This window comes from Drosophila suzukii, chromosome X, assembly GCF_043229965.1.
Source record: "Drosophila suzukii chromosome X, CBGP_Dsuzu_IsoJpt1.0, whole genome shotgun sequence".
NCBI classification, from domain to species: Eukaryota; Metazoa; Arthropoda; class Insecta; order Diptera; family Drosophilidae; genus Drosophila; species Drosophila suzukii.
Window position 1 is genome coordinate 1,823,512 of NC_092084.1, and position 72,089 is coordinate 1,895,600.

General features: G+C 41.5%; 6 protein-coding genes across 6 annotated transcripts in view; 2 read left to right on the forward strand and 4 right to left on the reverse strand.

Moving 5' to 3' along the window:
* Positions 1-9,786: 9,786 nt before the first annotated feature.
* Positions 9,787-10,401, forward strand: LOC108015103 (myotrophin). The gene has a single exon (XM_017081347.4). It carries the CDS (start codon positions 9,910-9,912, stop codon positions 10,282-10,284), a length of 375 nt encoding a protein of 124 aa, XP_016936836.1. The 5' UTR covers positions 9,787-9,909; the 3' UTR covers positions 10,285-10,401.
* A 199-nt stretch (positions 10,402-10,600) lies between these two features.
* Positions 10,601-11,579, reverse strand: LOC108014943 (uncharacterized). The gene is made up of 2 exons (XM_036820679.3): positions 11,428-11,579; positions 10,601-11,277 (listed from the first exon to the last, which is right to left on the reverse strand). Exons 1-2 carry the CDS (start codon positions 11,431-11,433, stop codon positions 10,729-10,731), a joined length of 555 nt encoding a protein of 184 aa, XP_036676574.3. The 5' UTR covers positions 11,434-11,579; the 3' UTR covers positions 10,601-10,728.
* Positions 11,580-14,224: 2,645 nt separating this feature from the next.
* LOC108015105 (loricrin) lies at positions 14,225-15,116 on the reverse strand. The gene is made up of 2 exons (XM_017081350.4): positions 14,980-15,116; positions 14,225-14,907 (listed from the first exon to the last, which is right to left on the reverse strand). Exons 1-2 carry the CDS (start codon positions 14,983-14,985, stop codon positions 14,416-14,418), a joined length of 498 nt encoding a protein of 165 aa, XP_016936839.3. The 5' UTR covers positions 14,986-15,116; the 3' UTR covers positions 14,225-14,415.
* Positions 15,117-24,238: 9,122 nt separating this feature from the next.
* Positions 24,239-24,830, forward strand: LOC108015058 (uncharacterized). Its single transcript, XM_017081298.4, has one exon. The coding sequence runs from the start codon at positions 24,345-24,347 to the stop codon at positions 24,489-24,491; it is 147 nt and encodes a 48-aa protein (XP_016936787.1). The 5' UTR covers positions 24,239-24,344; the 3' UTR covers positions 24,492-24,830.
* A 481-nt stretch (positions 24,831-25,311) lies between these two features.
* Positions 25,312-30,942, reverse strand: LOC108014944 (nascent polypeptide-associated complex subunit alpha, muscle-specific form). The gene is made up of 2 exons (XM_065867872.2): positions 30,809-30,942; positions 25,312-27,297 (listed from the first exon to the last, which is right to left on the reverse strand). The coding sequence occupies exon 2, from the start codon at positions 27,277-27,279 to the stop codon at positions 25,468-25,470; it is 1,812 nt and encodes a 603-aa protein (XP_065723944.2). The 5' UTR covers positions 27,280-27,297; positions 30,809-30,942; the 3' UTR covers positions 25,312-25,467.
* Positions 30,943-70,121: 39,179 nt separating this feature from the next.
* LOC108015417 (uncharacterized) overlaps positions 70,122-72,089 on the reverse strand; it is a 15,700-nt gene continuing 13,732 nt past the window's right edge. Inside the window, exon 3 of the mRNA XM_070997216.1 lies at positions 70,122-70,262. The gene's annotated coding sequence lies outside the window, so the exon portion shown is untranslated. The remainder of the gene's footprint in view (positions 70,263-72,089) is intronic.

Below are 72,089 nucleotides of genomic sequence, written 5' to 3' on the forward strand. Positions count from 1 at the left end.
GTGACCCCGCCGCCTCCTTCGTCCTGCGACCCCGGTTTTCCAAGGCGTCGCAACCTTGCGCCGAAAGTTTCGTTCAATGTCCGTTCAATTACACGCACGATTTCCGCTTCCTGCGGCGACGGCCCACAGAGAAACCAGGGGGAAAACCATACGAAAAAGCGGAATAACGAACGGAAAACTTTGCACCCAATACTTTTCGCTCTTTCGGATTTTTTTCTCCCTTTCCTATTTTTTGTTGTTTTTTTCGTCATCGGCTGCGTTTATTTGACAAATATAAAACACATTTTCACCCCAGATGACGACGCCATCATCATTGTCCTCATCGTCTTCGCAGGCGAGAGCAAAGTCCAGACGAGCATTAATAAAAATAATATTTTCGCAGGGGTAAAAAACAAGGACCTTCTGTGGAGGGTGGGGGTCTCTCCCTGCCCAATCGTTGGGCTCAGCAGGGTGCCGAGAGTCCCTGCCCCGCAATCCGCAGTCCTGGGTCCAAGTTCTGTTTGCCACTTTGCAAATATTTGCCAGTCGCGCAAAACACTTTTGGCCGTGGCCAAAAAGCAAGGAGGCTAAAGGCCGTGGACCTGCAGGACATGCGACTACACGGAAAACTTACGTTTCTACTTTGCAGATTGTTTATTTGTATAATGGGTCTTGGGATAGAAAGGTCTTGTAAAATGGGGCCTTTTGGCATTTATTTCTTTCTCAATCGAAATGGACGCCGAAATAGCCACAGTTGTGAAAGGTGCGTAAAAAGGTGCGTAAAAGTATGCCTTTTAGGCAATTTTTTAAGTGATTTTAAAGTCCGCAGGCTTGCTTTGGTTTCCTCTAATAGCTACTATATGAAATATATTTGATTTAAACAAATCATCATATACCCAGAGAAGAGGCAAGGTTGTAGGACTTACAATATAATGCGTAAAACATATATTTGAATATTATTTTTCCTGTGTATTCCTCTGCACCCCTCCCCCATTTTTCTTGTTCTATATATTTTTCTCCGGCTTCCTGGGGTGTTGCATGTGTCAAAAAACTTTGCAAACTTCATTATGGTTATTTGCTCAACGCAGAACGTGGCAACCCTGCCGCTCACACACACACATGCAAATGCAGCGGAACATTTTGCTCGCTCCTTTTTTTTCGGGTTTTTCTCGCTTGGCCAAGTCCAAGTTATTACCGTTAATTTTGTTTGCGCCAAAGTTTGGCTTCCCCTGCTTACTCTTCTATTTTCTGGTTTTCTGGGGCTTTTCCAGGGGGTTTTCCACGGCGCTGTGGGCCCGGCAGGCGCATTTCCTTTTAGACATCTCCAGGCAAGGACTTCCGCCAAAATGATAAATTATTTTGTTTACTTGCCATTCGGCAATCATTTCCGCTCCCGAAAGGGGCACAAATCTTTATCGATGGCCAATCGATTGGAGACCCCCGGGGAGGACTGTGGGGTGGCCAATTGAAGGGGCGGCACCCGTGATTATTGTTTTTTAAATTTCGTTTTCAATGCCATGAATATTCATAGCCGCCCACATTACGCTTTTTGCGGCCTTCGCGTGTCGGGCATTCAAATGCATTCGATCGGAAATTTGCTGAAAAATGTGCTTTATTTTGCGCTTCTGTGGATGGGGTGAACTCAACTATTTGCATTGATGAATATTCACAATCGAATTTGGTTGTTTTATTTTATTTTTAGGTTATCACTCTGTGCTGGTAATTATTCGATTATTGCATATTTCGTTGGATCGTTGCTTAAATATGGAATATTCTAATTTTAAATCGAAATCACTTTCCTCTTGCATATTTATTATTTCAACGTTTTCGCTGAGTATTTCGGGGGAAAAAACTATGTAAGCTCAAGTCTGCCCTTAAAATATGCAATCATATTTTCACAACATTTTAATGGACCCACCCATTTATCTATTTGTTTTTGCTTCCCACTTTCGAATGCTCCCGTTTGTTGGCCAATTGTTTCAAATGGAAATTCTATTTTATTCATTTCCATTGACGTTAAGTTGTTTCTTTTTGCGGCAATACAATAAAATGGACATGTATGAAAGGAAAAAGTGAAATATCAATTTATGCTATTCAAATTTTAAGCCAAACTGTTTAGTTTTTCAGTATTCCCATTGATTGTTGCTCTAATATTCCTTTGTGTGGCGCCCCCTTCGATTCTCCTAACCCAATTCCTGAATTGTTTCCTTGGCCCAGACACAAACCAAATAAAACTAGCCCTCGTCCCCGAAAAATCGCACCAAATTGCAAACGGAAAAGTGAATTACTTTGTTGTTGTTCTGCCTCCTCGAAGGAAGGGGAGACGGATAGCTGATTATTCAAGTTTTAATGATGTTACGCAGTCCAAGAACTTCGAGGAGCGAGGCGAAGGATTGGATCGTAATGCCCGGTTGACGGAGGCAGGGAAAAGTGCTGGAGCCAGATAGCCAAATAGTTTTTACGCGTTCTCAAGAAGCTTTTAACGTTTTAATGGATAGGCGGCCTTCGGCGAGGGAGGGCGGTGGCGAGGGGGTGGGGATGGGTCGGGGATGGGTCGGGGTCGGGGGTCATTCCCCACCTATTTGGAGCTCAGCTTTTATGGCCGAAAAGTGCTGACTACTGGCCATTTTCCCTTCGTGGCCAAGCGAACAGTTCCTGTTTCTGTTTCTGTTGACATGAAACTGTCGTCCGCCATAGTCGCTGCACTGGAAAAAAATGTAGCAAGGTTGTACTTCATTTCAAAAACAATAAAAATAGTATACATATTTGAGGTGTAAATAAATTAAATGGATATGAATTTCATTAAGAATACCTATCTTCTCTTTTTTCAATGTTTAATATATTCATTTTAATCTATACAGCTTAGACCTTCGAATACACAGAAGAAGTTAAAAGAATTAAAATTAGTTCCAGGATATTGTTAGTAAAATATCAAGCTGTAAAAAATTAAACAGTGGATTCTAATCTATTCTGTTTACTTTTATTCTATCCCCCGTAAGATTGTTCAACAAAACATATTATTGTAAAGCCTTCTTAGGCATATCTAAATTTATTTCAGTGTAGTTGGGGTCCTTCTCATCTTCGGTGATTTCCATCTATTCAAACCTTGGCTACCCATCGTTGTTGTTGCTGACTATGGCCGTATGTTTGTGGTAAATGCTAACAGTTTTTTGTGTAATTGTCAACGGCAACAACAAGGGCTAAAACCAGCCACAACAAACGCACCAAGTACAACAAACAGGCCAGCGACAATGAGAAATAAAGTAAACAAGTAAATGAGCAAGAGGAAATTTTCCGCAAGTGTCAGCACTTTTCCAGGGGGCAGAAGGGCAGAAGGAGCTGGAAGTGGCTTGGAATAGATTATTCCCCCCCCCTCCCCTCTCAGCCACTTGCGTTTATTGAGTTAACTAAACAGCAACAACAATGCGGTGGCCCAAGAAAAACAAAACAACAACTCGAAAAACTCGAACCAGAAACAAAAAGAACTTGGGCAACTGTGGACACTCTGGCTGCGTAACGTTATTTCCGCTCAAGGATTAAGCTTTTGGCCAGTGGCAAGCAGGCGGCTGTACCACCCCCTCCAGGATGGGGGGTGGGGGTGGTTACCTGGCTACAGATGCTCCTGGATTATCGCCCTGCCTCCGCAGAAACGGAATGGCCAGCAAGAAGAGGAGCCACTGGCACAGCATAATGTGTAAGCAGGTGGACGAGACTCACCTGGCGATCCTGGGGATACCCATTGCTCCCATTGTCCTAGCACAGAAAGGATCTTATTTCCAGTACGTATCCTCTTAAATGGTATCTCAAAGATCCTTTGGAAGTTTTGAATTATAAGGTACTTAAGTTTATATACAGAAAACTAGCCAATAGCTTTCAATATTGAGTATTATGTATTCTTATGGGAAACTAGCTATGTTGAATTTTAGAGGAATTTTTTTGCGTCATATATACATAATTTTGGTAACCATTTCTAAAAAAGCATAAGTATAGTCACTGCCAGAGATTGTTCCTGCTGTTCTCTGTTTAAAGATTTTAGTGAATACATCCCTAATATATTTTTGAAAGATAAGATTAATAACTGTATGTACGATATTTTTTAAAATTAACCTATTTATAAGCTTAAAATTTGATTTTAAGTTCTTCTGGGTTCCATAGACTTAAAGATATATTGTTCAGACTTCTTTCATCGCCAAAATGTCCTTTACAATTTGATGGGCCATACCATTTGGCATCTTTATTGCCCAGTTGAGTTGACCTCGATTACCTGTGGTCCTTGGCCTGCGAGGGTATCCGAAAGCCACAATAAAAATGTAAAAAGGTGCGACGGTTGTGGTTGCGGTGGATCAGCATCAGTCCAACCCCCGCCCCCTTTTAACCAGCACCCCCCTTGATGAGAATGGGCGGAGAAAGAGGGGGTGGCTGCTAGATTATTCATCTTAGATAAAAGGAATCTTTAAAACGTAACCGAAACAACTGCCAACAACAACCAACTACCAACAACCAACAACCGACAACCGCTGACTGCGCAGCTTAACGGTTTTCCCCATGCACCTGTTGTTGTTGTTGATTTGTTGTTGCTGAAAAGTTGTTGCTTGTTAAACGACTGCTGTTGTTGTACTTGTTGTTATTATTATTGCTGCCACTGCTGATGCACAAAAGCGGCTTACAGTTTGACAAGCACTGCCTGGCGATGCACCTCCCCACTCCGCCCACTAAACTGATTGTCAAGGCAACAGATATGTAGAGGGATCCAGCAGGAGATGGATAACGCAGAGAGAGAAAAAGGGGGAATAGCACCAATCACTCTTGGATCTATTACATACCTTCATTGACATTTTAGGGATACCAAAAATATATGGTTTACTACTGAAATATTATCCATACAACATTAGTAAGGTTTTGTCAAGTCTCAAAATACCCCCTATAACTTACTTATTTAATTATAAATTTCATACCTAAAATCAGGTCTTGTTGATAAATCTGCACTTCTGGTTAAATGCGTGTTCTTAAACGTTTCATAACAAATAATAACAATGGATCTCTCTCCCCCTATTTTATTTGCAGTGTAGTCTGTTATATAGCATCGTCTACTTAGTTAAGTTGTTATTTTTATTATAGACCGCCCCCGGCGACTGCTTGGGAAGGCGTGGCACATGCTATTATGACAACACAGCAGCTGGACGGAATCGTCAGGGATGGAAAATGGGGGATGGGGGATGGGGGATGGGGGATGCGATGGAGGCATAAAGATTCCCAACATTTACAACAAACACCGTCTGATAATGCCCTTGGGATTGGATGGATGTAATGCTGGGGGAGGGGGTTTCGTTTAAAAGTGGACTGATCGGGGGGACAGGTGAGGTTGGGGGGAGGGGCAGGGTCTGCGGAAAATGGCTGCAGGGAAATTGGGGGAGAAGCCCTGGCAGACCCCTTCATTTCATTGAAATTGAGCAGGGGGCTGTGGTCAGTGGAGGGGCTTAAGAAGGGGTTTTTGAGAGGGGCTTCAGGAGGGGTCAGGTCCTAAGTAGCAAGTAACAAGTTTGTCGGGGGTACAGTAAAGTTGCATAAGGATAAGCTGCGCAGCTCGCAAATGAATGCCAAACACTCATCAAGTGTAATGAGTGCAGTGAATGAGTAATCGAGTGTTCTGATTTGATCACTTCGCCCCCCTGTAAACCCCCATTTTCCCGATTACGTAATCTGGTTCGATTTACCCGGATGATGTGATTTTCACTCATGCATATATGTACACTCGCCCACTCACAATCACATCACAAATTATTTATTCTACGCTGGAATCTTGGCTCATTTTAGTGTGAATAGTTCATGGACTACCAGTGAATGCAATGGCTAATGGCTAATGTGTCTTGAAGGAATACAAATCAAGGCTTCACAAACTAATTTATTGAATAAAAGAGAGATTCATTTAAAAAGTGACTTTGGGTAAGTAGTTAGAAAATGCTTGGTTTATATAGTAATATTCAGCATATAAAGTATTCATTTGTTTATATTTTTTAAAGTTAGTTGTGATGTTGATTTTCGCATAAAATATATTTTCTATATTCTTAAAATATTCGATCCCTTCCGCTAGATGGGCACTTAGTCAGTCACTCCATTCACTCACTTATTCATTCGCCGCTTAAGCTTAATTTGCGAGTATCTGCTGCTCGCCTATTCATTCGCTCAATCAGTGAGTCATTCACTCATTTATTCACTGGCAGCTGGTTGAATGCCCGCCGGGCGAGTCCTGCTACCGAACCGCTGTCAATGTCCCTGCCATTGTCCTTCCTCAGCTGTCATGGGTGGCGGGTGTCTGGGTGAGTGGGTTCGTGGGTGAGCAAGGGGGGCAATGAAAATACCTGCAAGGAAATTATACGAAAACTGAACAAGCCAAAAACAACGGAAGGTTGTTATTTTAGAGTTCAAGTTAAAGTTAAGCAGCGCCCGCGGCATTCGACGTTCTCAACGCTCAGCCAGGACTTCAAAACAAGGACGAGTGCTCGCCGTGAGTGGGAGGACTCAGGGATCCGGAGATGCGGAGATACAGGGACCCAAGGACGAGGACGAGGACGAGGACGAGGATTGGGTAGATGCGACAGCAATGAAGTGCACTCGAGATGTGAATGGGCTGGAGTGTTTTGGGAGTTCTGTTTGTGTCCCCTTTTCTTTCTGTGTCTCACTGCTGCTTGGCGAAAAGCTCTGCACTGGAAAAATAATTGTTAATATAAAAGTATAGATTACTGTAAAATCGGTGGAAGATTAAAAGTGGAAAAGTATCTATGCAGTCCCTTTATAAATCATTTTAATTTCTGATATAAGTTTCAAGCTTTTATTTTTAAATACCTTTATATTTAAAAACATACTTTTAAAGCAGAAAGTGTATTTTGCTGGGATATGTATCGTGCTTGAACTTACTTTATATAAGAAAGTGTAATTGGGGTCCCTAAGATCAGATTGGAACACACTCTACCCCATTTTCTGGCAGTGCACACCAGCAGCTAGGATATCCTAGCCCACGTTCCATCGACTTGACTCCCTTTTTCCCTTTCGCCACTCGTTACTCGTATCTTTGTGGAACAATTTTGCCTGAATGCAAGCGGCAAAATGGTTGAATGGGCGAATGAATGAATGAATGAGTGAATGGGCATATCCCTGCCAGCTCCTCGCCGTTTGTCCTTCGTCCTGCGAATTTTCCTATCTACTGGCCCATTCGAATGGCGCTGAAAAGTTTCTCTCACTTTGACTTAAGTGCTCCGCCCCCCTCTCAAGTGAACAATTCGAGTGTTTGTGTGCCGTTGTTGCTGCTGCAATTAGTGAAGAGCGCACTATTATTATTATTATCATTATGAATTTTAAGCAATCAACTGCGAGAGCAGCAACAATTAAACTTAAAGTTGGCGACTTGGCTCAAGTTCTCCCTTTCACCTTCCACCGCCCCTTGTAAAACTGAAAACTGAAAACTGAAAACTGGAAACGGGAAACTGAAAATGTAAACAGTCGGACCGCGAAAAGCTATGGAAATTGAATTGCTGCTCTTCTTCCTTTTTTTGTTTATTTTTTGTTGTTTTCCCTGTTTTTCCCGTATTTATTTTGTTGTTTACCTATGATAATTGTGATGTTTATTTATGGGAAAAGTCAAAAGTGGGGAAAATGCCAACGCGGAAATGTGCACAATTTCAGGGAAATTTGTTCTAGGCGAGTGAATTGTTTTTCCTATTTTCCCATTCATTTCTCTGTTTTATTTATATGTTTTCTTTTTTTCAGATGCTTTAATAGTTTGTTGAGAAAATGAGTGATTTTGATAGAACCCCTGTTTATTGTAGAGAAATGTTCATGCAAACCATCTATAATGTTTAAATTTGATGTGATTCCAGTGATCAAAGTATATATTTAAATATTTTTTGGATTTCCCATCGAATGTAGACTTTATCCCGTAATAATGTAAACCAAGTAAAAGCCTATTTGTCAATCCATTTTTGGGGCTTCCATCCTATTTTACCATTCTTTGATGTGTATTCTTATCTTTTAATTAGACCGAGCAGAACGTGGCGATTTATGGGTGGTGAGAAAAGGGAAATTGTTGCACAATTAAGCAAACTTCCTTCGGTGCGGATATAATAAGGGTTTTCCGCCCATAGTTTTCTTTCTCTTTCTTATTTACAGCGCAATCAAATTTAACTGTTTAAACAAGCGATGAAAAGATTCTTCTTCTCGCCGCACACCAGCACACACACATATATGTGTGGGTGGTGCAGTCATAGTCATTGTCATTGCCAGGAAAAGTGGGTGGAAAGTGGGCGGTGGATTGTGGGTGGGCCTGGAAAATGCAAAACAATTTCAGGCGAATTAGCGTAATTGTCTCGCCGCTGCTGTTGCTTCGGCTTCTGCTCCTGTTTCTTCTGAGACAAAGGAGCCAAGAGAAAGGAGAAAGTGGAATGTGGCAAGTGGCAAGGAGGAAAAGCGGCAGGACTCAAGCTACTTAATCCTCTAATTTGTGTGTCTCTGTGTGTGCAAGTGTGTGTGTGTGTGTGTGTGGGCCACGCCCCTTTTCTGGGCTGCCTCTAGCCCGGGCAAAGCAAAGTTTGCCCTCATTTATATGCAAAAATGTAAACCAAAAAATCAGCGAGAATGTTAAATCCAACAAAATGCATTTAACACATAAAAATTTGCATAGAAAGTGGCTTTGGTAAACCCCCCTGCCGCCTGCCGCCTGCCGCCTGCCGCCTTCCCCTGTACCAGCACCCCACAAAACCCATTCCAGCTACCGAATCCGAATACCACACTATCTAAGTGCGAGCAGCAGAACAATTGAAGTTAATTTTATTTTTATTTTTATTTCCGGCACCCGCTACTTGACTATTATTATACTGAGCCTTAGAGTGTGAATGTGTGCCTGCCACGCCCAAATTTGGCGGGCTAATTTGGCTCTCAGCTAACCTTTGGTTTAAATAGCCGTTCTATGCGCTTCTCAATATCTCTACTTGGTGGCAAGAAATTAATATTTTATTTAAACTATTTTAAACCTAGTTGTTGGGCACCTCTCGCGGTTTTACTCTGTTTGAAAATAAATATCAATTCAGGGGCTTGCCAGCATATTTAGACTTAAAGCCTCTACTTAACCTTTGGTTTAAAAGCGCCCTTCTACCCGCTTCTCAAAGTCTACAGTTAAGCATCTAACCCATAAAAACGCGCCCCTCAAGATTTCTACTTGTTGGACACTTTTAACATTTTACTTTCGCAATCGAAATTTTCCCCATGCTTCAAACCCCCCCCCATTTTATATTTGTCCATTTCTTATTATGTATTTGTAACCAATTGGTTGCCAAAACCCCTCCCGCTCTGCATTCATGCTCAGTCAATTTTTTGTTGCCACTGCTGCTGCTGCTGTGTCCTTTGTGTTGTTGTTATTGCATGTGTTGAGATTCTCATGGAAATTTGCATACAAATTGCGTCTGGCGCGTAGGAAGCCGTTGGTTTTTGGGGGGCGGTGGCGGGCTATATGTACTATGTTTACACACGGGGGAAGGACGGGGACATATGGCCCGACATGCGTATGGGGTTAACGAAGGGTTAACACAACACAAAAAACCGAAAACTAAAAAAACCAAATATATATACATAAAATAAAACATTGCCAACAACAGCAGCACCTGACAACTGTCAAATTTTGTGGGTTACCATCGATAAATAAAATGGAGGACAACTTTATGGCAGCGGCGAGGTAGAGAAATTTCTATGACAGATTCATAGGGAGTATTAGTTAACAGTTTTGAATAGCTATCAACTTTAAAAAAGAAAGTAAGATATTTTTAAGGATCTAAGCAGCATAGTCAGTAAAAGTTCAACTTGTAATGTGACCAGACCCCACTCGAATCACATAACTTGACTGAATCACATTCTATTGAAAACGCAAAAGTAAGGCAGTTGAATATGGGCGACGGTGGCAGCATCGAGGACATCATCTGGAGAATTAAGAACGGGGAGTACGACGAGGTGGAGCGGTTTTTCCTGGCCGGATCCCATGATGTAAACGATCTGATGGGCGTCCGGTGCCCCCTGCACTATGCCGCCGACTTCGGCCAGCTGAAGCTGCTCGAGTTCTTCGTGCGGATCGGGGCGGAGGTGGACCGGAAGGACAAGTACGGGATCACCCCGCTCCTGGCGGCCATCTGGGAGGGCCACACGCGCTGCGTCGAGTTCCTGCTCCAAATGGGCGCCAGTCGTTCAGAGCGGACGCCCGAGGGACAGAGCTACGCGGATGCAGCCGAGCGGGATGACATCCGAAGTCTTCTGGTGAAGCAGTAACCCACGGTTAATAGGTCATTCTAAGTTTTGTAAATTCATAGTGCGCTTTTAGTAGACTCTTCAATTACTTCAGTTGTTGGTCGGTAATAAACATAAATTTAGCTAGACACAAAAAAATTCATTCATAGTTTCTCTTGCCACAACAAAATACGCTTTCGTTAAAATTTTAAAGTAGCCTTACTATGAAATAGTAACTCCAGATTTAACTGAAACAACTCAATTCACACACCATCCAAAGCAGTATCTTTTTTGGCATTTTTTGGTTCCCAAGGAACTCACTATTTTTTTATCCCATTAAATTTAAAAATAAATTGAATTACCTTTTTAGTGGGGGAATGGCTCAACTTTATCGCCCTGTTTTATTCGTTAATGCTGGGAAGTATTTACAATTAAGGTCAGTAAGAAACAGTAACAAAATGGTAGCTGGTGGCCAGCGAAGCGCGTTTACCAACTACTCTGGGCCCAGCCGCCCTGAGGAGCCCAGCCGCCGGAGGAGTAGCCGCCCGAGGAGTGGCCACCGCCGTAGCCCCCGCCATAGCCGCCGCTCGAGCCGGAGTCGGAGATGACCTTGATGATCTTGACGTTGCCGCCGCTACCGTAGCCACCACCTCCATGACCGCCACCACCGCCGCTGTAGCCGCCTCCCGAGGACCAGCCACCGCCGCTGTAGCCACCTGAGGAGCCACCTGCCCAGCCGCCTCCATGGCCACCACCGTAGCCACCTCCGTAGCCACCGCCTGCTCCGGAATCGGTGATCACTTTGATGATCTTAACGGTGCCACCGCCGCCTCCGTGGCCGCCACTGTAGCCACCTCCGTAGCCGCCACCGCCACTGTAGCCACCACCGCCTCCATGGCCACCGCTGTAGCCACCACCATATCCTCCTCCTCCGCCGCCGGAGGACCAGCCGGAGCTAAGGGCACTGCCTCCTCCGCCGCCGCCCAGGAATCCCGCCTGGGCCATGCTGCAAGCCGCCAGTAAGCAGACGAAAACCTGCAAGAGATTGGCAGGAAGCGCGTTAATGGGGAGTTCAATCTTCACAAGGGCACACACAACAGAAAAAAAGGGATCACAAAAAAAAATAGTGTTTCACTTTCTACGACAGTGTTAATCCGCGAAATTTAAAGCCACAACTTGGCGCACCTTCATGTCGAGGTGTCTGGTGTTTGGAGATGGAGATTGATTTCTTCGAGAGGAACTGCGACTGTGTCGGGCTGGAAGGGCGATCTTCGACTGTGGTCTGCAGTGTTTTGGCCGCCGCTTTTATGGCCCGCTGCTCGGATGCTCAGATGCTTGGATGCTCGGTAACCAGCTTGGCTCACTTAACCCTGCCCTGCCCCAGCTGGCGCGGCACACAGTGGGTCTAGACCAATCCAATCCAGACAAAATAGTTACAAAGAGATATTAGTTATGCAAATATAACTTCCATAAATATTAAATATTAACACACTTTTAATTGTTAAACAAAAATAAAAAAAAGTACATATTTATTTGTTAAGACGGTTCTTTATGACCTATGGAATGATTGGAATTATTTAAAAGGGTCATGGCTACCAAGGCTCTAACTCTGAACATGTTTGTTTTGATTTAATATATACATTAAACTCTAAACATAATAAGGTTAAGAATTTAAATGCCATTTCCTTCTATATTGGGCATATTGCATCCCGAAAGCCCATGGAAATGGTAACACTGTGTGGAGTCTGCTCGTGTATGACACACTAATTGCCGGTCCACGCGATGGTCCGTTTGAGTTGCGGCATCGTCATTACCATTACCATCACCATCATCGCCGTTGTCCAGCTGTCTGCATGGGGGCAACGGCCCTGACCCCACCCCATCCCTATAACCCCGACCACCTCACACCACACCATGCTAAACCGTACCATACCATACCATCCGATCTCCACCCGCGGCCCAGGGCTTCCAGCTAATTTATGTCCCGGTCTGTGTTGCAATCCAGGCCAACTTACAGTGGGAAGCCTTCCCTATAGAGACACTGCACTTGCCCGGGTGAGACCATTTGATAGCAGGTTATGCAATTCATCCAAATCGACACAAAGTTGCAAAAATAATAAACAAAAGCTGCCCGCAGCCTGGTCCAATAAACTGGTGGCGATTGCACCAGCAAGTGGTGGATATTGCATGGGTAGGGTACCCAAGTCTTTAAAACCAGGTACTTATTTAGGGTGCTAAATTCCAAAAATAAATAAAAATTATAGGTAGATGTTATTTTTTTTGCGGTTCTTGATTATTATAACAGAAATATTTCTAGGAAAATTAAAATTAATTATGATTTTAGGACAAGCATTGTTCTTTATCTTATGAGAGTATGCCAAGATGTACCGCAAACTGCTATACTTTTTCGGACAATATCTTGTGTTTTTAGAGGTACCTTCGCCATCTCTGCTCCCAACACAATTTCAATCTTGATTGATTCGGCCAACGCGATCGGGGCTCCATTAACTCTTGGCCCGCAGTGGCGATGGGTCAAACAGAATGCTTATTAATTGTCCGACCCGCCAACTCGATTCCGATACTGGTTGGCCGAGTTGGACAGAGCCAACCTTCACTTCTCGATCTGATAGATGAGCCATACATTTCCCGCTGATTGTCGGTGATTTTCCATGTTCGACTAAATGGCCGGCGGCCTCACGATATAATAGCCGAATTTGTGACTGAATTATCAAGAATATTTTGCTAAGCAAAATTAGTATCTTAAATTTGCACTAGTAAAAGATACAATGTTAAGAAACGAGCGACAATTAAAACACTCCATTTGATGGCCCCTTTTTTTAATGATTATTGCAATTTATTGGTAATTTCCCTTATTAGCAAGACCAAGGCTGACTTCTGGGACATAAGTAAAAATAATTTTAAAATAAAGTGTATTAGTTAAAACATTTAACGATCATTTTTTTTGGTTGTCCACATTAAATTATGATTTTGTCAGGCTTCGAGTTGTATTATTATTTAACGGGGTCTGTAGTGTTTTATGTGGCCCAGTAAACATTTCTTTTTAATCGTATTCAAAGTGGAATAACACAACATAATATAATCCGTAGTCTAGAAACAAATTTACGTAACAATTCAGTAGTCATTATAGTCTGTTGTATTAGACATTTGAAAAATATCTATGGGCTGGGAAATCGATTGCAGATCGAATAGAAAACGATGGTAAATATGCATGGAATTAGTATACACGCAATCTTAATTTGTTACCCCATCATCAGAGTATCCATTAATTAAGTCATAAAATATGTATGCTGAACAAAAATTTCGGACCTCACGAATTGGAAAATAAAAACAAAACACGAAGAACCGAAGATTTAAATACGTTTTCGGTCCATACAAAACTAGCTACGGCACCATCAAAAACAATAATTATAATGATGGAAATTCACAACAAATCCGAGACGCATCCGCAATCATATCTGTTGGTGGGGGAATTACTTATCTCCCAGCATGGCGAGAATGGTCATAATTACCAGACGGTAATGGTTTCATTCCCTTTACTAAGCTGCTGCCTAACCTTGAGCTTAACCCATTTCGAACAGGGGGTATTGAAATGGTTAAACATGTTAGCATAATAAAAAATACATTTTGATTATTAAAAATATCACCTATAGAGAGTGCCAGAAAAATATGTGAAGTGCCAATCATGAAGTGATTGCAAATTAACAATTTAATTGTCAAAAATTTGAGATATAAATTGATTATCATCAAAAAATTAAAAAGCTTGCTTCAAAGGTGATTTGAAAAACTGGTTTTAAGTATATTATGCAATCGCAAATCAAAAAGTGTCGCAAAGTGGGTTAAGTGAAAGGTGGAACCGGCCAACAAAGATGCTCTGAAAACCCCCCAAACATCGTTAATCACTTATTGGGCTTTCCAAGCGATAGACAAAGAATAAGACATTGGTTTCTGTTTTTTTCTATACATTTCATAAACAATAAACAAAAAAAATGATTCCTAAGCGCACGCACAAAAAGCGTGCTCTATCTTAAACATAACTTCGTAGCATCAAAGGAGCCAATATCGCCGACCAACTCGAACAACAGGAACAAAAGAGTTGACATCAACGCACTGGATTGCTAGGGATCAGTTTCCTGGAATCCGGGCTCTGGGATCTTAGTTCCAGCCGCCGGAAGACCAGCCACCGCCGGAGGACCAACCGCCGCTGGATCCGCCGGAAGACCATCCGCCATCGGCGACTCCGGAGCTGATCAGCTTGATGATCTTGACCTCCTCGGCCTGGTGACCTCCGTGGTGACCATGACCATGGCCATGGCCATGATGGTCTTCCTCCTGGATGACCTTGATGATCTTGACCTCCGAGCCATGACTGTGGCCGTGATCATGTCCGTGGTCGTGACCGTGGGAGTGACCGCCCTCGCTGATCACCTTGATGATCTTCAGCTCCTCGGCGGCATGGCCGTGACCACCGGAATAGCCACCAGACCAACCGGGGGCCGGCGCCTCCTCGCTGATGACCTTGACGATGGTAGGCGGACTGCCGGAAGACCAACCGCTAGATCCTCCAGAGGACCAGCCTCCGCTACCACCACCTCCGATGAATCCGGATTGGGCCAGGCTGACGCAGGCAATCAGGCAGATGAAAACCTAAGGCCGCAACCAAAGATCAAGGATCAAAGTTGAGTATCCATGCAGATTATATAGGTGGTGGGGACTTACCTTCATTCTGTTGTCGGTTCCGCTTGGGTTGAACTGGCACTTGATAAACGAAGTGGGATTGGGGAGCTGAGCTCGTAAACTGATGATAACACTATGCCCTGCGGCTACTATATATACGGTTGAAATGTGGGTCACCACGAAGAGAAATGCTGGCCATCAACTTCCCATTCCCAAATCCAAGTCCAATTCAAACGTGACATTCGCAGACCCAAGCGATATTACTAATGCACCGATTTTTCCGAGAGTCTTAATCAGCCGAGGCAATTAATCAGGTGGCTCCAAAGGCCAGTGGTGACAACATAAAAACTGTAGGTAACATTACAGAGAAAAGCTATAAGCCGTCTTAAATATACATAAATATTTTATGCTGTTTTATTTGTCATTGAAAGAAAGTAGATAACTCTTTTTTCAAGAAGTGTTGTCAAAAACAAAAATTTTCGAATTAATCTGATTTTAACAAAGATAATACCTAAGAATGCCTTAGAAAGTTAAAGACAGTTATGACAGCGACGCAGTGCTGTCTTATTTTAATAATATTTCTAAGTAATCAGAATGAAATAAGTAAATGTTTTCAGTGCTGCTTTGGGCTCTTAACAAATATGTTAATACTCCCCATAAAACATTTGGCTAGACAACTCCGTTTCCAAACAGCTGGCTGCCCTGGGCGGAAAACACCTCAACAGGTGTTCCATCGTGTTTTTATTTTACCACCAACCGGTTTTCGCGATTCGCGATTTGTGATTCTCTTTTTTCGCACTGAGCACCACACTTTCGTGAACCAAATTGGCAAGACACTTCAGATGGCCGAATTATGCAAATCTCCGCGTGGGTCAAAGTGAAAGAAGGCGAATCCGAATCAAAGACCCAGCAGCAAAAACCACTCACTGTTGCGTATGCACATCTGCTTAATTAGGCGCTAAAACATCGCCTCCGAAATGCGGAGAGCTGTCTTACCATTGGTGTCCCATCTCGCATGGGACAGACGACAAATATTTCTCAAAAACTCATTTGCCAACTTTCTATCCTTTGCTGGCATTGTACTCGTTAGCATAAAACATGTTTATTTTTATGATTTTTCTCGCCAGACGTGAATCACATTCTGTAATGACGCCAAATATTTTCACTAGACTTTAACGTTACCACATGGTGTGCATAACTAGATTTTTGGCCTTTACCCACTGATGAAGTGCCGGCAAATATTGATGGGATGATCGGCATATTTGCAATAGACGACACTCTGAGGTGCAAACAAATCGCCTACTGATTTATGGATGGTGGGAAATGAAATCGAATGCAAGTCAGTGAAAAGTTTCGCACAAGCTTAAAATACACCATAATATAAATGGAAGTAAATGTTTTAAATATAAGGTCGTTTTAGCAAAGTCTTAAATCGAACCTTTGGGATGCTTCAAAATCCCAATGATTTCTGTGAAATTTTCGATGCTATAGGAGAGATCTCTTTAAAAACCCATGCTGCGATAACAGAGGGAGGCTTCACTGAATGTGACCGCCTGTCCCCGACTGCCATTAGGTTCGATTTATTATCGTTATCCTTGTGTTCGGCGTTTAATATGCAAATCGGGCTCTCGCATGAACGCCCAAACATATGCAACAAGACACGGAGCTGGCCAAATGCGATAAATATGTTGATGTGGTCGTGTTTTTTCCACTACCGAACCCCCCGCCACTGGCGCTTTTCCGCTTTTTTCCATGCGCGTTCTTCATTAAAAATAATGAAAATTGAATTTAATTCGCTTGTCGGGCCTAATTATAATTATGTTAATGGCGCATGTTTTTCCACAAAATTTACACAATGTTTGTCCAAATCGTCAACGGATTTTCCTGTAGCTCCGAAATGGGATTGCAGGCAAATAGTATCTGCGCAATCATGTCGCATTCCATTACATATCGTGACAGGGACACTGGGCTGGTTTAGTTGGCCAGTGCTAATTGGAAGTGCTTTAAACTGATTTTAAGCACGCATTTTTGATGGCCTAGGAATTTATGATTCTATTAGTGTTACCAGGATCGAAGAGTGTGTACTGTAACACTGTTTTCAAGCTAAAAGTGCGACTGTTTTGGGCAGCTTACAATCTAGGCTAACGAACCCCATCACTTTTCGGAAAATATATTTTTTGACCAATTTTCGCAAAAACAGATGAAGTAACCCCTTATGAAAAATGCGAAAATTGGTCAAGAAATAAATTTCCCCAAAAGTGATAGAAATAGTTAGCCTAGGTTGTAAGCTGTTCAAGACAGTCGGTCTTTCGGCTGTGCCCCCCGTTTTTACCAAGCTACCATTGAAAAACCGACAAAAATATGGGTGTTTTTGTCTAAAATCCTACTACCTATTTTTCAACCAAACAAACAGGTATTTTGGCAATCAATCAATTAAGGTCGGAATAAGGAATGCCATACCTCGTTGAGCTCGTAATTTAATTTCCAACCGATTGGCATTGAAACCTGGAAATTTTAATTTTTGTTCAATTTTCGCAAAAACAGATGAAGTAACCCCTTATAAAAAATGCGAAAATTGCTCAAAAAATAAATTTTCCCAAAAGTGATGGAAATCGTTTGCCCAGGTTGTTAGCTGCTCAAGACGGTCGGTCTTTCGGCTGTGCCCCTCGTTTTTACCAAGTTACGATTGAAAAACCGAGGAAAATATGGGTGTTTTTGCCTGAAATTCTACTACCTATTTTTCAACCAAAAAAATATGTATTTTGGCAATCATCTTGCGAAATAAGGTCCAAATAAGGAATGTCATACCTCGTTGAGCTCGTAATTTAATTTCCAATCGATTGGCATTGAAACCTGGAAACTTTAATTTTTGGCCAATTTTTGCAAAAATAGAGGATGTAACCCCTTATGAAATATGCAAAAATTGGTCAAAAAATAAATTTTCCCAAAAATGATGGAAATCGTTAGCCCAGGTGTACGCTGCTCAAGACAGTTGGTCTCTCGGCTGTGCCCCTCGTTTTTACAAAGTTATGATTGAAAAACCGCCAAAAATAAGGGTATTTTTGTCTGAAATCCGACTACCTATTTTTCAACCAAAAAAAAACAGGTATTTTGGCAATCATCTTGCGAAATAACGTCGGAATACGGAATGCCATACCTCGTTGAGCTCGTAATTTAATTTCCAATCGATTGACATTGAAACCTGGAAACTTTAATTTTTGACCCATTTTCGCAAAAATAGATGATGTAACTAACCCTTTATAAAAAAAGGGGAAAATTGCTCAAAAAATAAATTTTTCCAAAAGTGATGGAAATCGTTAGCCCATGTTGTAAGCTGCTCAACACGGTCGGTCTTTCGGCTGTGCGCCCAGTTTTTACCAAGTTACGATTGAAAAACCGACAAAAAAATAGGTATTTTTGTATGAAATCGTATTTATGGAAACTATATTTTTTGAACCAAAATAAAATTTTTAAAATTCCTACTCCCTAATTTTCGCACTAAAAAAAAAGTATTGTGCTCGAAATGAGATCAGAATAATTAATATTTGCATGCGAACAATGTCTAAAAATTAAATTTTCCAGGTTTCACAGCAAATCGAGCTCAACGAGGTATAGCATTATATCGATTTTAATAGCCAAAGGAACGTAAGGCTTATGTTAAAATGCGTATTTTATGTAATCCAATTTATTACTCTAAACTTACGTATATATGCATTAACTTGCTTTACATCTATAACGAAAAAAGTGCAATAACTGAATGGCGAATATTAGTGGATTTGCGATATAGGGGTTGCAAAAATTATAAAGTTGATAGTAAGGCAAAAATCTTAATTTCACAACTTAACCTTCTTCACCATTCCCCGCTTCTCTTTTGATTTTCTCATCGGCCAAAAACCATTCGCTTGTCGCTAATTTTCCCACTTTAGTTTACCCAACGATATGGAAACAATCGCTGAGCTTTAACCAAACCAAAATCAGGAGGCAGGAGGTCAGTGGCGGATTGGAAAAGGAGTGTTCAGGGGAAAGGAAGGCAGCAGAAGGGAGTGGCATTTCGGTTTTTGGGCAAGTTGGTTACAGCGATTGAATTTAATTAGCTTATCATGAAAGCGTATTCCACATAAATTTATCAAAATTGCTTTACACAGCAGCAGAGACAGAGGCTTTCGAGAGGGGGGCTACAAATTGCATTACGACCCGCCCATTAAACTGATAAAAACGAGATCCTGGAGTGGTGGGTGGTGTTTTTCGGGAAGTGGGAAGTGGGTTGCTGGCTGAGCGACACTTTAAAGTTGATGGCTCGAGAGAGAATCTAAAATCAAATTTATTAACGCACATTACAATGCTCTCAGTTCATAGCACAAAAAGGGGGGTGGACCATGGGCGGAGGGGGCTTAGGGGTTCAGAGGTTGGCTTCAAAATAATACGAAGGCCGTTGCTCTTTGTTTTCCAGCTACGCGTTCGGAAATGAATTTATTCACGCCAATCAAAATCCCAAATGTGCAGTGTTGGCAAAAAGCCTGAGGATTGAAAAATGCTGAAAGAGTATATTCGAGTTTTTGTTCAAACTAAAAAGAGTATCATATCTTTTCTTCAATTATAATTATTTATTTTCAAAACCCAATACAACAATCGTTTGGCCCACTTAATTTTGCCCTCGGCTTATTCCGCCCAAGTGGCTCCATCGATACACATAGATATCTGTGTCCGTATCATTATAACCGACCATTAAGCCATGATTACAGCGCTGTGAAGGTGAAACCCCATGGCTTACAACCCGCCCCGCCCCCAATTTCCATTACCATTGGGGTTTGCAAGCCTTAAGCCGCTTGGCAAAGTTCGGTCGACTTATTTCGCCTTATCGACGGGGCCTTTGAGGCATCCACTTTGATAGCTGGCCAACTGTGTTAATTGATAAGCAATCGCTAATCGCGCGACGGCAGAGGCGGCGGCAGAAAGAAAGCTGGTGAAGGGGGGTTGGGGTGGCTATGAAAGTGTTTTTGCAACCGATGCGTTTCGCTGTCTGCCGTCTCTTTCGCCCCCTGCCACACCGTCTCTGTCGCACTCACAGGCGTTCGCTTGTAGTGTCAACGCGATTATGATGATTATGCCGCTTCATGGGATACACTATGGCGGTCGCAATAATAGCACTGAGTTGCAAAAGTATTCACAACTACTCAAGTATTTTTCGATGGGGTATCTGTACATAGGCTCAATAATTCTTATTAATAATGCATCATATCCCTAACAAGTATGGAATATTAAACAATTCTCACTTCAAACAAAATGAACTTAACAAATGTCATTGAATTTTACTTAATACGAGCATTTTTTTATTATTGCTTAAGCATTTCAAATTTTTTTATTGCAAAATTTCATTAACAAATGAACTTAGTTGGCGGTAAGTTATATGTTTTTCATTTAAGACAACAGACATGTAACATTTGGCATTTAAACCTTCTTTAAAGATTTTTCAAACAATTTAACTGTTTTACAAGTCGACTAAAAAAGATAAAACTAAAAGGCATATTTTCAGACAACTGTCCTAACCAAATCACTGAAAATTGAATCAAATACCTAAGTGCTCCCATATCGACCTGAGCTGTGATTAAAGGAGTTGGAATAGGAGAGGAGTATATTAGGGCCTTAGATGCAGAGGGGTTTCCGAAGGGGGAAATTGCAACATCATCCGCCTGGCAATTGGAGGCATTTGTGCGTGAAATTACATTGAAAATTTAATTGTGCACACACACAGCCAAAGTGCAGCAGGTCGCAGTGCATTAGACACGCAAAATTTGCTCATAAATTAGAATGCAGCCCCCCAATACTTGGGCTCTGCCGATAAGAAGTGGTACTATCAGTAAAGTGACTAACAATCGCTCACAGACCGCAGTCAATGATCTTCTTCGATCCAAGATGGGATGGGATATACCTTTAGGGATCTGAGGAAAGTAGAACGTTTGAGGGCAGTACCTATAAATAACGTATTATCAACTATAAACTTTTAGCACGCAATCATTAGTTGATTGTCTATCGATTTGCTGGATTTTCCCGCAATTTCCCGAGCCACGCCCCCACCTTTTTCCACCTGCCCGCTGCAGTCTCTGTCGCCACACGTGGAAAGTTGCAGCGCATTTCTCCTGTTGCGGCTGGCGCAAAAAAAGGGAGGAAAACCCGTGGAAACCCCTCAGCTGATGCAATTTTCCTGTGCGAAAATTAACAAACAAATACACACAAACACACCGACACCGAGTGTGCCAAATGAAAATGCGCGCGCGAGAATTCAATTTGTGGAAAAGAAAATGGTGTTGGATGAGTGGTTGGGAAGGGGTTTTACATGGCATAGGGTACAGTGTATTGGGTTAGGCTATGGTTTAGCTGGCTGCCTGTTTACTTGAGGTTTTGCCAGCACACCCAGAATTTTCCTTCCATTTTCCCAAGACTTTTCCGCCGACTGCCGGCGAATGGGGGCCAGCCGGAAGGAAATGCAAGCGAACAAACGAAGCAAACACTCAGCTGGAGTGGGTGGCAAGTGGTTAGGCTTCGGTTTTGGTTAGTCTTGGCTTAGACCGAAAATTGGCACAACCGGATGTCGATTGAGTTTGCTGCTGCCAACAGCGACTTGTCGCCAATCATTTGACAGGCTAAGAAGTTTAAGGGCTTTCTAGAGCGACTGATAACCCGACTTAAACGCAGTTATTGGACATTAAAAAGTTAAAAAGTTAAAGTACCAGAGAAAGCTTTAGTAAACTTTACAATCCTAGGTTCGTTCATACCGAAACCTAAGAGCGAGGAACCTTGGTATAAGTAATCGCAGTCTTATCAACTCATATTTTATATGCAAAATGTTATAAAACGCATTGAGTGGAATACAACACGAAGTCAAAAAATCAAGTTCTTAAAGTATATATATTCGAGAAAGATTTCACTTACAAATTCTACACCAATCATTAGGGTGAGACTTGTTGATCATTAGCTAAAATATGTACTATTAAAGCAGGTGCTACCTCATTTCCCCTTGAATTTTCCGCGTTCTGGCTTCTTCACCAACAACTAAGCCCCCTTTGGATGCATAGTTGGAGTTGCCAGGACAACAGATCCTTGGAACAAAGCACATGTGTACTGGTGTACAAGGATCAAAAGCCACACTGAAGGAAACCTAAAATTTAATTTTAAACACCCTGTTCTTGGGAATTTCCTTAAATACATATAACTTACATCTATAGAGAGAATACAGACGGTCATAATATTTAATTTATTTCTCTCAGTGCTTATGTAGTTGGTCCAAAGAGCTCCTGGAATACTAATGCCGGCAATCTGTTTGCCTGTGCCACGCCCTCGTCCGCGAATGCCGCCCCAAGTTCTGTGCTCGTAGGGCCAAATATTTCTATTATTAATGTCTGTTTATCTGCATGCGACGACGTCAGCCGCCCGCCATGACCACCCATTCCCACTCTATATAGACAGATATATATATACATATATATATGTGCACAATGTACACTGTACATATATCCCCCGATCCGTGGGGGTGTCTTTGTTTATGGGCTTCGATTAATTTTGCGCGTAAATGGCAAAACGCGCGGAGTGGAGAAGTGAAGAGTTTCCTCTGGCAATTTGTTGTTGTTATCTGCGGGGCTATATTTAAACATAGTTTATTAGTTGTTGTTGCAGCGATTAAAAGCGTGGCAGACTCCTCTTACCCCTCTTCCCCGCTGATGGCAAAAATATTGCCAACATTTCGGTTTAGGATGGCCAAAACGAGAGGGAAAAAGCACGAAAAATTAACACATTCAATCAGGAGAATTATTGCAAGTCGCTGTGCTTGAGTTATCATGTTATCAACTCAATTATCCACTAAGTTAAGCTGAACCCGATGTACGATCGATGTTTATATATTTTGGGCAGTTTTATTCATATTATACACAAAGCAAACAATCACTGGACATTAAAATGTTCATATGTATACTTCTTAGGTATTTTGACAAAAAGATCATCTTGTTTCAAATGAATGTAAAACCTTAAACAGATATGAGACTATTTTAATTTCTGGTATGTTTTCGAGATTTGTCATTCGAATTTTGCGTAAACTTCCGTTTAGATGTGTACCGAGTCATGCTGTTTTAAATATTCAGAGCTTTGGAAAGACAGGAACATAATCATAGCTTTGCTTACTGACTCAATCGTCTTGCAAGACTCAGACGCTTCCCTAAGCTTCGAAATTCGAGTTACCCCATCTGAAAATGATCTCACCCTTCGCGTTTGTTTTTTGCTGATGCATTCCCATTTTATTGAGAAAGTCTACTCGTAAAAAGTGTCGATTGTAAATCTTGGGAAAGAGCTTTGCCGGTAATAGTTTCGCAGTTAATCGCGAATGCTTAAACGACTCTTAATTCGCTTTGTTTGTTTGCGTGTTTTTTATTACCAGTCGCCAGACTAGACATTCCGCCAAATATTACTGCACTTGTAACCGCAGATAGATAGTGTAAATTTAAACAAATTTAAAAACAAACATGAAAGGGAAATCGGTCGAGTGTGTCGATCAAATGTTTGCTCACAAATGTATTCGTGTTTAGACGCCAATTGTTTAGATAGTGACGCACCCCGTTCCGAGATTAGGCGTTCTTGATAAACATTGCTAATAAACCGAGTCCGCGAATAAACAAACAAAAACATTGCAAAATATAAAAATATCTGATTCGCGTAGACTTGTATGTGTACACTACACAAGGGAAAACACTTGAATGTTATGTGGGTTTTCAAAGCTGAGAAAAGTTTGGTCAAAACTTTAATTAAGAGTCCAGTATGCAATAATTTAATTCAAGTTCTGAATTCCGCCGGACTCATTCCGAAATGTGAATGTTTTTGCTGCATACTTTTGGGCACCCCTATTAGCGATATTCTCTTTTTCTAGTTTCTTTTTAAAATACAGAAGACCTTGACCTGGTTACTTCCCAATTTTATAAAATGTTCTGTTTTCGGCTAGATTTTCTCGCAGTGCAGCTCTCGCACATATGCTAGAGCTTTTCGCCCTCGAAGTGCGAATCGCGCTTATCTAATGAGTCGATAATGGGACCAGTGGCAGGGGCAAAGGAAATGCATCGGTCGGCGGTACTTTCTGGGAGCTTTGCCGATTTCTGCCTGCCGTGGAACCTGGAGGCGACTGGCCGACGTGACCGGCGGCACATCGGACATCGGACAGCGGCAAAGCTTCCCGCGGGTTCTGGTTTTTTTCGTTCTGGGTTCTGGGAGTGAGCGTGCTACTTAGAGACTATGGTGTATATAAGGCCCCATGCAGGGCGTGCGTCCCGCGCATAGTGCAAACAGCTCTGCTCGCGTTCGCTTCGCATTCCATCTGCTACCATCCTTCAGCCACTCGTAGTGTCCCCGATTCCCGGAGTAGAATCAGCATGTGGTCCAAAATTGCCATCTCCGGAGCCCTGCTCGTGATGGGTGGCATCCTGTCCTCCAGCGTGGTGGACAACTTCGCCTATGTGGACCGTTCCCTGCCGGTGGCCATGCCGAAGGCCAAGGCATTCCAAAAGCCAGAGGAGTGAGGAGCAGGATATCCCGCGGATGAGGAGTGGACGGCAGCCGAGTAGCCAGTTCCCGGAACAGGAACCAGTGCTTTCTACTCGGCCACTGTGGACACTTAAGGGCCAGCCAACTACTCCGGCTTGTTGTTAATTTACAAGTTCGCCGCAAGCGGGAAGTAGTTAATGTAGGTCTCCAAGACTCCCACCAGAAGACCCCCTCCCCCATCCGAACCATCAAAAACAACAGTTTCATTTGTTATCACCTTAATTTTAAATAATTTCTGTGACCCCTTTTTTTTAGTATTGTGTATGATTAAGCTAAGAACTTCCCTATACGTAAGCAATAAAATATTTAAGCAATAGTGACGCATTTTTATATGGCTTTTTTGTTGATTTTATTTTACTAAGCCATAGTACTCTTTTTTTTTGTGACTAAATATAATTTTTTATGTACCCTGTACGTTTGAGCAATGAAGTTCCTTATAAGAAAGCCATAAAATATTTTAATTGAATTTTTGCTTCTTTATTTATCTATTGTTATAGTGAACTAAGCCTTAGCTCAATTGTTTTTTCGTTTATATACATATATTGTGAGAAAATATTTTGATCGTTTAAGCTATAAAGTTCCTTAAACGCCAGCGAATGAATTACCCGAAATTCCAGAGTGACGGATATGAATTTAATTTGCTTTTCTTTTCATACTTCCCGTTTATATTTATTTGATATGGTCTTCAAACGAATGAGGTCCAATTATCGGAGTTAATAATGAAGTATTGACATCGGTCGGCAATTAGTGACAAAAAGATTACACGAGACCACGAGAGCAAACCATTTTGTTTGGCGGGCTTATCAAAGCCAATTAGCATTGCTATTTTTATTTGATATGTATTTGGGGTGTGTTAAATTATCATACATTTTATGAGATAAGCTTTAACAATTTTTTGTGAGTGTTTTAGTGTTTTTTTTTTTGCTTCTTTGTGGGGGCTAAAATAGTGGCTTATCCTTGATTATTCTTGCCCTCCTCCTTATTTTCCTTGTCCTGGTCTGACTGGGCCAATTTTGACTGCTCCTCGGCTGCTTTCTTGGCCCGCTGGACCTGCAGAGTATTGCGCAGCTTCTCCTGGGCCTTGTGCTTAAGGATCGAGGGCAAAGCGAACACCGGGGTGATTACGAACGGCGGCTTTTTGAACCCCGATGAACTAGAGGCCTGAGCTTCGGGAGCAGCTGATGATGCAGCTGGGGCAGCTGGGGCAGCTGGGGCAGCTGGGGCAGCTGGGGCAGCTGGGGTAGCTGGGGTAGCTGGGGTAGCTGGGGTAGCTGGGGCAGCTGGGGTAACTGGGGCAGTTGGGGCAGTTGGGGCAGCTGGGGCAGTTGGGGCAGTTGGGGCAGCTGGGGCATTCGAGGCAGCTGCCTTACGGAAGTCATTTGAAGAACCGGGACCGCCACGCAGATATGTGGCATTTAAGGAGCGCAAGGCGACGGCGGCTGGGACCCTCGGAGCTCTCTTTGTTGGCACCTTGAAGATCGGATCGGGAGCCTTGTAAACATTTTGCTGACTGGCAAAGTACTGACTGGCCACCAGTTGACCCCCGGGCCCGGGGAAGTAGTGCGAAATCATGGCCGGCGTGGGCGTGGGAAGGTGCCCCTGGGCCGAGACCATCTCTATGAACTTGCCGTGGCTTTGGCTGAACGAGACCAGTTGCTGGGCGGTGAAAACCAGCTGGCTCTGGTCGCCATTGGCCTCCTGACGCACGGCCTTGTAGCGCGCGGGGTCATGACCCTGCAGCTGCGACAGCTGCACATCCGGACCGAAGAGCTGGAGCTTCTGGTGCAGCTGGACCTCGCTGACCGCTGGCTGCGACTGGGTGGTCGAGGTGGCCACCTCACCGCTTACCGGGACGGCCACCTCACCGCTGACCGGGACGGCCACGGGCGGCTGAACTTCCACCTTCGGCGGATCCCCGCCATTGAGATCCCTGGGCAGCACCCACGGCTGGTGAGCCGGCTGCACGATGACCTTGGGATAGATCTCATTCTCCAGCGGATTGATGCAGTTCTCCAGGAAGTTTGGGGGCGGGGGCAATGGCGGTGGTGACTGCGCGCGACGACGACGCTTGGTGGGACGGGGCTTCGGCGTTGCAGGCTTCCGGCCACGCCTACGACCGCCCTTCGTTGGCTTGTCGGATTCGCCAGCCCCGGACGAGGAGCAGGACGGGGTCTCCGCGGAGGTGCCGGTGGGTTCGGTGTACAGCAAAGTGGGGTTGTTATTGGTCAGTGCCTGGGGCACTGCTGGCGAGAAGAACGGACGCGATGCGTCGTTGTTCATGAAGATCACCTTGCTGGGGACCAGCGAAACGGGTGGCACATAGAGATCAACCAGCTCGATGATGGTATTCGGCTGCTCCACCATGACCAACGAGGTAGAGGCCTCCTGCTCTTCCGGCTTGGCTGTGCCAGTACCCTTTACTTCAGTCAGAGTCTTCTCCGATTGCTGGGGGATTTCCGCTGACTTCTGGGGGATTTCCTCCATGGAAACATCATTAGTTTCAGTTGTTGGAATAGGATTCGGCTCCTGCTCCAATTTCTGGACCATTTCCTCCCAGGCAGCATCAATAGTTTCACTCTGTGGCATAGTACTTGGAGCCTCCTCCGATTTCTGGGCGTTTTCCTCCATGGGAGCATTATCAGTTTCATTCTGCGGCATGATATCATTTATCGGAACCGTATTCTGGTTCTCCTCCGGTTTTGGGGACACTTCATTTTCATCCATTCCGGTAAGGGGAATCTCCTTCTTGGGTTCCAGGGACATGGTCGTTCTGGTTGGTGCCTGAAGAGGAGAGGAGAGGAGAGGAGGTCAGTTTGGGATGACAATGGGGATGGGAATCCCGCCCTGCAGCACCACATATTAATTTGCATTTGGTTCAAGCCTCATTTGCTTTTATTCCTGCTGACTCTTCATCGCTACCCCCACTCGGAATTTCGCTGCCCCCGACTTTGCTGGTCAGTCAACAACTGGGTGCACTCGAAAAAGAAATAGTGCATTTTAAACAAGACTACTCTAAATGTTGTATGATTTAATTTAAAAAGTTGGTTAATATTAGACACGATATAAGTAATATGAAACTGCTTAATTTAATGAGAAAGAATTTCATATTAATATCAAAGTTTTAATTTGTTAAATAAACTATATTTGCTAAATTTAATGTTTCCTTTTTAATAGTAAAGGCAAACTTTAGAAAAATTCAAATTATTCTGATAACCAACTTTCACAGCTGTTAATACTGATTTTACAAGCTACGATTTTCTCTCAGTGCACACACACAATCCCGCCCCCTCCCTCAAACACAAAAAATGACTGGCAAGCCGCAAATACTTTGTCAGGCTCAAGTTGACAGTCGTCCTGGATCCCGAGTCCTGGCTTGGTGTTCCTGGCGCCATAGGCTGGTTTCGGCCTCTATATCTGAGGACTCCCTTCCCCCCACTCACTCCTGCCTGCCGCCGACTCTGTGCCCACGCATTTGACACTTTTTTGCGGGGAGCCATATGCTGGGGACCCCCGTCATCCCCACCTCCCCCTTCAGACCATTTGTGTGTGCGGAGGCATTTGGCAGAACAGATTGTTGAAGATTTGATTTCGGGCAGAGAGCTTTGCCACTGGACGCCGCCCTGACCCCCCTCGCCAGCTTGCCCCAGCCTTCCCCGCCACTGGGACAATCGTTAATCTAATGAAAGATGACATTTCATGTGGGCCTGGAGATGTTTATGTCCCAACAACACTTCAGCTTGGACCCTGGGATGTGACCACTGGAGTCTCCACTTCCATCTACATCTCCGCCTCCTGGCTTCCACTTGCTCGCATCTCATCCGATTTGCTGGGGGCATTCATCATTCCCCGGCTTTCGGCTTTCGGAGCTTTGATGAATAAGCGGCTAGTTAAGCAAGGGAGCCCATCACCCAAGTCTGGAGATGGGAGATGGGAGATGGAAGATGGAAGAGGAAGGAGCTGGCTGCGATCAGAGGTCAATTTTACAGGACGGGGATCAATCATAAGGAAGATATATATATCAAAATGCGTATTTGTTACTAATTATCCATCATAGTATGGTATTAATTAAATTAAAAAGCTTTTATTAAAGTGGAAGCGAAAGCAAAGCCCTGCATACTGATCTCATTATAATACAGTTTGGCATCGGTTATTTTCTCGGTGCAATTTTAGCCAGCCCCTTCCCACACCAGCCCAGCACTCAGTGGCCCAATAAAATTTGATTAGCCAAACAGTGCGGATGGGGGAGTGTAAGACGGGCGGGGCAAGTCCTTAAAGAACCCCCTACAAGAAGGACCCGAGAAATATTAGAACTTATGGGAGCCAAAAGGGGTGACCTCCCAATTTCCGGGGGACATGTGTATTGTGTATTCATGAGGCCGGGCGGCGGTGGCTGAGAGGAAGCGGCAGGACATCAGGCAACTTTGGGTTAATTTACATTATAAACTTTGAATATTTTATTGTTTGCCCGGGCTAAGGACACCAGCTGGCCCCGGGCGACAGATCCCGCCCAGCCCTCTGTGCGCCCCTCAATCCACCGTCTTGGCCACGTTTATTGACACTTCTGTGGGCAAAAGTGGTGGGGGAAAGTGGGAAGCCGGCTGAAAGCTTCTGTGGTCAGCAGAACGACGACTCTGTGACTCTGATTTAATGGTGGCATCAACATTTTTGGCCAAATTATGACGGAGTTAGGACCTCCATCTCGTCGCTAGGCTACCACGCCCATCATTAGCATGGCCTTTGCTTGTTAGGCTTTTAAGCATTGGGTTACTAAATAATTAAACAATTTTCCTTTGCCAGTTCGTAAACCCAATCAGCCACAGATTTCTGCACATAAGGAGCAGGGGAAGCCCAAATTATGACTGAATTCCGACTTAAATGGTGGAATACTCATTAAATTATCTTCGAAATCGATACGCTAATATCGACCACCGGTCGCCCAAAACTCCAGGCCCTAATTATGCATTATTTTTTTTTAAACCATGGAGACCAATCGAATCGGAATATCAGATGTCATTTAATCAATGCGTTGGGCTTTGTGAAATAGGGCAAATCGGTGACGGTTTATAATGCCTTCTGCGTTTAAAATTGGTTAAAATTATAAAGAACTACCAAAATATATTTAACTTAATACAACTAAGTTTTAAGTATTGAGTTTTAACAATTCTTGCAGAAGTTTGTAGACTCCAACCCCCATCAGTTTTTTGCTTAATTTATTTATATATAGAAAAACTAATTAAAACTGTAGGTATATGGCTTGTTTTTGGTATTTTATAATATCACTTTCAAAAAGCATTACCCTTTATCGACACGTCACTTAGATAAGAAAATAATAAACGATCTAGTACACCGTTTAGTATATGACATAACAGTATATGACAATATATATATAAAATAAAAAAAAATGGTAAACCCCATTTTGCGGCCAAATGGTATATCTTTATAGGGTATTTAAGCCTACGCTTTGTTTCATTTCAGTTGGTCACGCGATCCCACCGGATTTCTGGCTATTGAAAACTCTACTTTATCGACTTGGAACGTTTTTCCCGAACCCGGCTTACGGGTCCTGGTGAAAGTTTTGTTTTCGCAGCTAATAAGCTACGTGTCGCAGTTACCGTTTGGATGGTTTTTGGGCGGTTAGAGGGGCGGCTGGGTAGTTGTGTAACGCGGCTTTTGGACTAATAAAAATACGAGACAGTTTAAGCTGCCTGCTCTTTGTTCTTTTGGCTACATATGAATAAACTGCCTCTAATCCAGCAACCCCCTCCCCAAAAAAAAGAGGGTTACAGATGCTGGCAGAAAGGAAATTAATAATTTATAAATGTTTTCGCGGCGTCAAGGATTAAGCAGTGGATTTTCAACGCCTTTGGCTTGAAAGTTTTCCTCGGGGGGGAAAACTCATTTAAAGAAATGCCTCTCTTATCACCGCCCTGGCATCGAAATTAGCCAGGCAAAAAGTGCGAAGGGAAAATGGAAAAACCGGGATGGGAATGGGGTTGGGTGGAAAAACGAGGACAAAGCGTATGCAGGCAGTGCAATAAATTATAATGCAAATCCGCCTTTGAGATCGCAACAACGATGGCTGCAAAATGGGCATTAAATGGCCGCCACTTGACTGCGCCACACAATTTTTTTTCATTTTTTTTTCGGCTCACCCTGCCATCTTTGTTGTTCGTCCATTTAAAATGATAAAAATCGCAAACAATTTCTGCGCCCGCAATGAAAAAGTGGGGGCTCCGAGGCCCCCGATGTGTGAGGGGGTGTGGGGGTCTCCAAACAGAAGCGTTTCACTCACCGATCAAAAAGTAACTGCAGAAATTCTCGAAAACTTAAAGCGACACAAAACTGGGATTCTTAATGCTCCGTCCACGACAAAACTCGAACTGAAAGTGAGTGTGAGACCCTTCAGGCCTTTCGAAGTTCAACTGACACTCCGTCCAGAGTCGACTTGTGATTAAGATTTTCACAATTGTAAGCCTTACCTTATCTCACAAACAGAAATTACTTAATATCTTCATTTTCCTTTGTAAGTAAATTCTCAATTTTAATTTAATCAAAATATTTTTCCGACTTCATACTGCTTAGGATTAAGTATGGGGTATAAATTGACCCTAAAATGATATCAGATTAAATAGTTAGAAAGGTATAATATCTTCCCAGCACCCGCCCTTTAACCCCCCACAACACATGTCCTTAGCCGACCCCCAAAAAGGTTCCCCTTTCCATGTGCAAAATTATAAACATGTGTAAATGTTTAACCGCCCCCATTCACTCGTTTAATCCGCCGCAAAATGTTTGAAAATTGCACTTTAAGGCGGAAAGTTTAAATGCGAAGTGCTGACAAATGCGTTTCGATTTCCATTCACAAAAGGGGGCTCCGAGTTGGGTTTTCCATACATCTCAAAGTTGGAAATTAAATTAAATTTCTTTATTGCCACTTTTTTCTTCTTTTTTCCTGCACTCGTTTCATTTCGTTTGCTACCCATATGCATATGCAAAATCCAAAGAGGGTGTCCTTTGGTGGGTGGTTGGGTGGGTGTTTGCTTGAAAAAAGGGGGTGGGGCAGGGCAGGGGTAGGTCGAGGGTTCGATGGGTGGTTGGACAGCCAAAGCAATCAGCAGCAATAAATGATAAGCTTCGAGGCAACAAAGCCAAAACCAAGAGACGCACATGAGCACAAAGAGTCGTCTGGGAGGCGGAAATTCCGTTTTGGGGGGCGGAATCCGAAGGCCGGGCAAAAAAAAGGAATGTCTTAGAGGCCGGAGCCCAAGAAACTGTCATCCACAGGAAAAGTGGTGGCGAGTCACTGGGAAATAGGCTTTCAACGCTCGCCTTTCCTTGGTCAATATCTGAAAAACGGAAGAGGGGAAGGGATGGGATGAGGTGCTTGTCTGGGGCTACTTTGCAACATATTTGCCGCTAACGAAGCGCACGATTTCCAATAATACCCAGAATGCGTCTCGGAGATGCGGATGCGAGTGCGGATGCCGTTCTCTAATACCCTCTAAAACTATTGGGCTGGGGTAGATCTGCGCTTAAGCTATTTGGATCTAAAAAAGTTATCAAGGAATGGGGCCTGAAAATATTCGACCTGAATGATACATATTCCAAGTTAATAGAGATTTTTTCAGTTTTTTTAATCACATTTTAAGGTTAGGAATGAGTTATTATAATTAATATAGTTAGGACTATGATTATGGATTATGATTATGAATTTATACTAAATCTATCTCTATACATCCCCATCACCATGTATGAATAATGAATATAAATAAAATAAATTTAAAAAGGACCTAATAAGGTCTTTCATTTGCACAACATCTTACCGTTGCTGGAATTGCCTTACTTATTTGATGATATTTTGGTTTTATACCAGGGTATCCAGTTTGGCCGGCCTTCGATAGGCGACACCCTGCCACACATGCGAATACAATTGCACAGGGTGCTTTTGTGGGGAGTGGTGGTCGGGGGACCTTCATAAAACGTACTCCAAATGGACACAAACACTCGGCTGCCCACTCCACAAAAGCGACTTGCTGGCAGGACTTGGTCGTAATGAGTTCCCCTGTGGCCGGACCGTATCGCCTTTTTATGGAACCACCCACGCGTGGAGGGGTTGCGAGGGGGGTTTCAGGGGGGGGGGCGTCAAGGTGAAAGCCACTTAAAGCCAAGGGCGGGACTCAACAATTTCCAGTTATCATGTGACAGTAATGAAGTGACAGACGGCAACAAGGCGATTCGAGGAGCCCGATGACAACTCGACCACAAGGCTTCAAGTGCGATTATGCCGTGGAAGGGGGCTTAAAGTCCGTTTAAGGGGCGGTGGCCAGGTTTTCAATCCCATCCCTCAAACGGGATGGATCGCCCTGCGGTTCTCGGACAGCGGCCGCATTAATAATTAATTGCAGAATAATTGCAAAATTGTGTTTGGCCGAGTTAATTTATGCAATAAAACCACCACGCGCCCCATTCCGCGATCCTCTTCGCTTTAACGTGGCCCCCCTCACTCAATTTGCCACTCTGCATTCCGCGTAATTCCTCCTCTCATTTGGAGCAGGCTGCCTCCCCTTTTTCACTTTCGTTTTCCTTTTTTTCCTCCTTGCTGTGTTTGGGCCCAGCTAATGAGCCACTGATGGTCATGAGCCGGCGACCCTGTCCCCAAGAACAAACCCTGCCCCTAACCCCAAAGCCCAGCCCAAGTACCGATTCCCGCCCCTTTTTTGAGCCAGAGCAATTACTTAATCATTTGCCTAACGACCGAAAGGCAGGCGAAGGCAACAACAGCAGAAATTAGCAAAAATTAAGTGAGAGTTCAAGTGAATTTCGGGCAGGACTCTGGGAGGTCAGGTCCACACCCATGTGGCCGAATTTGTGGTAAATGGCAGTGCGGTTTTTCTCATTTTCCAAAACAAGTGCGGCCAAGGCTGAAAAGTATGCTATTGGAAATGTGCTAAGTTGTTCTAACTACTCCAAACTACTTATTCTGCAATTGCAATCAATTTCCGGCAGCCACTAAAGTGTGTAATAATTATTTAAACATCCAGCAACTTTGTTTATATCCCATATTATAAATATACATATAGGTATTTTCGAATGGTGGGCTATGTTTTCCCTTCCAAATAAATAATACATTTAATTTGAAAGTTGTAAAACGTTGACTTCTTAACTCATGGTTCACCTCATGTTCTCCCAGGATTTCCCTATTTGCTTGTGTGCTTTTGTCACGTATTGCGGTTTCTGTTACTTTGAAATATTCAAATCAAAATATGCATAAACATAGGCATGAAAACCACTGCGCACCCACTGTATATATAAGATTGTAGTTTAAGGTGTTTGCTTTTCATAATCTATTATAAACTAAACCAAACGTATTTAAAAGTATCTCTCTTAGCCAGCTGCAATTATAATAGTTAGAAAGAATTCATAACTAAGCGGATCTTTCATATCGTTTTCGCAACTTGTCTCGCCTGGTTTAACATACTTGTTGTGAGAGGAAAAATTCTGACTGAGCTGAGGAAAATCGGGGACCGAATGACAGAGAAGAAGGAAGGGAGGAGGGAAAATCAACATAAACATTTTTGATATTTCAAATATTTTTCATTTAAAATTCTTTGGCAGAACCATGGGTTGGCCAAGCAGAGCCCGAGATGCTCTTGGCCTTTGGCCTGACTTGTTATTATTCTTCTACTTTCAAAGCTGTGTGTGGGCCAGGGATGCTGTTTTGTCTTTTTTCTAGACAGATCATCACACAAGAAATTATTTATTTATAAATAACATTTACAGATAAATTCAACCAATAAGAAAATGAAGTACAACATGAATTATAATAAAAACACAAGTACTAACCCATGGTGAAACAGGTTTTTTTCTTTCCTATTAATTTTATTTGGCTGCTTTTCATTGAGGCCTGACAACCCTGGTTTCCAGTGTGCATCTGCAAGATACCCGTGCTCGGGTGTGTATCTTATGGATTTCTGTTCGGGCCCAGGCAAGCATATAAATCTATTATCCTTTAATTTAGCCACAGAAATAATGAAGCATGTAAGAGTCTTTTGTGTATCTGTGTGCATGTGTGTTTGTGTGCCACGCCCTCTGCCAAGCAACCCCCTTCCCCCCGTTCCACGCCCCTGTCACACATAAATTCAATCAACGGCAATTTGCTGGCAGAGTTGCAAAGGCGTCGACGTCCGCAAATGTGCAATTTATTTATTGTTACTACGGCAAAAAAGCCTCTCGCAGTTGTTTTCCTACTCAGTAATTTCGCTGATCATCTTACGTAAAACTAACTCCCTACCAATGATTTTAAGTTCCTTACTTTATTTATTTTAAGTATTTATAATTTAAGCCCTTAATGGACAGTAGGTAAAAAAAGACTTGAATTTCACCTTTACAGGCTCTGTCAGTTGTTTTGCTCCTCAATAATTTTGTTGTGTGCAGTCAAAACCAGTGTAATTTAAATCTTTAATGATATAATCGGTTTAAAGAAATGCATTACAGCTAATATTAAAAATATATAAACTCCAAAGACCTCAAAGTACTTACCCGTTTACCAAATTTTCCTCATTTTCCCCAGGGTATTTTCCACTCTTCTCACTCGATTTAGGCCTTTCTCCAGCTTGTTTTTATATCTGCAAATTGAATTTTCGTTTAGCATTTGTGCGATTTTCGGCAATTCATTAAAATCGGAGCGGTGTGGTATGAAGCGCTTTTCCAACTGCAACTTGCGCCCGCTGCAGGCAAATGGAAATGCAAATTTCCCGAGACAAGAGCAAAAAAAGGGGCAGCAGCGAAGACACAAAGCGACGACAAAGCCAGAGCGTTAAATTGGCAACACACATGCCGGGGAAAATGGGGAAAATGTGGCAACATCTGGCTTGGCAGCTGCCTTAATTAGTTAATAAGAAAAGCGAGTTTCCCCTGCCTTTTGAGCAATGCACATCCACGCATTTTTTCCCTCGAGCGGATTGGGAAAAGCGCACAGCCAATAATGCCATAATGAAGTTGGCCCACTTTTGCGAAACACGATATTCGATACTGCAAACTCGATACTCGATACTTGGCACTCGATACTGCTACCCTCGATTAACTCCGGTTGCGACTAATCGCATCAGTTGGGATTATCCCCACCAACGATTGATTTACGAACCTGGCACCCTGAAAACTGAAAACTGAAAACTCTTTTTAAGCTCCTGCAATCTTGGGATGTTCGCAATCACACTGTTGTTGCACACTGCCTCCTCCCTATTGGGGCGCTGCCACGCCCACCCAATTGAGTTATGATTTATGGCTAGGCAACAGGTGAGGAAGGCCCGAGTAGCCGTCCCGTCGATGCTGGCCAAACCGGACACCTTCCGCATCCGGAGAGCACTGGCAAAAACGGTTTTCTATCGATTACTCAAATATTTCGATTATTATTTCGATTAAAATAAAACCTTCTTTGAAACTAGCTTTCCTGTGCAGTTTTGATTTGATTAACAAAATGGAATGAATCCAGGAAAACTCCAAGTTGCAAGGAAATGAGTTAACACCTCAACTAAATGGCAACAAAATGTGACTATTTTTCCGAGTGCATGCCACATCCGTCCCGTTGCCACGCCCCCTGCAAGCCGCAGGCGTAAACTTTTCGCGCCTCTCGCTCCATCCTCATAAACTGTCCCCCGCCGACGTGGCACTTGGCATTCAGGACAGGACAGCCAGGGATTGGGAAAGAAAAAGGGAATGCAGGATGGGGGATCTGCAGTCGGAATCGGAGCCGGAATCCCACTGCCAACTGATTAAAATGCGTTGCAGGACCGTAAAAGGCGCTGAGTCGACGTCGACTGCTCTGCCGGCGCCGCTGCATTTGCATTTATATTGTTTTGACCCGAGCATTATTATCATTTCTTTTCGCCCACTTCCACATCCCATGCGCAGCGCCACTTTGTGGACACGTAGTCGTAGTCCTCCAGGTCCTCTGGCTCCTCCACCCCATCTTCCTCGCCCACTGATCCTTGATTATGCCACCGGCATAAAGCCAACTTTGGCCACACTCCCTAGCTCCAGCGGAAAGTTCTGCTTAGCGGGGTGTTTTATGGCACTTTTTGAACCCATTCAGTGGGCCAGGCCAGGCCAAAACTTTGAGACGTTTTCCGCGACAGGGCGTCATAACGAGATACAGGTCCAGATATACGGATTATAGCCGAAAGCGAATGGATGGACATGGACGGATGATTGGTTTTCTGGACCAAAACGGCCGGGAAGTCGCGTTGTGCGGGGGATAATGCAATCTATATGGTAAAGTGATAAGTCATACAATAACTTAAGTCTTTTACCTAATCGCAGCCATGCAAAATGTTCTAGACTTAAAGTTTTACCTGATCGAATTTCATAATCTATTCCAATATTAATAGAACTTTGATGTGTATTTATTCAGAACTAAGGAAAATGTGGATTTTGGTTAGTTTGGATGTGAAAAAGGAAAATCAATTTTATCGGGGGCCCAAAAAACACTGATAAAAGAAAGGACTATAAAACTTAAATTTAGGAACTTTATAACAATCGATTTCACAATAAGAAGCAATTTAAGATATCGTGGTCTTCCGATCTTAAAAGGCCAGATCTCTGACTCTACTCCTCAGTTCCCGATATATTTTGTTATAATAATCGGATCTAATACAATTTCAAATTTTTTACCCGTTACTAAGTCCTACTACCTATTTTTCAACCAAAAAAAAAGGTATTTTGGCAATCATTTTGCAAATTAAAGTCCAAATAAGGAATGTCATACCTCGTTGAGCTCGTAATTTAATTTCCAATCGATTGGCATTGAAACGTGGAAACTTTAATTTTTGTCCAATTTTCGCAAAAATAGATGATGTAACCCCTTATGAAAAATGCAAAAATTGCTCAAAAAATAAATTTTTCCACAAGTGATGGAAGTTGTTAGCCGAGATTGTAAGCTGCTCAAGACAGTCAGTCATTCTTCTGTGCGCCTCGTTTTGACCAAGTTACGATTAGAAAACCGACAAAAATAAGGGTGTTTTTGTCTAAAATTCTACTACCTATTTTTCAGCCAAAAAATAGGTGTTTTGGCACGAATTAAAGTCGGAATACGGAATGTCATACCTCGTTGAGCTCGTTATTTAATTTCCAATCGCTTGGCATTTAAACCTGGAAACTTTAATTTTTGACCCATTTTCGCAAAAATAGATGATGAAAAATAAAAATGAAAAATGCAAAAATTGCTCAAAAAATAAATTTTCCCAAAAATGATAGAAATCGTTAGCCCAGGTTGTTAGCTGCTCGAGACAGTCGGTCTTTCTTCTGTGCGCCTCGTTTTGACCAAGTTACGATCAGAAAACCGACAAAAATATGGGTGTTTTTGTCTGAAATCCTAGTACCTATTTTTCAACCAAAAAAAAGGGTTTTTGGCAAGAATTTTGCGAATTAAAGTCGAAATAAGGAATGTCATACCTCGTTGAGCTCGTATTTTAATTTCCAATCGATTGGCATTGAAACCTGGAAACTTTAATTTTTGGCCAATTTTCCCCTTATAAAAAATGCGAAAATTGCTCAAAAAATAAATTTTTCCAAAAGTGACGGAAATTGTTAGCCCAGGTTGTAAGCTGCTCAAGACAGTCTGTCTTTCTTCTGTGCGCCTCGCTTTTACCAAGTTACGATTGAAAAACCGAGAAAAATATGGGTGTTTTTGCCTGAAATCCTACAATCTATTTTTCAACCAAAAAAATAGGTATTTTGGCAATCATCTTGCGAAATAAAGTCGGAGTAGGGAATGCCATACCTCGTTGAGTTCGTAATTTAATTTCCAACCGATTGGTATTTAAACCTGGAAACTTTTATTTTTGGCCAATTTTCGCAAAAATAGACCCCTTATGAAAAATGCGAAAATAGCTCAAAAAATAAATTTTTCCAAAAGTGATGGAAATCGTTAGCCCAGGTTGTAAGCTGCTCAAGACAGTTGGTCTCTCGGCTGTGCGCCTCGTTTTTAGAAAGTTATGATTGAAAAACCGACAAAGTTATGGGTGTTTATACCCGTTACTCGTAGAGTAACCTAAGCTAAAGGTCTTTGCATTCAGCTCCCCACAGGTTCCTCTACTCATTGTGAAGAGCAGCTTTGTCTTGTCGGTGCAACACACGTCTCTTGACCCACAAAATAAGGTCTGCCAAAGAATTGCCAGTGTCAGCATCGCTCAGCACAAAATAACTGAGGTCTGCAGTATAACAATTGGAGCGGGACATGTCGGACATCTATGTATATCATACAGCTCCCATCGGTATGATCAAGATCAAAACTTAAAGCTTTATTGTACTTAATCATATTTACTTATTCGATAGTATACCGTTGACACACCGTGTTGTCTATTTTCAACCGCTTCTCTGGCGCAGGGTATCTGTGGAGAATTTTTATGAAGGGGTATATTTATCATCGTTAGAATAATTTTCAGTTTCCTTTCTGGTCTTCCCGCCCCACCAGCATCTTTTTGGTAGGCATAATCAGTGGCCCGCATCAAAATGGCGCTCACAACACAAAAAAATTTAGATGAAATACAATAAGAGAAAAATCGAAGGAGGACAAAAAAATTTGAAGCGGACGTGGACGCTGACTGATTAGAAAAATGTTGTAAGACACAAGCGGGCCGGCAAAAACTGAAATAAAACAAAATGAAAAGGCGAATAGAAAGAAGTTTCCTGGCGGAGGACGAAATGAATAAAAAAGAAATTCATCAAATTTCGGGAGCGTAGCAAAAACGACGCCCCTGATCGGTGGAGGGGGGTTGACAGGAAGCGGCTTGTCAGCACACGTACACCAAAAAATATTGTTGAAAACAGTTAGCGAAACAATTTAATGATGAATGATGGTCAATGGCGAATTCCGTGCATTGTGTAGCGGAAGGAAGCCGTCCCCAGGGGCGTGGAAGGGGGCTGTACCGGGTCATACCCATGGCTGACCAGGTCCCAGAAGCTCTAGCAGCCCCGAGCCCTGGAACTTATTAAAAATGTGTAAAAAGTGAATGAAAATCCGGGGGAAGTTGCCGGCGACGCCTGTCACACGCCTTAAAAAGGATATACTTGGGCTATCTGTATCTGTGGATGCCATTTATATTGCTCTTGGTTTGATTTCGATTGTCTCGTCCTGTAATCTAAAAGAAGAAAGCCAAAGTTTTCCATGATCCAAAGAAATGGTAGAAGATTTTTTTTTATTTTAATATAAATTTATTTTAACACGCAATGATCAAACAGTACATATACAATATATAAAACCATGAAAAATATAAAAAAATGTATAAAAGTTTAAAAGGCATGTATATATATATGTTTCCTAAAGGTATTTAACGTAAGCTTTATAAACTTCATAGTATTTACTATGACTGTGTTTAATGATATTATATATAAACCAAAGTATTGGGAGTTTGGTTATATATTGGCAGTTGGTTGGTTTCCGCTGGTGTGTTTTCTAAATCTAAAGTAAATGTAATGTTATTATATTATAATTTAGATAAAATATACATGTATTTTATTTTTAAAAGTAAACTTAACTAATAACTGTTGTAAATATAAAATGCGAATTTTCAAATTTAATTTAAATTAAGAAGACCGAAGTGGTGGTTCCGAAATATTGTTGTAAGGCCTATTAGCCAAAATACATATTTATATATTTTTAATGTGTATATATGTAGATGTGACGCTCTAGAGTGAAAAATATTTTATTTACTTTTGTTGCTTAACATTTTGAAAACACATTTCTTTTTGTTTCATCAGATTACGTTTGATTTGGTCCTCTGTACATATTTCTACCATTCTGATATCTAGGGTTTTGATTAAAGAACAAAATGTTCTTGTGTGGGTAGTTTTTCCTGTTGTTGTAGTTTACTTGACCGTGTTTTCCCCTATGAAAATCATCTGTTAGCTGCATTGCGTATTTCTTGGCCTCCCTGAGAGTCTTTGGGTTCTTGCGCACGACCAAAAGTTGAAGAGGTCCCCGCAGACCCGCTACAAATACATCCACAAACCTTTTCTCATACACAAATTCCTGATTATTTCTCATTTTTAGATCATCAACATTTCGTTCCAAAATGTCGAAACAGGCACATCTTATTTTTGATATTTCCACATATAAATGGGTAATTGAGAGCCCAAAGTAGGGAATTTCTCGTAGGTCGTCCATCAGATTGTCCATATTTCTGGGGTCAGCGAAATTGTCTATCAATGTTTCCTTGATCTCGTTCCAATTCAACTTTGTTCGTTCCCTAATTAGCACGTTATTGGCTTCTCCGACGATCTTCCGTCGAATAGCTCTCATTATAAAAACTGGACACTCAGCCTTATAGACGTTTTTAACAATGTCAAGCACCATATCTTCTACGCTTCCAATAAAATCCGACAGTGCATACTGATCGCCATCAAATGTCGGTAATAGCTGAACCATTTCTGGTATATCTATTTCTACTTGTACTTTGGGGATGTCCATGGGATTTTCACTGTCTGGTGTCTTTGGACCTTCCATTTGAGCTTAGGGACTTCTTCCGAAAATATTAGAATATGTGGATCTTCTTATGCTTCCTTTCGTTACGTTTACGAAACCTGCAAAAATAATATTGTATATATAAGACTGGGATGGCAATAACTGCATATTAATGTAATATATTTTGGGGATCAAATATTTTCGGTGCTATATTTCTTTAGTTTCACTTTGAGCACTTCTTATTTCTTACACTCAATTCTTTAAATTTTACAGCGATCTGATAGTAGGTATTAGATCATCCAAGTTTGGGGTTAGTTTTGGTTTTAGGAATCATTAAAGAATTAAAATCAAACTGACTCGCTGGAGTGCCGGATACTAAATGAAGCTTAATCCAACAGAATTATTTCAAGAAACCCATGGCGCTCGGAAGCCGCACTTATGTACAAGGAAACGCGTAGGAACATACAACTTACATATGTACAAAAATATGTAAACATTGAAGTGCGAGAAGGGTTCGTAGAAAGGCCCCTCTGTGTGTGTCAAGTTGCCGCGTCAACAGAACCGAGCCGAGATGTTTTATATAGAGTACACGCTGATCGGTAGTTTTTGGGAGGGGGAACACTTGTGGCAACCCGAGTAGCCCCTCGATATGGGATCAAGTTAAGATCATAAACATTTTCTTGGACATGAGCATTTAGCATTAAAGAAATATGACCGAAAACGTTAGGCCAACCAATTGTATATATAAAATTATTTAAAAAAAATGATTTTATCTAAAAAATGTATGGTAACCTGCGGTATCCCGATTGCGAATCATTATTCGGGACTTAAAATGGCATTTATCACATTGACAAACTCCTGCTCGACTGTCGGCCCCATTACTTATCCAAATCCAAATCCAAGTCGAAGCCCTCCTTCGGTTCAGACTCGGTATCAGTCATTCGTCATTCGTTCATTTGGCAATCAGAAATGAATTTTTTGCTGTCTCCGCTGGGCGCTGCTTTGTTTGTTGTTCTGCAGCCCCGTCTTCGATTCCTGTCAATCGGCATTTGTCAAATGACTTTGGCTCCCGGGTACAGTTGGCTCGGCAGCTCCTTGGGCCTTTCTCCTATGTCATGATAAGGTCCACCTCCCTCTCACTACATACATATATATGGTACAGAAGGGGGGCCCAGAATCGAGCCTGACAAGCTGCCAAATCTTTTGGCATATCATTTGAATTTGTGCGAGTTCGGAATTGCCATTTCCTGCTGGTCATTTATCTGGGCCTAATGCGCTCCATGACAAGCGAAAGCATTGCTTTCCCATTCCATCCGAGATCTGCAGCAGCCCAGCCCCCGATGATTAACAGGTTTCCCAGCTCCTCCGTTCTGATTGTTGTGGATGCCGCCGATGCCGAGGTCGATGCCGAGGCACTTAAGTAGCCCCGGCCGCAGGGCAGGCGATGCCATAAACTCGGCCTGAGCCAATTAAGCAGCACTGAGAGAAAATTGTAGGGAACTCGCTTTCTGGTATTTCTTTATATGATACTAATACAAGGGTTTTATTTCTCAAAGGCCAAATGACACTAACTTAAGATTCCACTAACAGTAATAGCAGTAGCAATAAGTATGCAGACTTAAAAAATCTTAAGCGGAGAATTTTTTTTAGTTGCCTGCCATGCCTATTTTTAATAAAAAATAAGTAAGTTTGTCGAAAGCTTAGACAGTGTCATAAGGCTATAATCAAGAGATACTTAAATATTAAATAATATTATTATTAAAATGAATATTAATATTATTTCATTGGGAAATGGCTAATTCAACATTTCCAGTTACTTTCCTGATTAAAGTGCCTTAATCTGTAATAAATGTTTTAAGACAATTATCTTTGGGAACCAAATTACTGCCAGCTACCATGATTTTCTCTCACTGCAGGCAATTGTTATGGCCGAGTGACCAAAGGATGCCCAACAGGATCCCTTGGCTCCTGGGAGGTGGGCTTTCGGGAAATGTCCTTGGGCGTATAATTTTATTGTGATGAACTGATAATGTGACATTATTGTAACTCATTTGTCAACAAATTACGGGCGCTTGAGGTGGGCGTGGTTCTGTTCCGGGCCTATGTATCAATCAGTGTGCACAAGGACACCCACATCCACACCCCACCCCCTCGTAACGCACACACCCACTCTTATACATAATAAATGAATCGTACATGCATTGGAAAAGATCAAAAGTGTCAATAAAACAAAGGCAGACAAACAAAACCCAAAGCGAACTGAAACTGAAACGAACCCCAAAGGGGAAAACAAACATGGGGAGTACGAAATGGAACGGAATGGAGCCGGGCCAAATGACAAAAGTGGCAAACGTGGCATAAATTACACAACCACCACCCCCTTGGGTTAGATAGTTAGGGGAAAAAACAGAAAAGAATATCCCATATCAGAGTCCGAAGCTTGTGATACCCTGCACTCAAAAAAGTGTGCGCCTTTTATACTAGAAACTTATCTTAGAAAACTTAGAAGTAAGTTAGTCTATAAATTAAAAGAATATATCCTCAAAATATTTTCTTTTAATAAGGTAAATATACATGCTTGTTTAGTTTTGACGAGCTCTTCACATCATATAATGTATATGTTTTGAGCAAACTCGAGTTAGGTTTGGAAATTTGATAAGTACAAATATTTTTCTTAAATAAATTATTGCAAAAATTGCAAACATTTTTTTGAGAGTGTAATGAAAAACATTTTCAATACAGCTACGAAATAGGTTAGATCGAACTATTTATTTAGTTTAAGTTCGTTTAGAAACATATCATGTGATAATGATTCCTTTTTTTAACCAGATGGTAAATTTTCAAATTTAAAAGAGGTTACTAGAAAGGAAAGCATTCACTTACAGGGTATCGAAACGCAGAACTTCGGGAGAACAACGAAATCCCCGCTTAACAAGTGGTCTCCAATGATGCGCGATAGAACTTCACATGGCCAACGGGAATACTATGGGAATAGGAATCAGAATCGGAATAGAAGTAGAAATAGGAATAGAAACAGGAAAAAGGGACATCAACTCCGTCCACATTTGACAAAGTAAATCAGGGAAAATTAAATGAATTATTGCCGCAATAAATGTGGGCGAATGGCAATATAAATTGTGTATGTCGCCACTTGAGAAGAACGAAAGAAATGACCAGCTTGAGATGAAGATGCTGCAGAAAACGAGGGGACTGCAGATGGAGATAGCTAAAAAATGGGACGGAACCAAGGACACATTTCAGATATATATCAAATCACATTAACAAATAGCCCAACGGCAAATAGCCCATCTTAAATGCTGCACCATTTAAGAACTTGAGGGCTACAAGTTTAAAACGAACCATAAATTAAATTAATTTTTTCGTGAAAAGAAAACGTTCAAAAGTTGTCTGTTAGGTAATATTAGGATAGAAATTATAATCACAATTGATCCAACTACAAATATCTTTACAGTTTCCATAGTTGAGGAGAAAGGGTTAACCTAATTTTAATTAATTTTATTGACATCTTGCTATCCTACAATCGAGGTACTACATACATATAAGAACTTATCAAAGAATGTCATAAGCAGCATTAAGCCCAAAAGCTAAAACAATATTGACCTTGTTATTCCTTCAAATCCCCCTTTATGACTCCCACTTCAGAATGGACCACTTTCCGTGGATCTTTTTTCCTTTTTTATTTGTGGACATTTCTATATAAAACATTTTTTATTTGCCATTTGGACTTTGATTTATTTCAATTGCTTATAATTTCCTGCACGATTTTCCCCCACTCTCACTCTCTTTTTTTGGGTGGGTGGTCGCGCATAAGTAGAAATAAATAAAAATAGATTAATGGCTAGCTCGAGTATCCAAACAATAAATCCCAATGGTACTGGAAAAAAGGCTAAACTATCCGCTTGGGCTTTGGATGCACAGAGAGAAAACAAAGTGCTGGAAATTGTTAATTTAATATTTATTACACATTATTGTTACACAGATTTATTATTATTTTACTTAACTTAAATTTTTTAAAACATCCTCATTTTTTCTGTGTACCTATGTGTTATAGTTGTGTGCAAAGCAAATACATTTTTTTTAATATGATCTTTTTCTGTGTACCCTATGCTGGCAAAAGCTGACTGCTACGCTTTTGGTTCATGTGGCCTTGTCAGCTTCTGAGCTGTGACACAATTTTTTTTCCTTGCTGCAAAGGAGGAATCGCTACGCCGGGATCCTGCCACGCCCCCATCAGGAGCGACCGCCCCTCCGAACTGACAACAAAGCAGTGCTAACAAAATAACAAAATATAACAATAACAACAGGAAGGGGAACAACGACGAAAGCTTTTAAGGCCGCATACATTTTTAATGAAACGAAATGCGGCCATTAAACATTCCAGAGACTGACTTCGGAGACGCTGCTGTCAAGGCATCCGCATCCTGCACCCCCTCCCCGGACTTTCCCCATGGCCAATGTCCCCTCCCCATAACCCTGAGCACCCCACCCCTTGCCTTTAACAACAATTTAAACTTTTATTAATTTTACATACACAACAACATCCACCCAGTGCAGCCGCCATTGTTGCGGCGGGTTATTAAAAAACAAGCTGCCTGAAAATCTTTTCTTAAATTAATATTTCTTTGTACGAGTGAAAGCAACTGCCGCCTGTTGAGGAAAACAAAATAATAAAGGAAAATCGAAACTGAAACTGAAAAATGGAAAATGAGAAACGAAAGAGAGGAAGCTGGCCGACGACTTCCCGTTCCGTTGCCTTTGAAGCGGTTCTCCATTTATTTTCCCCACCTCAAATGAGCGTAATACGGGGCGTATACTTAATGTTAAGTCAACTCCAAAGGGGCGTCCCTCAAGAGACTCTGAAAGTGCGGGGGGCATCTGTAATTGGAGGACTACACTCAGAAAAAAAAAATCCTAGATTTAAGGTAACATGGACTACATCGCCTAAAATTGAGTTTTAATGCCACTTAAAAATAGTAAAAATGGATCTCAATGTTTTATTTAAGGCCATAGACTTTAAGGAATCTATATTTTTTTTGGGTGTACGGGTAATTCTTTTCTTTTCTATACGCGTATTTTAAAGATTCGTTTGAAGTTACACATGCAAAGCAGTTATTCCAATGAGCACGATGAAGCGAAACTGCTGAGGATAGCATATTCCATGGAAGGTTTCGGCTTCGAGTACTTATTATACCAAGAAATTAAAATGTGAACATTTTACAACAAACAAGAGAGAACGCTGTAGTCGATGGCATCGACTATCAAATACCCCTTACTCAGCTAAGGGGAGTGCGAGGGATATAGAGATATATACATAAGTAGCAAAGCGGCTGCTCCCAACATTGCACACATTAGTTGCTAATAACTTTTTAATGAATGGTCCGAGTTGAATTTTGGCATGAGGATGGACGTTAATATTCAAAACAAAATCTCATTTACATTTTTTTTAAATATTTAAAAATGTGGGTCCTAGACGGGTTTTATCGTTATGGACGTTTGTGGGCATTCGAGTGGGCATGGCACCCTGCTGAAACAAACTTGCACTGCGCAAGAATCTTGGAATCTTGCCAAATTCCAACTTTCTTGCTTCTATAGTTTTCGAAATCTCAACTTCTATGTGGACGGACAGAAAGACGGACAGACGGAAATGGCTAGATCGACTCGGCTAGTGATCCTGATCAAGAATATATTCTTCATAGGGTCGGAAACGCTTCTTTCTACCTGTTACATACTTTTCGACGAATCTAGTATACCCTTTTACTCCACGACTTACGAGTATAAACAACCATATTTTTGTCAGTTTTTCAATCGTAACTTGGTCAAAACGAAGCGCACAGCAGAAAGCCCGACTGTCTCGAGCAGCTAACAACCTAGGCTAACAATTTCTATCACTTTTGGAATTTTTTTTTTTTTTAATTTTTGCATTTTTTATAAGGGGTTATCTATTTTTGCGAAAATTGGTCAAAAATTAAAGGTTACAGGTTTCAATGCCAATCGATTGGAAATTTAATTACGAGCTCAACGAGGTATGGCATTCCTTATTCCGACCTTAATTCGCAAGATGATTGCCAAAATACCTATTTTTTTGTCGGTTTTTCAATCATAACTTTGTAAAAACGAGGCGCACAGCCGAAAGACCAACTGTCTTGAGCAGCTAACAACCTGGGCTAACGATTTCCATCATTTTTGGGAAAATTTTTTTTTTTTTCAGTTTTTGCATTTTTTATTATCATCTATTTTTGCGAAAATTGGTCAAAAATTAAAGTTTCCAGGTTTCAATGCCAATCGATTGGAAATTAAGTTACAAGCTCAACGAGGTATGGGATTCCTTATTCGGACTTTAATTCGCAAGATGATTGCCAAAATACCTATTTTTTGGTTGAAAAATAGGTAGTATAATTTCAGGCAAAAACACCCATATTTTTCTCGGTTTTTCAATCGTAACTTGGTAAAAACGAGGCGCACAGCCGAAAGACCGACTGTCTTGAGCAGCTAACAACTTAGGCTAACTATTTCTATCACTTTTGGGGAAATGTATTTTTTGAACAATCATCTATTTTTGCGAAAATTGGTAAAAATTAATGATTTCTGACTGAATGTCAATCCATTGAAAAAAAGGCCTTGGGCTATCTTTTAAGCAGATGGAGTACTTACTAAGAAAACTGGTCAGTCCAAAAACTTGTGAGCAGTAAAATCTCTCAGATTAAATGGTCCAACTATATGTTTAGTTAAAGCATGAATAAACAAGGAAGATACCTCTTCGATATAAAATCTAAGCTAACTTTATTATTTCCTATCAATTTGGTATTTTAATATCTGTAACTAAGCTCACAAAAAAGGCTTTTGATCTGTAGCGATTTATATTCACTAAAGAAGAACAACGTTCATTTAATATTATTTATGACCTTATAAGTACCTACTCCTTTGTGGACTATGAAATGCTTAAACATTTCCTTCCGCATTTTTTCGGAACTATTCGATGGCTTCTTGGTGGACGGACAATCCCATCTCGTTTCGCCCGACTTGATGGGTTGCTCCTAAGTATATCTTTTCCCCAGTCCCCCGACTGACTTGCCCCATTTTCCCTGACTTTGCTGCCCTGCCCAGTTACATGGCCTGTCCTCCCATTCCCTGTCCTGTCCTGAATATTGTCCTTCTTTTTTCCTTTTGTTCTGAACGCGGAGAAAAAACAACTATTTGTTATCCCTTGTAATTTGCATGGGCGCTCCCAAAAACGTCAGTCAGTCGTGAAGGGAATGGGGGCTTGGAGCCACTTTGACACATGGACAACGTCTCCATCGCAACACCCCCACCACCAAAAAAAAAAAAGAAAAACCACCCACTTGTGCCACTTTTCCTTCTTCACTTTTGCCCTCAACTTGCTCGTTTTCATTTCTCGCCTCCCTTTTTTTGCCCCAGCTTTTTTGCTTTTAATTGATTTCGCTTAAGTCTCATAATCGTGACACTTTGGCGCCTTTTAATTTGATTTTATTGGCCCTCAGCATGCCACGGGTAGCAGGACCTCAGGAACTCGGGATCTCGAAAGGGGGATGTAAATGGGTCTCGGGAAAGGGTTCTCCAGGAGTTGACCCGCGTCAATTGGCGCATTTTATGACGGCGACCCCGGCGAACTTTATTATTTCGTAAAAACAAGACAAAAAACGAGAAAAAACAAACGTTGACATGGAAAAACAGGGAAAACACGGCGGGTGAAAAAAGAAATGGGAAAAGGACGCTGTTCGCATTCCTCTTTTAAGATACTTTATGCCTTTTCACATTCTGTTTTTGTTTTGTGTTGTTCGGTTCGGTTTTGTTTGCCCTAGCGCCGCCTACATTCTCGTTTTAATTTGCGTAATTGAGTGGCTCGTTTTAATTTCCATTTTCTTTTCCCCGACTCCAGTTTTTCCTGCTGGGTAGCAAGGGGTTTCCGGGCAGTAATATACGATTAATTTGAATTTTTTTTAAATATATACTAATATAAACCCTTGAGGATTATTACTAAAATTACACTCATAATGTTATATTTTCTATAATATTTTTAGGGAGATTGTACTAATGGTAACCCTGAAGTTGAGGTTTTTGAAGGCATTTCTAACCCTTCTGCGTTTGCACTGTGAAAGGAGTTGTTAAAGAGACAGGGGAAGCGGGAAAAACGAAAATTGGGAGGATTGGAAGCACAAAAGGCGGCTTATTAAGTTGTTGCCTCGGCCCTAATGAAAATGACAAACTGCCAAATGAGTAAATGTTCTTGGCCAGTTCCAGTTAGCCGGAGTTTTGTTTCAAAGGGAAATCATTTTTAAAAGCGGTCGGTACACTGAGAAAATAAATAATTATTTTTTAAAATAAATAATATTCCCATTTCGGAAAATACAAACCAGTAAAGTATCAGCAGACATTTTGACAAGGGAGCTGCCCGCAAACAGTCAAGGACAAATTAGATTTAATTTAATTCCCAGCTTCCTTTGCCCACCCAACTTCATATATAGATACGAGTACCTACACCTATTACTCAATGACCGAGCCATCCATCAGTTGGACATCCACCGATTCCATCCGCTGTCCGATTGCTCCGGTACATAACCGATGATGGAGTTCACTCAAGCGATGGAAATTCACTTGGCCAGCAGTCAATGGCATTGATGAGGGCCTGCTAGATTTCGGGGAAGGTCTTTCTACTCCAAACTCTTTGCCCTCCACCCTCCACCCTCCACACTTCGTCCCCATCCCTGCCATCCCGGGTATCCGAGCTGCCAGGACATTTAATTTATTAAAGAATTTGTAAAGCAATAAGTTTGTAGCCAGTCAGGGTCCGTCTCCTAACCCTCCAGATCCAGTTCCAGATCCAGTCGTGCCACTCCTATTTCCATCTATCCGATTGCCGAATCCCATTCTCCATTCTCCGCTTCGTTCCCATTCCCCTCGTCCCGAGTCGATAATCGTTTTCATTAAGCCGAGCGACAGGGGGCGCCAGCGTGCAACACGGCGGCTTAATTGCTGAAACGCCCCACCAACTGAACTACCGAACCACCCAGCCACCCTATATCCTATATCCCCACCCATCAGTCAAATGGACAGTCGCACTAAGCGACACTTTTTAATTAAAACGTAAGAACAAAGAGGGAGTGGATCGAAGGAAATGCGGGAAAATCGCTGGGGAGGGGGGAAAAATGGCGGGGAAATCTCTCGCTGACTTGAGGAGAATCCACTCATCTCGAGACGGGACTTGAGACCACAAAAATTCAATCAAATCACAGGGCATTTGCTTGGGCATTTGAACACCCACCCAATCCCTCATCTTCCGGCCTTTGAACTTTGTTAGGAGGGAATGTGGATTCTCAATTAAAATATAACCTTAGAAGTTAAAGGTGTAACATTTAACATAAACCATATTTTCCTTAAAACACTATATTAATTTAATTTATGTATATAGATTTTGCCAAGCAAATTCTGGTACTTTTTGGTAATGACGAAACAACTTACGTTAGTTGATGGCTGGTCACCTTCCCCCGAAACCTTTCGCATGGCTTCCTTAGACCGCAACAATCTAATCAAATGGGAGACACAAACATTATCCATCCACCCAGCACTTTTCTATCGGGGAAAGTCCCTTCCCTGGTTTCCCGGCTTGCCATCCAATCTCTCGGCCAGGGATCATTAGGCGCTGACTTGTGGAGCTGGAATGACGATGATACTGGGACATTGAGATACCGAGATACTAGATACTGAGGCAAGGGTTCATTCGCACTGCATTTAGCTTACACGGTGAAAATATTATATTTGGAAATTGGTGAAAAGTGAATAACCCCTTACCTTTATCAGTTTATTTTTGCCACCACTATAGAACCACGGAATAGTAAATATATATTTCCGAATATGGAATTTAAAATGATGATTATTTAAAAGAAGTACAGAAATCAAGATATAAATAAAAAACAAATTTAGATGAAAATATCAAACCATACTTGTTATAGGCTTTAGATTTGCATCGTTTTCTTTTACCAGTAAACGTATTCGGTGGGCTCAATCTTTCCAACTTCCTATATTTCTCCTTCTACTTACTTTAATTTTTACTTTCTGTGTAGATCGGAGTAAGGAAGCCATCACCTTCTTGTTGCGGCTGCTCATTTGCGTAATGCACAAATTTAATTTACCAAAACGCAGCCCAAGAAAAAGATGCTGCCCGCTCGGCGAACTTTCGCCACGGAACATCAACGGCGAAAGTTGCTTATCCACAACGTATTCAGTGCGGTCCGCTGTCCGCTTTTGCACCCGGCCACCAACCCACCCACAGTTTTTCCTCCCACCACCCATTTTTCGAGGGAAAAGCTTACGTTAATTGTGTGTATCCTCCAGCTGCGAGCCGTGAGTTGCAAGTGCTTGGCACCTCCTTTCCCAAACTCAGTGGGGGGGAGTGATTCTCCCTTGGTGACCCCAAAGGAGGGGAAAAGGAAAAGCCAAAGGCCCAGGAGCCGAGCTCATTTTAATCAATTTTTAATTTAAATTTAATAGAGTAACACGCTTGGTGGCCTGGCGAAATGGCATGAGACATGGCTGGAGAAGAGCAGGGGCGTAGGAAAACGCGGGTTCGGGTACCCGGGTTTTCCGAGGGGTGTCGCAATACATTGGTGTCATTTTACACGCATTCCTAGGTAAATAATCTTCAGAGCGTCACTAATGCGATGACTTTGTGGCGTTCCCTGAAAAGGGGGGTGAAAAGGGGTTCCACAGGAGTGTTAACCCCCCTCCAAAAGGGGGTTGGCAGTGTAAATTTGCGCGTCATTTCGGTTCGTGGGGCAAATGTGGGTTAAGGTGTCACAGAGCACCGAGCTGGCGATATTTAAAGGATTAAGTGATTTCCCTGAAATTAACACAGGTTGTGGGGGAGGGGTTGTTTCATCGATTTGGCCTTGCTGAGGGTGGTGGGTGGATGGGTGGATGGGTGGATGGGTGATTGGCTAGCCTCTGCGATGCTCAAATAGCTGTTTCCGTGGGTGGATGGGCGCTCTTTCTCGGGCGTTTTGCGGCCAGCCAGCAAATTGCGTGTTATTTTGACCATTATGCTTGGGGGCTTAACGTAATTCAATTTATGGCCTTGGTAAGTCCCTGGAACTCCCCCAAAACCCCCTTTCCGTACTTCGCCGCATCTGTCAATTGGTTATTTATGCCCGCTTTTTAGATTTTAGCGGTTAATTAAAGCATATTATGCCTTAATTGCTAGATTAAAATGCTTTTTTTCTACAGCTTCTCTTTGGGTTTTTTGTCGGTGGGGGAAGGGGGTCAAAGAATAAACGAGGAGTGCTGACCTTTTCCGGCATTTTTTTAGGTGCCTTTTAATGACTCGCAATTAGTTGCAAATTAAAATGAGAGCGGAGAGGAAAAAGTTCCTCCGGCCAGTTCAAGAGTCCCTGTTTTCGGTTCAATAAGAAAATGTACAGGAAAAAGTAAAGGTTATTTAGGGCACTTTATAATTGTGTTAATATATTTAAGGAGTTGTGTTAGTATGCTGAAATATATTTCTAGTAAAAAATCAGAAATAAGCTTAAGTTTATATTTAAATAAGATTTATTATTTGGGTTATTGCTTAATTACGTTTTAAAAGACAATAAGGTGTTGCTAAACAATATTAGATTCATTTTAAATGGAAAGAAACATACGAATAGTACTGATATTATAAACATATTTTTGCAACCTGAATGTTATGGGGTTTGCTATAATAGAGGATAGAAAAACATTTTCTTAGTAGACTCCCTCTTTAACAAAGGATTTCCCTGGAGCATTTTCAGATGGTTCAAAGTGGGTGGTTGGGCTGGGTGTCCAGGTGACTTTGAGTGGCCCTGCACCTGTCATTTGTCAAGCGGAGACGCACCTTTGATGGGCCTGCGATTGGGGCACGAATGCATTCGGCATTCGGTATTCGGGAGCAAACTGCATTTGTCCACTTTGATTGTCATAATTGCATTTCTTTGTGTGCGTGTCCGTGTGCCCATGCGTGTGTGTTGGTGTCCAGCCTGCACTGTGTATAGTACGTGACAGGAAGTCAGACCGGAGATACCCATACACTGGAAAAAAGCAATTACTGGAGTTAAAAACCTTAGACATTAAAAATAAACAAGCATTCAAATAAATTGAAGTTATTTTAAAATTAGTGAGGATAACAATTTAAAGCCAAATATAGATTGTCTTCTGTTTTTTATTTCTTTTGTATTTTTTTTAGCTTATAAAATATATTTATATATTTATATATTTTATAATTTACTAGCATATGTTCAATGCACATGGTCAAAATCCTTTAAGTTTTTTAAGTGGGATATTTTAATATCCATGCAGAATGATCAGAATCATTGTAGTCTTTTCCACTCTCATAAATATTTTAAGAAATATTTATTTTCAAATAATTTGGCCATTTGAGTGTGGATATTTTTCAGTGCAGAAGTAGGCGCCAGACGGAGGCTTTGCTGTCAGAGCCGTCAGCACACTCGGTGGACAATTCAGCAGGGGGCGGATTGGTGGTGGTGCAGAGGGGGCCAGGGGCGGGGAAGGGGAAGGGGGTCCTATAGTGCCAGAGCGGCGTCAGCCAGCGTATAATGATATTAGTCCCGGACTAATGTATGCAAGCTTCTCTAATAAGCGCACTGCACATTATTAGTTATTAATTAGTCAGGTGAATTGCCCACGAGGTCCTGGCACCCACACACACGCAAACGCACACGCACACGCACACAAGTACACCTGTATAACAGCACACCTGCACACCCACAGGCTTTTGTTGTAATCTCCCGACCGCATTGAACTACAGCCCTATAGCCTTATAACTCTATAGCTCTATGGCTCCATACGTGTATGACTACAATGGCCGGCGGTGTTTTTCGGCTGCTGCCTCAACATCCTAAATTATTAGAAATGAGCTAATTGAAAAACTCAGTGCCCCCACGCACACACACACACACACACACGTGTGTACACACACCAAACACTCAAACACCACGTAATGGCGTAATTCATCACGTAACGTGAGATGAAAATTGACAGCTAACAAGCTCAACGCCGCCAGATGCGGAAATCTAGAGAACGGAAGGCCAGCGAAGAGCTACGAGCCCCAAATCCTAGGACAAATGCGATTTGGGGGACGACTAATTACCTCACTCGAGGGAAATTGAGATAGGATAGGGAAATATGTATAGCAACCTTTAAAAAGGGGTGGCATGCTAAACGGTATGATATTTTAAAGATTGAAAGAACTTGTAAATGATGGGCTACAAATAATGCCTTAAGACTAATTAGTTTGAGTTGACTAATAATAATACATACATGTAACACTCCTTAAAAGGAAAAAGTCTGAAAACGCTACAAATATCTCACAGATTCAATAGTCCTGAGAACCCTATGGCACTGACTCAAATTTCTATTAACTAAGTGGATAAAATTAAGAAATGCATGGTTTAGAAAGCAAATTAACTTCTAGGGGCTAAAAACCCTTATAAAAATGAAAGCGAATAAAAAATGGAAAATAAAGTAAAACCAAAGGACAAGGCAACGCCTTCGTATACGTAATTGCGTAATCTGGCGCCCTTAATCAGCTACGTAAGCGGAAGGGAAAAAGTATCTTTGTGGGGTTGTGCAACACAAGCCAAGTACACCGCAGCTGCTTAGGTTACGTAAAGCCATTTGCGGTAAACTATTTGCCAACAGCTCTTTTGTTTTGCGGACTGCGAATACTACACCTCACCGCCACATCGGTTTTCCAACGGAAATATATGAAAACCCCTGCTCCAAAACCTGCGCCAAAGTTATAATGACCATTTTCGGTGCGGTTCAAGTCCGAAATCGCAGTCCCCAGACCAATTCCATTTCGAAACCAATCTGAGAGCCCAATCACGCGCCCAATCCCGTTCACCGAACCCAAGCTAGGGTCGGAGTCCGCAAGTCCAGGAGTCCAGGAGTCCACAAGTCCAATCCCAATCCCAATCCCAATCCGAATCAAAATCCGACTGCGACTGCAGCTTAGCGCGTAATTTTCTATGAATGCAGCCATGGCTCTGGACCGCAGGAGGTCCTCCAAGCGACAGGAGACGAAAGCCAAACGGATCGGATCGGGATGGAAGTGGGAGTGGTAATGGGTATGGGTATGGGAAGCGGGGAGCCGAGACGTGCCACATGTATGGTAAATTAACACCCTTTCCCCAACTGCCCATTCCACCCGATACAGAGCGAGAAAAAGCCAACGCCAAAAAAAATTACAGTGTAAATTGCCACATAGAAGTATTTAGGGTTAACCAACACACCAAATTGGTAGAAAGCCATGTACAATATGGTTTTTAAATAAGTTAAGGCCACCGAAACCAATCTGTCTTACATTATAACTTGGCTAAGTATAGGCAGATCACAATTTGGACAGACATGGTGTTAATATAATACGGTTCTAAGCTAAAGAGTAATATATATCCATTGACAAGGTCACCAACTTCTTTTATAAGGTATCATATGAAAAAGTTGAATAATACAGATAATTTGGGGTTACCAAAGGCATTCTTTTTAAAAACCAAAAAAAAAAAATTGAATTCTGAAAAATACATATATAGGGGTTTTTCTGGCAGTGTCTCTGCTCGAAAGTCGCGCCGCAACTGTCGCATATTGAAACGTTAATCGCATTGCTCCTTGCAGTTTTCCCGGCAGGGAAACAACTCCGACTCGGACTGTTGGTCAGTGGGGATAATTTGAGGGGGGTTAGGGAAAAGAGAGTTGGATGGAGCAAAGGCCGTCATATTTAGTTTTCCTTGACGCTCACAGCTCACACAGCTGGATGTCCTTGCAGAACATCTCCCCCCTCAAATCCACCACGTCATTTCCATTCCCGCCCCAAAGCAACGTTTGCGATGATTACTTTTGGTGGTTGTTGACTGCGGCGAGTGGCCCGCCCCCTTTCAGGGGCCACCCCCTCCTGCTACGCCCCTTTGTTGTTCGCCGTGTGGTCAATGACATTTGCTCTGGAGCAAGAAGCAGCCAGCAGCCAGCAGCCAGCACCAAGCCAAGCAGCAAAATCAGCAGCAAAGCCAACGAAAAATCAATGCAGCAGCAACGACACCGATGACTTTTAGTCCCTTCATCCCCCAATCCCCCAATCCCTGGAAATCCCCCTTACCACCCCCTTTTCGGCAATTTAACCAGATGCCGAAGACGACATTTCCCACCTGCAGGGTCCATAAAAAGAGAGAGAGTTCACTGCCGCCGGTCTTCCAGCCGAGTGTTTTGGCCACATATTTCACAATTATCATAAATTTCTAGGCCAGGCACTTTTCTTTTTAAACTGGAAATTTATAGGCGCACTTGTTTCGATAATTGGATGTCGGCCAGGGGCGGGGGTAGGGGGATTGGGTCTGGGAAAGTTAGTCAAGATTGTCAGCAATTGAAATTATGGCATCGAAACGCTTTAAAAAGTTGAACAAGTCAGCAAAAGCATTCATTTGGTTTTAGAAAATCTTAATTTCGTGATAATTTATTGTAAGTCTATAGTAAAGTATAAAATATTCAAGATGCAATCGAGGCACTATTAGCTTAAAATTAATTTTTTATAGTAAGAGTCGGGAAAATAAACTACTTCTGCAAGAAGAATCCATCTTTTCTTTTAAGTAAGCGTATTCAGGGTTTTTCTAAGGGGCATGCTCCCAGAATTTGTTGTTTATTTTTGCTTTACTTGAAACAATATTTTGCATAGGATTTCATCCAAATGCTTTCGCCACTGACAGCCAGGCATTCAAAAACTTTGGAATCCCTTTGGAAACCACCCTTTCCGAGTTCCAAATTGCTGCAGCTAATTTCCTTCTCCTTGGCAAACATTTTGCGGCTATCTCACCTGTGAGCAAATCAAATTCCAGGCATTGGCCAAAGGTTTTCTCGCACTTTGCGAGCCGGCAAGAAATGGAAAATTGCGGTAGCAACAAGTCCTCCAATTAGCCGCGTGCCTCGCATTCCCAACCCGCATTTTCCCCACCTGATCTGAACCACCTCCCAACCCCACCCCCTGGACCCCTCACCATCTCACCTGTTCAGGAAAATCGTGGTGCTGGCGCGTTAATTGGCTTTCATAATTGACCAAAAAGGACATCGGAGGCCGAGGCAAACCGCAGTCATGCCCACTTGCACAGCCAAAAATAGTCCTTTTTTCGCTTTTTAAATTTGCATTTTTGAACTTGTTACAATTCTTCATATTCTATATAAGATGTAAGAGAAAAATACTGTATTTAAGATAAAGCTTTATTTATTTTCAAAATCTTTAAATTTAAGATCAATTATATAAAATCGTAATGTTTAAATACTTATTTTTTTACTAACAATTTGTATGGTGCTTTAACAACTTCAAAACAAGATCCAGTTCAAATTTTTACCTGTGTCTTGACCACTGAATTGAAATGAGCAAACTTCTGTTCTCTTTCAACTGGCAATTGCAGCGTGGCCGATAATTCTTGTCGACATTTTTCGCATTCGAACCGAAACGACACGGAACGAAACGAGAACTGGCCAAGATGACAACACCGATGATGATGCATCCAATTAGGCGGGCAATTACCAAGGACCAACGGCCCAAAGGAGCTGCAAGTCACTCTTTGGCCAGAAGCTTCAGGTGGCTGATGAGGCGGGTTTTCTGGGGTCGAGATGCCGGTCCATAACCAGCCACTTCTTCTCGCTTATGAGGGAGCATGCTAGCTGGCCAGGTAGCCTTTAAATGGCTTAGTTCCTATTAAATGAGCTTATCACAAAGGTAACGCTATCAAATTTATAGTCAAATACATTAAAAGTAACAAAATCATTTTAATCAGGTTGGCTATATCCGTTAGCTACCATTTGAACAGTGGTTAACAAAAAATTATAACAAATTGTCATGTTTTTCAAGATGATTGCCTATATTTCTGCTTAAATTATAATTATTTTAAACTATTTTTAGTCCCATTTGTCGTAATTAGAAATTAGAAATATGTTATAGCTATATAATAACTAATATAATAATATATTATAATTAAATATTATTTAATAAGGGTACATACCCGGAGAGGAGCTCGAGGCACGGCACCCTGGAGTCCAGTTGCAATATGGTGACATCTCTTTTGGTCCCCCTACGAGCACCAACACTCACACACATCATCCGTGGGAACTTCCGGTCAACTGATGTATAGGCTGTCATAGCGCCTAGGTCACGAAAGCTAAGCTAGAACTAATTGGGAATTATAAGTACCAACTGACGTGAATACTGTGTTATTTACACAATCAATGACGTGGCCTTTTGTAAGTTTCATTCATATTACATTTACATTAATTAATCATTTTTATGTTGTTAGTTCCATGTTGCAATGTTAAAAAAACAATTTTTTTTGTATTCTCTGAACATATTCTTGGGTTAAAATAGAAAGTATCAAAGATAATGAATATACAGACCACATATTGGACAACATTGTTCAGCAGTTTCAAAAACCGGAGTCACATCTTCATAGCCATTAATTCAGAGACCTACATTTACCGTCATATAATAAATTAATCGCAATTTCGAACATTGAAAAATACACTTTCGGCAAACATAGTTTTTAAAAAATTTGCCCAATTTGAAACTGTTTAATTTTTTCTACGTAGACCACAGTTTTTTATGCATTGCAATTAATTTGATGGTTTATTATCGCCCCCAATCCCCTCTCGTCGGCCAAAATATGTTGTCCTCTTTGTCATTTAAAGCGATATTTATCAGCGTTCTCTACTCCTGGGCTCATTTGCATTTGCCCCAACCGAGGGGGAAGCGATTTCGACCCTTAGCAGGAGTGACCCATCGCCATTGCCATTGCCATCGCCTGGCCAGAACGATAAGTTGGCCCTGTTTTTATGGCTTGCACGCTCTGGGCCAAGTTGTTTGTGACCGACCGGCAGTCGCTTCGTTTTCATTTCATCAATTAACCAAAAGGCAGCAAAAATGTGTTTTCGCCCTCTAATTAGCATCTACATAAACAGAGGGAAATCCTATTAGCACCCGCATGCCCTGCCCCCTTGGAGAGTTGTAAAAAAACAGAACCATAAATACTTTGGGGCAATCGTGGGTGGCAGGACATCGCAGCTCATTAGCAACTCGATTCAGCAATGTACCACACAGTGGGTATCCCACGAACGTGTCCTTTGCCAGCCAGTCAGAGGAGCTCCAAAATGAAGTTTGCGATCATTAAAATTGCAGTTTTCTCAAAGGGATTTGTGACTTTACGTTAATTTGAAGGGATTAGTTAAAATAAGGTAGTTCTCAGGGAATTTGTACAAATTAATAAGCCCTATGCTTGGTGATTTGGCATGGACTTAAATTTTATAATGAGGCTTTCTTAACCGCAATGAGTCACAAACACGAAAGTGCCACTGAAATCACTGGGATTTTATACAAAAGTATGCAACAGAATTGTATGCGTTCGAAAGTCCGATGGATGTATTCAGAAAGGTAAAGTTCCTGTTTTAGACATCTTCATAACACTTTACACTTGTAAGGGTGTCCAAAAGAATGCAAAAAAATATTTTTAGTTCGGAAGTCCAAAGAACTCATTCCGAAAAACAAATTCCTATTTTCTGTTGCATACCTTTAAACACCTTTAATTTTAAAATCATACTAGTAAAGGCGTCCAAAAGTATGCCACAATACATTTTCCTTTCGGAGTCCAAAGGTCTCATTCCGAAACACAAAGTTTCCTTTTTTGCTGCACACTTTTAGACACATTTTAGGTGATTTAAAAAACCGAAGTTATTCCTGTGGCATCCCCATGGACACCTTCGAAATAACACATTGTTTAAGGACCAAAGGCAACAAGTCACAACCGTGCAACTCAATGGAATCCATCACTGATCCACATCACGTCAGAGTGCGAAGCCATCGCCACCTGGCTAATATTCCGAGAATTCTTCTCGGATTTTGACGACAAAAGAATCTGCTGCACTAATTGCTGCATAACTCGGCTGTGTGTGGCTTTTATCCTCTGGCCTCCCTGTCATCGCACACTGCACCTCGCACTTGGGATGCTGTGTCAACGCCGGAGTTCATTTGCGAGCTGGCCCGCTCCTCGCCCTCAGGATTTTGTGCACGGAGCAGCTGGTCCTGATTCGTTCCTGGTTGGGTGTCCATTATACACCCACGGCCACTTCACGCAGTCCCCGAGCGCCGATCCCAGCCCCAAACGCCAGTTTCAGTTCCACTTCCAGATACGCATACCTTTCCCTTCGGAGACTCCGGCCTGTTTGTTGTGCCCGGCTCTCGTGGGGTTCACCCTTCAACCTGTTTCTCGCAGATATAAGCTTGTGGTGGAGAACCTTTTCGAAAAACCTTTGCCTCTGTTAAATGGGTTATATATGCACTGACTGGAACACAATGGAAGAGTTTATTAGACACTTCAGTTTCAAGTTGGTATGAACATTATGTGAAGAAGGGTTACATGCAACGAGGCCCAGCGAAATAACGCCCACTTTGTTCAATCTAGTAATTAAAACATATGAACTTCACACAAATTATAGGCCGAATTGGCGTTATTTTACTGGGCATTACTGCATTAATCCGAAAAGAGTAGAGATTTGAAGTCACTTGTCGAGGTATCTAAAAGTGTGCAACAATATACTTTGATTACAAGTGGCGACGCTCTCTTTTCCACTGCAAAGTTTTAGACACCTTTGTAGGCGATCTAAAAACTGTTGTGGTTTTTTTAGGGTATCTGAAAGTCGTAGCCCTGAACCAATTCATCCTTCCTTGAGCTGCCCAGCATGGCCCATGTGTGCGTATCTAAATGTATCCATATGCCTGAGATACGGGATACCAAAGCCAATTACCTGTGCGTCTGTCCCCCTCCAAAGTGAAGGGGAGAAATGGGGGAATCATTGGGGGTTTTGAGGGGAGGGGGCCTCGGGAAGAGAGAGTTGTCTGGGCCTGCGGCTGCTCGGGGAAATACAAAACTGACGCTGGGGCACAGTCTCCGTGGGCCATGCGACAAATTTGACTTTTATGCTTTTGAGAATTGCCTGTGACACAGATACAGGGACAGCAACGCACGCGGGTCCACCAAACGGTTACAGATACAGATACAAAGATACCGAACACAGATACAAAATATACAGCACACATATGCTAGTATGTAGCAAAAGCCCCCGACAGTTATGCAATTACAACAGGTACAAAAACCCAACAAGGCACTTGATGCGACTCTGTTGATGATGATGATTCTCGGCGGAGGATCGTAATGATGATGATGCTGATAGAGTGTGGCAATACACTGAGGGAAAAAAGGCCGGTGGGCGGACGTGTCCGTGTCTGTGTCCGTGTCCGCCAGCTGAAATGGACCCCGAAAACAACAACAAATTGTTTGCCGGGTAATGCGAGAACTTTTTCGGGGTAAATAAGTGGATGGCCCTCGGCTAGGAGTCTGCAACTGAACACTCGCATCGCACATCCAGCATATATAGCACCACCCATCACAAAAATCACTGAGAAAGACACTAGGCAGATGAGATATTAGCAAAATATTAAATCAATCTTCTTAACAGTAATTTTGTCGAACCTGGGCGCACAATTCAAATACCAACTGTTTTGGAAATATCATTTTTTCACGAAAAGTTTTGATTTTATTGCCGTTTTTAAATCGTAACTTGGTCAAAACGAGGCGCACAACTAAAAGACCGACTGTCTTGAGCAGCTAACAACCTAGGCTAACGATTTCAATCACTTTTGGAAAAATTTATTTTTTGATCAATTTTTGCATTTTTCATAAGGGGTTACATCATCTATTTTTGCGAAAATTGGCCAAAAATTAAAGTTTCCGGGTTTCAATGCCAGTCGATTGGAAATTAAATTACGAGCTCAACGAGGTATGGCATTCCTTAATCCGACCTTAATTCGCAAGATGATTGCCAAAATACCTGTTTTTTTGGTTGAAAAATAGGTAGTAGGATTTCAGACAAAAACACCCTTAATTTTGGCGGTTTTTCAATCATAACTTGGTAAAAACGAGGGGCACAGCTGAACGACCGACTGTCTTGAGCAGCTAGCAACCTGGGCTAACGATTTCCATCCATTTTGGGAAAATTTATTTTTTGAGCAATTTTCGCATTTTTCATAAGGGGTTACATCACCTATTTTCGCGAAAATGGGTCAAAAATAAAAGTTTCCAGGTTTCAATGCCAATCGATTGGAAATTAAATTACGAGCTCAACGAGGTATGGCATTCCTTAGTCCGACTTCAATTCGCAAGATGGTTGCCAAATTACCTATTTTTTTGGTTGAAAAATAGGTTTTAGGATTTCAGACAAAAATACCTATTTTTTGTCGGTTTTTTAGTCATAACTTGGTAAAAACAAGGCGCACAGCCGAAAGACCGACTGTCTTGAGCAGCTAACAACCTGGGCTAACCATTTCCATAATTTTTGGGAAAATTTATTTTTTGAGCAATTTTCGCATTATTCATAAGGGGTTACATCATCTATTTTTGCGAAAATTGGCCAAAATTTAAAGTTTCCAGGTTTCAATGCCAATCGATTGGAAATTAAATTACGAGCTCAACGAGGTATGACATTCCTTATTCCGACCTTAATTCGCAAGATGATTGCCAAAATACCCATTTTTTGGGTTGAAAAATAGGTAGTAGGATTTCAGAAAAAAATACCCCTATTTTTTGCGGAAAGCATGCAGAGATAATACAGAAAAATTTCTCAACGTGTATCGCCACCCACTTGGTGGTGGATCTGTCCGAAAGCAGAGAATTAAAATTCAAATTCCAATTCATCAAGATAATCGCATTTCAGAACTTTTATTTGCCCCCGCACAGAAGTCAAATGTGCGAGTGAGAGGCGGCAAGTGCGTGTCTCTCGCTCCCACTTTTCACAGCCGCCCACAACCACCCACACAAATGTCCATCCGCGTGCGTGTGTGTGTTTAATTGTGCTGGTGTTCGGTTTTGTTTGTGCAGAACGGGCAGCGGATGTTGTAAATATTTGCAAATAGCCGTCACAGTTCCCAGACCGAAACCCGACCCCAAGAGCCCTGGTTACCCTGTGCCATCCTGCCCATCCTGGCACATCCTGACCCATCCCAGGCCATTCCACTCCGTTCCATCATATCCCATCCGAGTCCACGCCCGTCGTCCACTGCAGAAAGGGGTTTTTAGGGCCAATTATTATTAATTGCTTTACAGATACAGAACAGAACAGAACAGCACAGAACAGTGGAGAACCGAACAGAACAAGCGAAACACACGACGTGACTAAAAAGGCAGAAGAACAGCTAGAAAATCTAGACCAGGAAACGCAGCTTTAATTACCCTGTCAGATACTTCGGACACTCTAATGTCTACAAACAGCTCTATTCGAGAAAGTGATCCGGTGTCTATTAACTTTCGCAGGACTGCGGAATTTCGGGAGCCCAATGCTCCCAATGCAAGGGTATTCTATGGCTAGTTCAATGTCTAAATCTATATAAAAAACTGAAAAGAAACATTGTAAATAAAGTTTTTGTGGTTTTAATGACATGTAATTATTTTTAATTTATTCCTTTAAGTTAAATAGTGGTTTAGGTTTTCAATGATTTATTTATTACCATAACAATATTTTACTTATCCTTTTATTTTCATTCCAAACGCATGTTATTTCAAATGATAAATGAGTAATTGTTTCTGAGAAGTTTGATAAGTAGAAAATAATTGGTATTATGTTTGGTATTCTTATCAGGATGCATGGAATGTACAATTTTATTGCTAATAAAACTCTTTGTTAGCTTTTAGTTTCAACTAAGTATAAGATGTTATTGTATCATAATAATAATAATACAAAAATGTTGCTTATTTGTTCCACTAGGTGACTTTTGGCACTAGGATGCCAACCAAATAAGTTTCCCCATTGCCTGTGGACTGATGATGTCTTATGTACTATGGACTAGCATACCAACTGAAGAAATCCCGTAGTGATGGGGACTTCTCAAATGTTTTGCATACTCTCGGGCAACGACTGGAGCTGCAAGAAGACGACTTGAAGTAGGCTTTAGCCCACTTGGCAGATGAATCCCTATGACCAAACCCATACCCAAGCCCCCAAACCATTCCATCCTGCAGATGATGGGGGAAAAGCGGCAAAAAGTGGCACACAAAAAGCGGCAATAATAATAACAATAAACCAGGGCCAGTAATAGGAATATAGGAATAGGGGAATAGAACCAAGTGCAAGCTGTTGCATAATGCTACTGTTGCTACTTTGCCACCGACTCAACTCGACTTGGACTAACTAGACGGATGGATTTTCGGACGGATGGCCGGCCCTTGGCTCTTGGCAATTGCCAAGCGGATTTTCCGCTCCGGAGAGCTTTTTCCGCCGCCAGAAAAGTCTTGGGCCGGGCTAGAAACTGGGAAAAACTAAACTGAAACTGGGAAAACTGGGAAAACTGCGAGCTAAGCGGCGCACTGAAGCGCTCACATTTTTAATCATAATATTTTAAACAACATAATTGCAAAACTAACAAAAGATGCAGCAAGCAAATGACGATGCACAAATTGCCAATAATTCGGCTCTTGCGAAAATTTCGCAACTGATTGAATCGATTGTTAAAATTTTAAATTGAATTATTCAACTATGAATACGAGGCTGCACGAAGAACAATGTAAAATCCTGTTGGCTCAGAAAAGCCTTCAAGAAATTATAAGAAAATGCAATATTCAAGCTGCATTTGATGAAAGAAAAAATGTGATTAATTTTGAATGAAAACAAAGCAAGAGGATTGATTGAATGCAAATGGTTTTGCTTGAATTGAAAGTTGAATGCATTTTTGTTACGCTTTATACATATTATTGTACCCGCTAACAGATGCGATTTTTTGAATTTAGCTACTTATCAAAAAATAATTATATTGTCGCTGAACGAAGGTTTATTTGTAACAAATTTGAATTTTGAAAGCCAAAAAACGATTTTTAGTACAATAAAAAAGCTCTTTTTTCATTCCGCCAGTTCAAAAAATGGTGAAATAATTCTTTTATTGCCTACATTTAAGCGCGTCCGCAATTTAAAATGGCGGAATGTTCCTGACAGAATTGATCTGCACCTGCGATTTTCTCCCAAAGTGCTGAATTTATTGGTCTCAGACACCAGGCAAACATAAATTTTAGCAAGTGTCAGCTGGTAACTATGATTTTGCTTTTATTTCAAAATGGCGGCCCTTTTCATATTTCCCCTTCCCCTACTGACCAATAGGAATTGATCTTCATGGGAAAGATCCGTTAGTTGAGAGCCAAGCGCAGACCAGAGATGAGCAACCATGGCCACGTCGCGAGCTTGTCACGAGCATATCACGATCTTGTCACGAGCTTGTCACAAGCTTGTCACTATCTTTGCACGAAATCACAAAAATCCTATGTATTTGCTTAGGTCGACCCGACAGGAAGCAGTCACGAGGGCATCTCCAATTAGCTTCGATTTAACAAATCAGCTGATTGTTTCTCCACCTGATTAACGTTTATGTTCTCCTGGTGTCTGTCTAGCATTCCGACAATTTGCTAGACGAGCAAATAAGGTAATTTGGATTTCTGATTTCTATTATTGACATTTCAATGAGGTCTGAAATGTAGTTTCTTGATCTATGGCACCAGGCCAACATAATTCGTAGCAAGTGACTGCTGTGTGCTAACATTTTCTTACTGGAAGAAAACCGTTAGTTCAGTATAAGAGACTAGAGGTGGGGCAATCGCTTGATCGGCCAAGAAAGGCCCTACATATTTTGGGGCGGCACACCACTAGTTCAGCCTTAAAAACTAATCGTTGGCCACCTACGAATTTTCCTGTTCGCCTGATGCTTCGAATTGAAAAATCGCTAATTTACTTCAACAAATTGAAGAGCTTCGTAGCATTTTTTCATTCAAAATGCTGGATTTGTGGCTCTCAGGCACCAGGCAAACAGAAAACTTAGCAAGTGGCAGCTGGTAGTCAAAAGTGAACTTAAACAGCTGTTCATTTTCAAGATGGCGGCCCTTTTCATATTTCCCCTTCCCCCACTGACCAATAGGAACTGATCTCCATGGGAATGAACCGTTAGTTGTGAACCAAACGCAGACTAGAGATGAGCAACCATGGCTGTTTCACGAGCTTTTCACGAGTTTGTCACGATATGCACGAAATATCAGTTAAATCCTATGTATTTGCTTAGGCCGTGCCAAAAGGAAGCAATCACGAGGTCATCTCTAAGTAAGCTTGAATTTAGCTAATCAGCTGATCGTTTTACACCTACTAAACGTTTCTGTTTGCCTGGTATCTGAAATAAAGAAACCAAGCAATTCGACCATTTTCTTGACGAGCAAACAAGGTATTTTCGACTTATGACTTCTAATACTGACATTTCAATGAGGTCTGAAATGTAGTTTATTGATCTCAGACACCAGGCAAACAGAAATCTTAGCAAGTGGCAGCTGGTAGCCAAAAGTAAACTTAAACAGCTGTTAATTTTCAAGATGGCGGCCCTTTACATATTTCCCCTTCCCCCACTGACCAATCGGAATTGATCACCATGGGAAAGATCCGTTAGTTGAGTGCCAAGCGCAGACCAGAGATGAGCAACCATGACCGTTTCACAAGCAAGTCACTAGCTTGTCACGATCTTGTCACGGGCTTGTAACGAACTTGTCACGAGCTTGTCACGAAGGCATCTCTAATAAATCTTATGTTAAACTAATCAGCTGATCGTTTCTCCACCTGCTGAGCGTTTATGTTCGCCTGGTGTCTGAATTTAAGAATTCGAGCAATTTGGCACGTTTTACGATAAAAAGTGAACCATTTTGTCAGGATAGCCTCACGTTTAGGCTCATTTTGAGAATATAATTATACCGTTTTGTAAAGCCAACTTTCAGGTCGCAACCAAGCAAGTCGCACGGAAATCGAGTCAAAGTCGCATGAAAAACAAAATTCGAAGGCTAAAGGGTTGAAAATAAACCAGTAAAAATATATACTTAACCTTTTTTTACAAACCAATCCCTTATAACCTTTTATCCTTATCCTGCTTGGTCCTTCAATCAACAAGTTCCCCCGGCCCAGAAGTATGCAACGCGTTCTGGCTCAAGCATGTTGCACTCGCAACTTCCCAACAACGCGTTGCAACGCAACATGTTCGAAGTCCACGCGCTGCATACTTTTGTGGGCAAATAAAATCCACTGCGTGGATGCTATGTTAGGAAAAACAGTTCGTTTCTTTTGGGGGTTTTTCGTTTTGCATTAAATCTTTATTTAATTCTTTTGCGCTTTTCTCGTTTCTAGGCCAAGTTTTATCGCCAAGTTCCACTTTTAGACTTAAAACGTTCCTTCTCATCATTGGTAATAATTAATTTGCATAACGTTACTTACAGTTTTTGCTTAAATTAGTATAATAATAATCATTAATTAATAATAATCATAATAAGGTGTAAACTCCTCTCGTTTAAATGCCAGTTGTTGTTGGTATCAGTATCGGTATCGGTATCGTAATCGTATCGGCTGTCTATATAGTTGTGCTGCGTTCTTTCGTTACGCTTTCATTAGTTTTTTATAAAATATCACATTTTAAGCTTTTTGTTTGTGGGAAAACCAAAGTTTCGAACGGAAAATTCACCGGCAAAGTAAAATCGGGCAATGTGGCAGAAGCAAAGCAAATCTAGCGAGACCCAAAGAACGCCAGCACTCTTGATCGAAATCGAAATCGTAATCGTAATCATGATCGGGTTCGGTTTTGGTTTTGGTTTTTCGGGATCGGGACTTTATCCCTGATCCACATTCGTTATACATATACTTGGTTGTGGTGCTAAAACTTTGCTTTATTTTACGATTTATCCAATATCTAATGCGCCTTTCTGCGATATTTCGCGTTTAATATTTTATGTAGACATTTAAAAGTCTGCAAAGTGCAGCTTGGGAATTTAAAATTGTAATTTCTTCTTTTTGTTATTTGCATATGCATGTCTGTCAGTGTTTGCTTGGTATTATTTTCTCTTATTGTGTGCATGATGGAAAGTGCGCCATTATCAATGGTCGCCCACTTTCGTTTGACAATCTCATTTACCATAGTTGCTACAACTTGATTCTAGAATTTCCCCTATAGTGCTTCGCCTTTTCATAATCGATTGCTTCTAATTGTGGACAGGATATAGACAGGACTTGGAAAGTGTATGGAAAGCAGTCGAAAACCGCTGCCAGAATGAATATAATCGGATGTTTTCGGTAATTGAATTAGGTCATTAAAAAAATAAATAACATTTTTCAGGTTTCTGCAACAAATTCAAATACATTTTAAGGTATGCCTAAAGGTGTGCTGTAAGAATTTAACATCGACCTACAGAGTTGAATGTATCACAGCACACTTTCAGTCACCTTTTTAGGAGGATTCAGAGTGTAACTTGTCAAAAAAACTATATTAAAGGAGGGCTTCGTCACATCCCTCTACCAAATCAACATCCTTAGTTCTTTGTTTTAGAGAACTCATTTCTGGCCGAGCCTTGAGGTCTCGCAGTTGGCATTTTAACAGCTCTTTTCCCTCATTGTTGAGGCTGAGTCGTTTTGGCTGGGGAAAGTTTTCCAAATGGAAATGAAATTCTTTACAATGTTTCTTTATAGCTGTGCCTGCTGTGTGGGTGTGTGGAGGAGGTGTACATTTACCATTTATCATTTAGTATACACATAGGTATGTATGGGCTTATATATGCATATGCATTTGCTTAAGACACATTTTTCAATAAGTAAGTGGAACAACTCGCCAACTGTTTCGGTTTCAACTACATGCACATAAATTACAGATTTACTTTTGTGGCTTTTTGTTTTAAATGCTTTTCCATCGATTTTCCTTTTCGGCGACACTCGAATCGAGTGCGAAAAGTTGACAGGCATTGACAAATATTAGGGTTATTCTTTTTCTGTCTCTTTGTTGTTGTGCGTCAATTAAATTGTTTATGTGTCCAAATTTATTTACAATTTGTTTAACACTCACATCTTAGGATACCAAAAAAAAAACACATTTTATTAAATATCCTTTGTTTATTAATATTAATATTCGTATAGTTATAATCCACAATCTTTACTCTATGTACAAGCATTGCTACGTTATAAATAATAAAAAAAATCGTATATATTTAGATTTATATATATTTAATGATCATGTTTTGCTTTACGCGTAGACAACATGGTGGTGCAATCTTCTAGATCTAGTCTCCACGTTCATCCACAAAAAAATTATCGCCCTCTCGTTATTCTAGTCGGATGCAATAAAAAAAATTGGCTTTAACATAGTTCGTATGTACATGAATAAATATATATAGCTTTATATATAACTATATATATATATATATATATATATTTATATATATGAGCGTGTGTGTGTGGGTTTATGCGTGTTTGCGTGGGGTGAGTGCGGGCTACATATACTTTATATAGACATATGCCTAACATACAGTTAATTATATAGCGGTGCCAGATTTGCCAGATGGTTAATAATACATATATTTTGAATATATATATTTATCAATCCTGTGCTTAGTAACGATTAGTTTAAAATGTTCATCGGCCGCCAGGAAAAAAACTTCGATATACATCTATTCAACATACGCAATTCGTTCATCGGTTATCGATAATTGTCGATCGCTTATCGCCAATCGCTTTAATCGTTCATTTTCTGCCTCTACAGGGGGGTTTTCTTTTTCTCCATGTGTGCTAATTATTTCCGCCTTTAAGCGACTCTCTTTTCCTATTTCATGCATTTCTCTTTTAGTTACTTTGTTGTAGGTACCTTGCGTTTCGCTTTAAAGTGTTTCCATATCCGTATCCCCTCTCCTTCCATCCCCCCTTACAACATATCCGCTATGGAGCCGTAGTGCTGTTCCTGGCAAATCGGACGACAGCACTCCTCCACGGCGTCGTACTTGTAGTGGCGCCTCCGGTTCAACTGACTCCTGTGATAATAACTTCTTCCTGGCTGCTCCTCCCGATCCTGCTGATCTTCCTGATCCGGATCCTCCTCCTCCTCCTCCTCCTCCTCTTCCTCCTCCTTACTGCCCATCTCCCCCTGACCGCAGCTGATATCCAACTCGAAGGGATTCAAGCGGTCCTGGGTGAGGGAGTAGCGATTCTGGGGCGGCTGCAGTGATGATGTGGACGATGATGTTGACGCTGATGACGTCAGCTGCTGATGCTGATGGTGGCGACGGCTACTATAGCTACTATAGCTGCTGCCGCTATTGGGTTGGTGGTAATAATGGATGGCATGGCATGAGGCAGTCTTTGAATTGTATTCCTGCAAAAGAAAGGAAAGGAGTTTGGTTAGCTTTAGGTTAAATTACCTATAAGGGTGTTCAAAATGTGGTATATGCTTTGTAATAAAACGTTTGTTTCATTATACATAATTGAATTATTATACATAAGGTGTCTTTTTCGAACCATTAAATATAATATTTTTGATGTCCTATAATAAAATTAATAATACGAATAGGTTTTTTTTCTGATCGAATTGATCATCTTAAAAAACGAAATCTTTTTTAATAAAAACTCGACGGCTTTGAAAGTGCAAAAACCTTCCTTTGAGTGTGTATAAATTCTGTAAACTTCATGGAAATCGCCGAATCAAAACCACTCTGCTGTAAAATTAGTTTTCGCTTGTGTGGGGCTTGATTTAAATAACTTTCATATTTCGTTATTGGCCTTTAGTTTGATTTGTGTTCAATGCTGTAAACTGCAACTAAATTTGGCGAATTTCATAGAATTTATTCGGCTGCACTTTGGTTTTGAATTTTGGTATGAATTGAAACCTTAACCGATTGAACTGTGATGCCGTACAAGTTCAACAAGTTCGGGCTTTTTGGTCAAGTCAAGTGAGGAGATTCCCGCAATTGACTTTTGGCAGCATCTTTTATCCACTTCCGGCCCGGTCCTCCCCCTTTTCCCTGTCCCAATAGAGTATATATTCACTTCCCTTCTCTTGACTTTTCCTGAACCAACTGAATATTGTCTGCGCTAAAATTTGTTGCCACAATTTGTGCAACAAATTTTGTGCTCCAGCTTTTGCTTTTGCTATTGCTATTGCTTTTGGCTTTTGGCGCACTGCCTCGACATCTGTGGCCGTGTGTGTGTGTGTGTGTGTGTGTGGAGTGTGTGTGTAAATAACCAACATAATGGCAGAAAGGTCGCATTCTCATAAAGTTGGCGCTGACTTTCAGGGGTATCCTGTACTCGGGTACCCCCTGCTCCCCGTCCCCTCTCTCTGTGCCCCGCATATTATCAATAAATTGCATCTGACTGCCAAGCAGACAACAAAACGGTAGCCCTATCTGCAGACCCAACTCCCCACCTCCCCACCTCCCCAACCCAAGCTTCCACCTTCTGCAGACCCATTTGACACCCACCATCAGCCACCACCCCCCACCTGACTAACCCGTTATTAAGCGAGAGCTTTAGCACTGCGCAAAAATACTACACATTGCTCTTAGGCAGTTGGAATTCTCCGAGAAATCCTTCCCTTTCAGCCCCTTTAATTCTTGGAAACATAATAAATTTCATTTTAGGATAAGATTTGATCACATTTTATGTTGAGAATTCGACATGAGATGATACTTAATGATCTTATATGCTAAAGAAATTATACATTTATTATTGATTTAGTTTTGTAATTTTTTGTTGGTTAATTTTGTCAAAGTTAATAAAAATGTATTTTGGTACCAATAAATGATTAACTGGTCTTCGTGCAAGTATTTAAGTTTTCAATATTTTACTTTTTGGTGACCCCAATTTATTATTGTGGTGTAGAAAAAGTTATGTTCAATTTTTGATCTACTATTTTTGTTGATTTTTTGAAGGTACCCTAAATACACAATAATCACTTAATGATTCCCTTTTATTCGGCCAGATATTTTTATTTAAAATATTTCACTACTTCTTGGTGACCCAAATTTCTTAATTTCATTTCTTTCGCTACACAAAACAAAGTGTGTGCACTTTAAAATCCCCATACATAAATGTACTTACAAAACATATTTTTTTTTTCCCATTTTCGCTCAGTGTACACGTAATATGGGCTTGGGCCCTGTCGCACCGCACCTTGTTCTAATTTATTTATTGTTGCATGCAT

Bases quoted from the DNA above. Each gene is read 5' to 3' on its own strand.
- LOC108015103 (XM_017081347.4), top strand. From the start codon at position 9,910: ATGGGCGACGGTGGCAGCATCGAGGACATCATCTGGAGAATTAAGAAC.
- LOC108015058 (XM_017081298.4), top strand. From the start codon at position 24,345: ATGTGGTCCAAAATTGCCATCTCCGGAGCCCTGCTCGTGATGGGTGGC.
- LOC108014944 (XM_065867872.2), bottom strand. From the start codon at position 27,279: ATGTCCCTGGAACCCAAGAAGGAGATTCCCCTTACCGGAATGGATGAA.